Source organism: Lemur catta, chromosome 10, assembly GCF_020740605.2.
Source record: "Lemur catta isolate mLemCat1 chromosome 10, mLemCat1.pri, whole genome shotgun sequence".
NCBI classification, from domain to species: Eukaryota; Metazoa; Chordata; class Mammalia; order Primates; family Lemuridae; genus Lemur; species Lemur catta.
Genome location: NC_059137.1, coordinates 49,845,723 through 49,917,811, shown reverse-complemented (window position 1 = coordinate 49,917,811; position 72,089 = coordinate 49,845,723).

The window sequence follows — 72,089 nt, the reverse complement described above, 5'->3', positions numbered from 1 at the left end:
TGTGCGAAGCCATACCATGAAGCACAGGAAATAGTTTAAATCTTTGGAAATGTTTTTAAGGTTAAATAAATGGGGAAATGACTATCGTTAAAGTTACCAACCACTCGAGAGCAATTTTTACTGGCAGATTTTTGTTGTTGTTGTTAATTGTCAGTGTTCTTCTGAAAACATATACACAACCAAGGTATGCTGGTATAGACTGCTCCCTGGGTACAGGATAGCTTTGTAAAGAGGTGTTTGTCCATTCTTAAGCTCAGCTCAGACTTAGGCAGCCTTCTGGGAGTACCCATCACTGTGTTAGGTACATATGGCTGATCTGAAGGTGTGACTGGGATTTCTAGCTTGATGATGATAAACAGGTGAGATTTTAGGGGGTGTGGTAAATAGTTATTGTTGCCTTCAGTAAATCCAACAGACACATGTCTAAGCTACTTCAGTGGAAATCTTACACCTATTTTGCCAAATATTAAGATATGATGAATGCAAGGAAGTCATGGGATGTTGGTTTTGATGACAAAATCTGAATTTGAATCAAGACAGAAAGAGAAGCTCATTGGCTAAAGATATTTGAAAAGCTATACTGTTCTCTGAGGCAGAAGTAACCAACATGCTTATCTGGCCTAAAGACAGCAGATTTTATGCCATCCTTGTGACCACCAACTCTTGATGTTGTAGATCCAGGCAAACCAGGCTGCTTGTTTCTGTTGCTTTTCGTCAATATTCTGACATTTGACTGCTAGATCTCCAAAGAGTATGACAGGGAAGGTAAAGGAAATAATTTTCAAGATGCCATTTTGTTGTAGTTCAGATTCTTAGCCAGTCCTCTGTACATGTCATTTTTCTGGCTTATGGCACATGTCATATATTATAACTGTGTGTTATTGTTTCTAGTAGTCCCACTAGTCTTAGGGGCACTGGGTCATCTTCACTTCTCTATTCCCCCTATGCAGCAGATGGCCTATAAATAACAAAATCTTAATTAATGTTTGTTAAACAAGTAAATAAGTAATAAAAGGTAAGTATAAGATTAAAAATGGCTGGGTAATTATGTCAACCCATTACTATGTCAAAGTATGTTCTTTAAAAAAAGAATAGCTAAAAAAATAAAAATAAAACAATAAATAAAAAAAAGAATAGCTTTATTGAGATATAATTCACATATTACAAAATTCACTTTTTCAAAGTGTACCTTAGTTTTTAGTATATTGACAATGTTATGCAACCATCACTACTCTCTAATTTTAGGACATTTTCATCATCTCAAAAAAAATAAAACAAAAACAAAAATCCATGACCATTAACACTCCATCTCCATACCCTCCTCTTCCCAGGCCCTAGCAACCACTAATCTACTTTGTCTCTATGGACTTACCTGTTCTGGACATTTCATACTATTAGAATCAGACAATATTTGGTCTTTTGTGTCTGGTTCCCTTCACTTAGCATGTTTTCAAGGTTTGTCCATGTTGTACCATGAATCAATACTTCATTCCTTTTTAGACTTTTTGATATCCATTGTATGGATATACCGTGTTGTGTATCCATTCATCAGTTCATGGACATTTTGGATGTTTCCACTTTGTGGCTATTTATAAATAATGATGCTATAAACATTCATATATCATTTTTTATAGACATATGTTTTCAATTCCCCTGGGTATATACCTAAAAGTGGAATCACTAGGTCAAATGGTAACTCTTATCTTTAACTTTTTGAGGAATTGCCAAACTGCTTTCCAAAGTAACTGCACCATTTTATAATCCTACAAGCAATGTATGAGGGTTCAAATTTTTCCACATCTCTACCAATGCTTGTTATTATCTGTCTTTTTGATTTAAGCCATCCTACTGTGTGTGAAGTGTTATCTCATTATGGTTTTGATTTGCATTTCCTTGATGACTAATAATGTTGAGCATCTTTTCATGTACTCGTTGTCATTTTCATATCTTCTTGGGAGAAAGTTTATTCAAATTCTTTGCCCATTTCTAAATTGATTTATTTGCCTTTTTATTATTTAGTTGTGAGAGTCCTTTACATGTTCTGGATATATATATATATATATATATATATATATATATATATATATATATATATTCCTTGTCAGATAGATATATGATTTTAAAATATTTTTTCCTAATTTGTGGCCTTCATTTTCACTTTCTTGGTGGTGTCCTTTGACACACAGATGTTTTAAATTTTGATGAAGTCCAGTTTATCTAGTTTTTCCTTTGGTTGTTTGTGCTTTAGTTGTCAGATCTAAGAAATAACTATCTAATCCAGGATCACAAATATTTACACCTACGTTTTCTTCTAAGAGTTATATAGTTTTAGCTCTTACATTTATGCCTTTAATCCATTTGCATTAATTTTTGTATGTGGTGTAAGAACCATTTTTTTAGTGGTCTGATTCATGCTTTTGCATGTGAATATCTAGTTCATCAAGTGTGCTTTTAATATATAATGAATGTGTCAGCAGAAGTTGAGCGATATTTGAGAACATAATACAACCTCAATAACTCAGATTCCATTGCACTCAAAACTAGTGATAATTTGATACTAAGTTGTGTTAGTTATAAAGACTTTACCAAGGAAATCATTAATAAACAGAACTTCACAGAAGAATGTTTATATGCATAGGAAATTCTTCTGTAACTCCATTGACTACATCCATTCAGTCTCAAATGTTATTTATAATTTTTGTATTTATTTATTTAACAAAATTGTTGAGCACTTTGGTTTAGTTGGCCTCTCTAAGTTGTAAAGAACAGAGATGTTCATCGTTAACCTTAATAAAAAAGGAGTTTACTAGAATTAATTTGAAAGCTATCAGAATCCAAGTCTTGCGCCCACACCTTTGAGAAGGCTTTTTGTTATTTAGTTCAAGTTTGAGAAAGAAGGGAGACTTTTTTGGTACAATAAGATATAAAGGCTATATAGGAAGGAGATTGTCTCCCCATGGCAGAATGTCCTATTTTTCTATTTTTCTTTAGATAGCTCATCTTGAGACTACAGTGCCTTAATGGCCTTCCTCTTCCCTCCATGGAGCAGAGAAGGCAAACAGAGCTCATAGCTCGGAAGGTGTGTGCTTCCTGGGGCAGGTGAGTGGTTAGAAAGTGTGGGCTGTGGAGAGGGTCAAGGGAGTAGCTCTCTACCCTGTTTAGGGAATAGACATGTGGGACACCCTCAAAGGCTGGATCCAGGGTCTGATGTAGAAAGACCAGGAGTATAAGGACTGACTTCTTCTCCTCTCCAACTTTGTGTAGATTGAATTTTATTTTTTGATGCTATAGCAAGAAGTTAGTGATACAGATGTGGGGGTTTTCTATGTATGTACTTAACGTTTTTATTCTATGTATGCAGAAACATGGAGGGGGAAAGCATGATAGGAGGTGATGTATCTTCTCTCTCTGATCAGGTTGGAGCTGATACAGTTTGGATGTTTGGTCCTTCCAAATCTCATGTTGAAATTTGATTCCTACTGTTGGAGGTGGAGCCTTGTGGGAGATATTTAGGTCAAGGGGGCAGATCCCTCATGAATGGCTTGTGCCTTTTCCTCAGTAATGAGTGAGTTCTCACTCTTTTAGTTCACATGAGAACAAATTGTTAAAAAGAGCATGGCACCCCCTCCTCTCTCTCTTGCTCCCTCTCTTGCTATGTGACATGCCGGCTTCCCTTCTGCCATGAGTGGAAGCTCCCTGAAGCCCTCACCAGAAGCAGATGCTGGTGCCATGCTTCTTGTACAGGCTGCCGAACTGGAGCCAAATAAACGTCTTTTCTTTATAAATTATCCAGCCTCAGATATTCCTTTATAGCAAGGCAAACAGACTAAGACAGATGCCTAACTTCTATCAGTACAGAGTTATTAGTCATTTTCCCCACTGACTATCCTTCCTGCTATCCATACTTGTCTCTGAGTTAAGGGTACTATGCTTGTGTTATACCAAGACATCTGGGGAACTGACTACTCTTTTTTTGTGACTTGTGTATCTGTTTCTCACTAAATTCATTCATTTTTTAATTTTTTTTTTGCGTCTGACTTTGCCTACTCACCTTCTCTTCTATGCAATTTCCCAAACTCATAGATTTTGCATACTTATGGTTATTAACCACTCATAAAAGTTTGCAGTCAACTCTGTTACTCTTAACTCCACTTCACATCCCCTATGCTTTCTTTCAACTTCAGTTCCCATGGCTCCTTTCAAGTTCCTGAAAGAGGGTGTTGGGTTGGTCCAGCTCATCCTTTTGCACCAGACCTCTTCATGTGTGCTTGGCCAGCCTTAGATTGCTGGTCCCTGGCTCTCTAGCTAAGCCAGTGGTGGTAGGTATTAGGCTCAGGTGGCTTACAACTTCCCATCTGAAGGCCAAAGGGGAGGGGTAGCCACCTAGAAGTGCCCATGAACGTGGAAGCCCTCTGATTTCCAAATCTAGAAATTGGCTACTATGGAATGAAAAATAAATATCTCTAACTCCTGGGTAATTATGTATAAACAGCTGTAGAAACATTTATTTCTTTTAAAATAAAAAAATCAGTAATTTGATTATTCAAATTCACTAATTCAAACATTTCACAAATTCTTCAATGAGTACCAATTAGTAAGATTTTTATATCTTTAAGAGCTTAATTATTTTAACCACTCATATTCTTTAATATTATAGGACACTTGTGACTCTATGTCTTTGCTAATTTTCTGTACTGTTCCTATATAAAGGCTCACTTTTTTACTTTTTCTTCTTTTCCTCCCTATATAAGAAAGTTCTTTTAGGGGTAAAAGAGTGTCATAGGTTGAGTTATGTCTCCCCAAAATTTGTATCTTGAAGCCCTAACTGTCTATGTGACTATAGTGACATAATTAAGGTTAAATGAAGTCATAAGGATGGGGCCTGAGTTCCATAGACTGGTGTCCCTACGAGAAAAGGAAGAAATACCAGCTCTCTCTCTGTCTCTCTCTTTCTTCCTGTGTGAACAGAGAAGAAGCCATGGCAGAAGGAAGCCTTCTATAAGCCAGGAAAAGGGGACTGGTGTGGTCTGAAAGTTTGTGTTCTCCTCAAATTCATATGTTAAAACCTAATCACTCTGCAGTAGTATTAAGAGGTGAGGCCTTTAGGAGGTGATCAGGTCATGAGAGCTCCACCCCGTGAAGGAGAGGAGTGTTCTTATAAAAGAGGCCTGAGGGAGCTTGTTGCCCCTTGTACCACAGAAGGACCCCTAGAAGGCACCGTCTATGGGGAATGGGCTCTCAGCAGACACTGAATCTGCTGGTACCTCCATCTTGGACTTCCTAGCCTCCAGGATGATGGGCAATACCTTTCTGTTGTTTATAAATTACCTAGTCGGTGGTATTTTGTTACGCTAACCCTAGCAGACTAATACAAAAAGTGAAGCGAATGTTGATAAAATCAGTCCTAATTATCTCTAACTCTGAACTCAGCTCAATTTTCTCCCTAGCGCTATATGAAATGAGATTATTTAAACATTTATTTTGTATTTACCAGCAGTCCCCTTTCCCCTTTTACTACGTAAACTTGAGGAGAGGACTTGCCTATTTTGCTCCCTGCTGTACCCCAGCACATACTAGACAAACACTATGTGAATGTATCTAGTGAATGTATTAGTGATGGAGTCATTTCGGTACACCTTTATGAATGAGAACATGGGAGATTTTTCTGCAAATATTAGTATTTGACCCATTGCTTCTTCTCAGGATACTTTCTAAATTTGGTTCTTGGTAGACCAAACACTTTCTCCTGATTTAATCTTTTACCTTGAGGGCTGCTTCTTCACTCTCCTTTGCTAGCTCCTCTTCTCTCCGACATGAAAGGTTGGAACTCCAGGTATTGGTCCAGGTGACCACATCTCTTCTTCGATGATGCTATACTGAATAGTTGTTGAGAGTACAGATTCTTGAACCAGATTACCTGAGTTCAAATCCTGGCTCCACTACTTAAATAGTTGTGTGAGGTTGGGCAAGTGAATTAACTTCCCTGTGCCTCAGTATCCTTATCTGTGAAATGAGGGTCGTAGGTTCCTCAAAGCATTGCTTGCAAGAGTTAAATGAGTAACATATGTAAAGCACCTAGAAGGGTACCTGGCACATAGAATGTACTTAGCAAGTATTAGATATAATTATTTTTTATATTAATATCATTTTTTGTCATCTATTCTCTCTCTCTCTCTCTCACAGTGATTTTATCCAATCATATGGCTTTAACAGTCCTGAACTGCCACTGAGGTCCATCCTCATATAACCATCACGTTACCAACTGTGGTAAGCAGGATTCTATAATAATATGGCCTCCACGATTCCTGTCCCCTGATGCACACACCCTGTGTAATCCCTTACCCTTAATTATGGGTGGACCCTGTGAATATGATGTGATACCACTCCTATTATTAGGTTACTGATCAGTTGACTTTGAGATAATGAAAAGGAGATTGTTTTGGGTGGGCCTGGCTTAATCAGGTGAGCCTTTAACAGAAGGTGAAGCATCAGGGAGATATGCTTCTGCTGGCCTGGAAGAAAGCAAACAGCTCTAGCATGAACTGCCCATGGGAGCACCATGGCAAGGAACTTCCAGCAGCCTCTAGGCTGAGAGCTATCCCTGTATGACAGCCAGCAGGAAAGCAGGGACCTCAGTCATACAGCTGCAAGGAAATGAATTCTGCCAACAAGCAGTGAGTTTGGAAGAGGATTTCAAGCCTCAGATGAGAATCACAGCCCTGGCTGACCCCTTAATTTTAGCCTGGTGAGACCCTTAGCAAATGACCCAGGTAGCTCATCCCTGGAATTCTAACTTACAGAAACTGTGAGATAAATCGGTATAGTTTTAACCTCTTAAGTTTGTGGTCATTTGTTACACAGCAATCATAAACACATACACCAACTGCCAAGTTTACTTCTTTCTCTATGTCAAAGTCTGAAATATGAGTCTCACACTTTACGCATCCTAAAATAATACTTTCCTCCACCAGTCTGTATTTTCCTTTTCTCTTCTCAAAAAGTCACGCAGATCTAAGCACTATAATCATCCTTGATGCTTCTCCTTTCCTCAGACCTCACATCAGCCAATTCTACAGGCTCTGTCATCAAAATATATTCTGCATCTGACCACTTCTCACCACCTCCCCTGCTGCCTCCTGGTCCAAGCCACCTCCATCTCTTATTTGGACACTCAGAATAGCCTTCTAACCACTCTGCCCATTCCATACAGTTAACCCTCCTTCCTGCAGTCACAGTGAATGTTTTCATGTAAATCAGGCTATGCCACTCTGTGTAGGATCCACCAAAGGCTTCTCATGGCACTCAGAATAAAATCCAGACTCCTTACCATGATCTCAAGGCCCCATATGATTTGGTCCCTGGTATTTTAGTCCATTTTGTGCTGCTACAGCACAATACCACAGAATGGATAGTTTATAAACAATAGAAATTTATTTCTCACAGTTCCGGAGGCTGTGAAGTCCAAGATCAAGGCACCAGCAGGTTTGGTGTCTGATGAGAGCCTGGTCTCCACTTGCAAGATGGTGCCTTGAATATTGCATCCTGGGGAAGGGAGGAACACTCACGTGACAGAAGACTGGAAGAGTTGAGAGAGAGAGAGAGAGAGAGAGAGAGAGAGAAACAGAGACAGATACAGCACACAAGGGAGAGAAAGTGTTGAACTTGCCCTTTTATAAGAATCCACTCCCTGGATAACAACATTAATCCATTCATGAGGGCAGAACCCTCATGGCCCAATCAACCTCCTAATGGTCCCACTTCATATACTGTTACAGTGGCAACTAAAATTCAACATGAGTTTTGGAGGGGACATTCCAACCATAGCATCTGTCTACTTCTCTGGCGTCATTTCCTACCACTGTCCTCTTCCCTCTTCGTGTTCTAGCTACATGGGCCTTTCTGCTTTTCCATTACGATGTCAAGTAAGGTTGCATTTCAGGACCTTTGTACTTATTTTTTCCTTTGTCTGGATCCTTCCACCTCATATCTTCCATGACTCCTTCCTTTATTAAGATTTCTTCCCAAATGTTACCTCCTCTAGCTGCCTTCTTTGATTGTCCTGTGTAAAATAACCAGCCCCTCCCTCCCCTGTCACTGCCTATTTTTCTCCATTGCACGTGGTACTCCTGGCATTGTTATATGTGTCGGGTTCTCTCTGTTTATTGCCTATCTCCACTGTTAGGATGTAAGTTCCATCAGGGCAGAGACTCTGATTTGATCATCACTCAATCCTCAGTCCTTAGAACAGTATCTGGCATATATAAGTAGGCACTTAAATAATTTTTGTGTAATTAATAGCTTAGAGTAATATTTGACAAGTTTACATTAAAAACAGAATTATAACCTCTGTCTTTTCACAGAAAGTCCTGATTGTGACACCTGTTAAAAGCAGAAATTAAGAAATCATGCTTCATTGAATTGCGAAATGTTTATGCTATAAAATTACATGGTTTTAGAGAAGTTGAATGCTATTGAAACAGTACTAATGGTATTGCTGATGCAATTTTTGCTGAAGTGCAGTTATGTGGGTTGAACTCCAAGACATAATGTTGTTTTCCTGCTGTTCTCTCTGTCTCTCTCTTTTTTTGGCAAGGAATAGGTGATTTCAGTAACCCAAATGCTGAAATGTAATTTCTAGCCCTGATCAAGACAGACATGAAAATAGGGCTATGATGAGACCATGTACTCGGTCAAATACAGTCTTACTAATCATTAGCAAATAGAGCTAGAAAACATCCAAAATATATGTGACATGGAAAATGGAGTTGTTTAGAGTTCCTCTCATATTTTAGATATCTTAGCTGGATCACAAGTTCAAAGTTTCAGCACAACAAATAGTTGCCATTACAATGAAGTTTGATATATTGAAAAATGTTTCCTGGCATACAAGGAACTTAAGTGATCCATGATATGTATCTGTTTTTAAGTCCAAATTTCCAGGTTTACAATGATCAGTTCATAAGTAAGAGACACATATTCTTCCCCTTTCCTCCTTCTCACAATGGAGATTATCCTTAAAAACATTGAGTGAATAGACTCTAATAGGCAAATAAGGAGTCAGCTTCTCTGCACTATAGAATATGGCATATTGATTATGAAGAAAGCCAGTGCAATATGGTGCACTCTTTTCCACCTGAAATCTGAGGTGTCTACTCTTTCAAAACCATCACGTCAGCTCATGTAATGCATTTATTTGATTTTTTTAAACAGGTCATCTTCTTGACAATTTGAGACTTTTTAAATAATATAAATATCCCTTAATTTATCAAAGAAATGTTTATTATAATTTAGAATGGTTTAATTCAGCAAATGAAGTTCAATTTCCTTCTAAATTATCCTAAAAAGAAAAGAAACACAATGTAATAACTTATTTAAACTTTTAGATATGAACATATTTGCTGTTTATTAAAAAGGGCCTTTTTGAACTCTAGTCAAATATGGAAGTTTGCTGTGAATTAAAAATCTGATCTGATAAAATGACACATAAATATTTTAGCAAGAATTTTGGTCCCAATGCCCAGGAGATGGCTGTAAATCTGCCTGTAATACAAAGCTCTCTCTAGTTTGACAACTTCAAAGAGCCAACTATTTGGGTATTAAAAACTTCTGCCCAGATTACTGTTAATGCTAATCCTGATGGAATTACTTAATAACTATGATTTTTTAGTCCCCTTAGAATGTCGTGGCAGTATGACTGTTTCATTGCATGTCTCCACTGTGACTGAATTCTGGCTTCTTCCATTGTACAGATGGATAAAAATCATGGTCTGTTTCTCATGAAGGTGGGTTTAGTTCTAGCTGAATAAACATTATAAAAAATTATTTATTTTTCGAAAATGTCAGTGTTGTGACTATGCCTTAAAAATTCCTAGATTTTATTTAGACACAAAAACAGGGGAATATTTTTAAGATAAAAAAATTCATGTTAACCTAAAACAGACTCAGTTTAAATAATCCAAGCTTTAGTTAACAAAGTGGTTAAAGGACTAGGGCTGTCTAAGAGAGTCTACATTGCACTCACACCACACAATAGAAGTTGTGCTTAGTGAGGTGAAAGTGATACTGACTTCCAGGAACTAACAGGCTGCGAGGAAATGTTCACAAATGAATCAAAAGGCTATTACCAGCGATTCTTCCCCATCACCTTCCCACGCCCACACACTTCATGGGTGGATAAGGAGCTAGTCATCATTATACCCTGGTATTTATGACAAAATATGCCAGGTACCTCTTATTTAGGTCACAGGTTAATAATCACTTTAAATATATTCAGGTATGTGAGATACAACAATAGTGATCCACAGTGTTCAAATGGAATTATTGGATTCAAATGCCTTAGAACCTCTGTGTTTCACTATTTTTTCCTCATAAGTCTTCATGCTCCTGTGAAGGCTGGAATCTGTGATCTCCATTTGACCCATAAAGACACTGTAACAAGAAAAGAGTTTAAGATTTTAAAAATGTCACACACAAAAAAATTCACGTAGGAAAATGGCAACAGAATCCAGGTTTATGGACTCCCTGAATATTGCTGGGTCCACGATGGCGCAGTCCATTGAGCTTCATATTTAAAAGAAAATGTCTTTATCCAAGTAGAACAGAAAAATCACCTTGGGCTTTTGTTGGCCTCTTTTTTCTTTCTATGTTTTACAGGGCACCTGGAAGGCTTCCTCATGGAATTTACTTTTTAATTGTATAAAATGTTCAGTTTTAGAATTAAAATTTGCACACTCAGGGAATTTAGCAGGCAAGTTCAATTGTTAAACTGTCACTGTATACACTTGTGGTTATCCAGGCCCTCATCTCACACCTGGTGACCAATTCCACTGGCCTCAGCACATAGAGCACTAGCAGTTCCTCCAATAATTCCTTTTAAATCATTTTGGAGTTCAAGACCTTTTGCTGATGCTCTATTGCAAAATGACAAGTCTTCACTAGTAAACTTGGCTATCAGAGCTCTCCACTAACTTCTTCACTATCCTCCACTCTCACTCATTTGTTTGCTAAATATTCATTGATTACCTGTGTATATTGTGTACTATGTTGGTCCAGTGTTACCCAAAGTCATCTTTCATCCCTTGAGAAATTCACACTTTAGTAAAGGAAGACACACATGTGAACAAGTGAAATAATCCATTGGGGGGTGTAATAAAAGGAGTGTGTCTGTATAGTAAGAAAAAAAAAACACAAAAAGTAGAGAATTATTTTGAAAGAAGTGCATAATATTGAAGGGAAAAAGGATTTGGAAAAAGATTTAGCTGTAGGGCTATTCACCACAGGCTTATCATAGAAAAGAATCAGAAGGTACTGAAAACAACTCTCCTAGATGAGGAAATAGGTTAAATAATTATGGTACATTCATAGATTAAAATATTAGGCAGTTTGAAGTGTACTGCGCCTAGCCACTTTACAGCCTCTCTAGGACTGAGATGGAATCTTCTTCCACCATTACTGCCTGGTTCTCCACCAGGCACAACACAGGAAGTGTCTGAAAATGGGTTTCTGTGGCAGCTCTTCCTGGCATGGTAGAGCCATTCATGATGCCCCTTCCTACTTCCTGCTCAGTTGCTTCCTGGGAGTTGTATTGTTTGGTTGTTAGAAAGGTAGTTAAGGGAAATCAGACATAGCACTATTTTCCCTGGCACAGAAAATAACAATCACCTGGAACAAGAATAGTTCCTCAGTTTGTGATTGGAATAGGCTATCAAGGTTACCCCAGGGACTGATGATGTAAAACAGAAAAATGGTTCTCTTACCAACTTAGGTAGGCATAGCATGACGGTCCTTCTGTCTAGCTCCATCAACCTTCTAGTTAGTAGAAATTCTTTTCAAATTCTGGCTATAGCTTGACCGATAGTACTACTGATTTTACCACGGTTGTTGGTTTTTATCTTTTTGTTTTTCCTTTTGAATCATTGTAAGTATTTTGGAAGGAAGTTTGGGAAAGCTTTTTCAGGGACCTATGCCAGCAGTATTAAAAGCCCACTATTTTGTTTGGCCCATACAATTTTTAAAAATTACTTCAGGCTGGACATTGACTCTCCACTTTGCCTCTACCACTTTCCTACTATCTTATACATGACTTACCTATCTGCCTGGCCATTAAAGCTATTAGTGTTTACCATCCCTATCTTACAGACATAACAGAAATGGCCAAAACATCACCTGGACAGGTATTATGCAGCTATCAAGGATTTTTAACATTTCCAACCTAGAATCAGTAGGAACCAACAATCAATTCATACAGAGAACTCTTAATGATTCTAGCATTTTCCATGCATTCCTAGATACAGAGAAGGAACTTCCCCACTACCTGTAAAATCTGCCTTTATTCCTTGAGTGGGAGAAAGGAATGTGAGACCTTACATTCATATATGAAAGGACAAGAAAATGCAAGCTATAAGGAATGACATGTAATGGGAATCTTGCCAAGTAATAAAACATTTGCCTTTCAAGCCAGGCACTGGGCCCAAATCAACTAGCTGAATCCTTCATGGTTCAGATCCTCTTCATTTTCTCTCTAACTCTCCATCTTGCTCGTCAACTCTGATGTTTTCCAAACATTTAGAAACTGGAATGTAATCCCAAAAAGTGAGGGATTTCCTCTGGGCAGCCACCCTGATCTTGGAAAGGAATGAGATTGCAGATTACACACCCTCTTCCTGGAAAATCCATTCAGATTCTTTTCTGATAGCCCAGGGGAATGCAAATGACATGAGAGAAGACCTAAACCTTCCTGTCATTCAGTGGAATCCAAAACAGTGAACCCTTCTGTTCTCTTCTGGGTAAATTCATATTAGATTGAAATATTTGGGGGGTTTAGAAGAATCAGTCTATGATCTATATTGATCACATAATTCATTTTCATCCAATTTTTTTATCCCTTCTGTTTTAAAAATATTAAAACAGAGGAGAAAGATTTTTAGATGTTAAAACACACACACAAAGATTGGGCTTTACATAGGTGTTAGATAGGAGCCAAGAATAGACACTTTCAACAAGCACCTCAGGTGACTCTGATGCAGATGACCTAAGGCCCACACCCTGAAAAGCACTAAGACTTTAATTTAATTACACCTGAAATGCATCTGCTGACTTTCCACTGTGAACTTTCAATTATTCTTGATTATGAGGGAATTGGGTAACATAAATCTTCTAGTAATTGAAAACTTTCAATGTTAGCCATTGATTCTAACATTTTGCACAATCTCAACACCTTGACAGAAAGGATTCTGCACCAGAACAAGAAAGAGAAGCAAATATCATCAACTTGATAATCAATTCAAGTTCACTGTTAAGATCAAATTAGAATTCATCTTTGAGTGTTAAAGTTTTTAAGGCACAGAAACTCACAAGAGAAAAATAAGTTTATTCGACTGTGACTTAATTCAGTATTTCTTCAATGGAAAAAGAACACAAGAAAATAATTAAGAATGTGAGTTTATTTGTTATAAAATTAGAAGAACAGCAAGAAATGCTACCTGTAATGAGCGATATAGTGTTTATGTAAAATCTTACAGAAATGTAAGTATATAGTTGCCAAATTTGCCACAGTAATTCAAGACCATGTATTTATACTTCTGTGAAACTTACATTATTCCATGTTTAGTAAAACTGCCTCCTAAATATATGTATACTAAAAAAATAAATATTGCCCTTATCAAGGTCAATAAGGGCTGAAGTTTTGAATATATGTGATGTTAATATGGCATGGGTTATAATTAATGAGCATTTCTTTGGAGATTTTGCTCAATTTGTATACTGATTTTGTTTGAAGTCTTAAGGACTGAGTTCAGAAGGAAAATTGACTCCTGTTAAAATGTATGTGGAAATATTTAGGAAAGTGCAAATGTTGCATAAATGAGCAAATTCCTGAAATAATTCACAACTTTTACCCTTTTATAAAGTATCCCTATGAGCCTCATACCTTATTTTCTTAAGTAAGTCTAGAATTCACTTAAGATGAATGTTAGTAAGGAGATTTATAATCTCTGATAAGACTGTTTTAGACTTTGAAAAGATTCCAAATGTGGTTCCATCAATGACTGAAGTAACATGGCCTTGTTTGCACAGCCAACACCATAATTTGCACATGTAGCTTGATAAATACATTTATGTACTTTAAGTAGCAATATCTGAGGCACAAGGGTTTTAGGAGGCTCTGTTTGCTCTGCATGTTTGCTCACAAATTTCTTTTTTTACTCTTTGAAAGGATGGAAACAGGCACAAATAACATTTATTCCCAAAGTAAAGTTTTTACATATTATAGTTAAATACATTAAGATTGGCAGGTTAATTCTAATATGTTCCTTTCCTATACTTTAAAGTTATTTTCATATGGTGACACATAATATACGAATAAAAGCTTCAAAACAAAAAATCTGGGGTGTCTTGTTTTTCCTTTTCCCCCCTCCAGCAAAAAGGCATTTAAAAATTTGCACTTGCCACATTTCTGTGACTTACTTTCTAATTACTTTCCTTTCTTATACAACTAAAAGATTATAGCTAGTCTTTCTCTTTTAAGGTTTAACTTCTTTTTGAGTTCTTGTGCTTCTCCTTTCTCTCCATTTCTCCTTTCCTTCCTCCCTTCCTCTCTTTCTTCTGTGAATATGAATAAATACCTATGATGTGCCAGGCACGTGCTGAGTGCTGGGGATGCTGGGGTGAGATCGGGGATGCGGGTGAAATGGTATTAATACATTCTTGCTCTTGTTGGGGCTTACAGCCTAGTTGAGGGTAAGCAATTACATTATAGTGTGTGACCAGCACTATCCCAGGGCGGTCCAAGGGGGAAGTTCAAGTTGAATGGGGGCACCTGGGAAGATGCTTAACATACTCTTGCAGGCGAGGGGTGGCCCAATAAGGCTTCCAGAAGAATCTCCCTTAGGCTGTTGCTAATTTATGACAATTTCCATTTTTTTAACTCCAAACTCCTCTTTGTAGAAATACTCAGTTTTCTGATGTTGCCTTGGCTTTCTGAAAGGATTTTTCACATATTTATGGGCTGCCATGCTTTTGGCCAAAATTTACCTATTTACCTTAAACAGCTACTGTGTTATGCTATTGAGATTTCGGGATTTATCTGTCAACAGCAGTTACTATTACTCATCCCTAAGTAATAGGCCCTTTGATCTTGATTCAGGCCAGCTGTGGGATCCCAATCCCACAACTCCAAGGCTGAACCCAGTGGAAATCCCAGAAGCAACCTGAGAAGATGGCCCACTCTTAGCCTCGGTAACCTGGCTTTTGATCAAGGTAACAATTTGCATTTCCTATTTACACATACCTTCTCCCAACTTCAATTCTGAATTTCCTCCTGTGTTTCCTTTTAATCCTGTCTTCCCTTTGAAAAGTTTAAATGTGCAATTTAAAGAGGAAAATATATGTTCAGGAAATTTTGCTACAGGAGGTAGACACCATGAATGATAATTGTCATTTCATTTATCAATTATTTTACTGTATCATTTTCTGCAAAGCACTATATACTCATATACCTAAAGGCATGTGTGATAAAAGCTTTATGAGGCAAGATAACCAATCACAAAACTTTTCTGATATTTTTCAAGGCTCATAGTGCTTGGTACATGAAACTAGTCTGATTTCCCCCCCTAGTATGGGCTTGTAATTTATCAGTTTTCATGACTCTTTGGAAATTGAGAGCCAAATCTGTGGCTGTAGTTCTTTATGGAATGTGCATTTTTATTAACTTTATCGCTGGCTCCATTTTAAGGCCATGTCCTTGTTTTTCTTTCTCATCCAATTTTTTCCACATAGAAATATCTTTATTGTTCAATTATGAAGTCAATTCATGTTCCAAGTAACAACATTCAAACAATATTAAAAAGCAAAGAAGAACCTGAAATATCTCAATAATCTCATACTGACCGCTCCTCCCAGAAAATGTTAATGTTCTCACCTACTTTTAATTAGATAGCTTGATTTATATTTTTAAAGATATCTTATAAGCTGCCTTAAATTCTTCTGGAACATAGCAGTCTACCACTGACTAATGAATACAAGGGTTTTCCACAGTACCTCACAATTTACTAAGCACTTTTCACATTTTGGTTCATTTAATCTTATAAGCAAAGATCAACAGTATCTTCTAAAACATCATCATGTTATTGTTGCTAAAAATCTTTGGCTGAATTTCCCTTGCTTGCCAGTGCTTTTTTGTTATTATTGTCAGTGCTATGATGTATTAAATTAGGAAAAAAACTTAAGTCATGCTTCAAAGTTATGTTCACATTCTTCCCAGTGGACTGTGAGATCATCAGTAGTTACATCAATGGGGGTCATTAATTGGGGGTCAGAAGTAACAATTGCTTTCAAATTATGTTTTATATCACAGTTTGTTTTAATTCTATGAGGAATTGTTTTTTTTTTTTTTTTTGGTAGAGATGGGGGTCTTGCTATGTTGCCTAGGCTGGTCTCAAACTCCTGGCCTCAAGTGATTCTCCCTCCTTGGCTTTCTAAAGCACTATAAGGAATTGTTTTACTAAGCTGTTGATGAGAAGTAAACAAAATCCTGTGCTCTCTGTGTGATTCTCATTGTATAGGTTTCCAGTGCTATCTAGAGACTCAGTGTTCCAATTTTTCTAGCAAAACTGAAGGGGATTGTGTGCTTGTATACAAATTGATATTTTTTCAGAATGAACCAAACAGAGGTATAATATATGCCACTGCCTTCTATAGCTGCCTCCAGGGAAACTGAGGCTAATAGTTCAAAAGAGGACTGTTGTCCTTTGTTTGGATACTGATTTCAAATAAATAAATGTGAAACTTACAGCACAAACTCTTGCTATCCAGTCAAAGACAACAACTGAAAAGTGGAATGTTGCTTAGAAAATAGATGGCAGTAATTTGCTGTGTTGTGTTTGCTAAAAGTGATATTATAAGACATGGAAATCTAGCTCCCAAGGAAGTTTAGATGTTGCGTTTAGAATAAGTATGCTGCTGTCCTTTATCTACTTGCTTTCTAGATATGCCTGGGAACAGAGAGAACGTGAACTGCTATTGTAACAGATGATATTGTAACAAAGTAAAACATACCAAAACACACAAAATATTTGGATTTCAAAGCAGCATTTTTTAATACAAAAAAAACCCGTATAAAAAATGTTGAATTAAGTTCATGACCAGCCTAAAAGCGAGACCCTACGTCTACGAAAAATAGAAATATTAGCCAGGTGTGGTAGTGCACGCCTGTAGTACAAGCTACTAGGGAGGCTGAGGCAGAAGGATCACTGGAGCCCAGGAGTTGGAGGTTGCAGTGAGCTATGATGACACCACTGCACTGTACCCAGGGTGACAGTGAGACTGTCTCAAAGAAAAAAGAAAAGAAAAAATAATGTTGAATTAGCTAAGACCTACCTCCTAAACCACTAGTACTTTCTATAATATTTTAGATTATGTCTTAGAGCCTGCCATATCAGCACTTTTGCAGAGTAAGGATTCTGATCATTGAAATGTTCCAACCTTGGCTTCAGAAAGCTGGGCATAAATATGGAATCAGTGTTCACTCCTCACAGCGCTCATCAGTATGGTTTGTGTTAGAATAAATGTTCAGTGTAGTTCATCAAACGTTTATTGAGTGCCCACTGGGTGGCTGGTACTGAGGACACAGAAACGATGGCAGCAGAATATTGTACTCTCAAAGTGCTTTTAAGATAATAGAGAGCAAATATTTTGGAGACATAAATTTCTATCATTAATGTATTTGTGAAACTTAATTGTGTGTTTTGAAAGAACAGGGATCATATCCTTTAGTTCTTTTGCATATTTTCATAATGGCTAACAGAAAATGGAAACTGAATATTTTTGTTGACAGACTAACTGAATTATAGAAGACTTGTTGCCAAGCTCAGGTAAACCGTTTCAGAGAAGATGAACAGAATTAATACGTCTGTTTCTAAATGTAATTTTTTGAGTCCTTTATAATCTCTGTTGTCCTTTGCTGTATTATTTGGACAAATCCTTCAACACATGGAGAAAGAATGACAATTTTTTGAAAAGGTTATTATATAAGATTTTCTGTGTGATAAAACCACACCCAATGGGCCTCACCCAAACGAGTTTATATATGTTATTAGACTCAGGAATGTTAAGTGTGTTAGATTTGGTCCCTGTTGGGCAGTCATATGACGCAAACAGTGACCTGAAACGAAGCCATAATATATGGTTTAACCTCTTAACAGTTTGTGATGTCATTTTTTATGTGGTAAGAAAAACAAATGCTGTCACTTTTTATATTTGAGACTCCCGCAAGCCAACATCAAGAGATTAAGTATGCGCATTACTAACACACTATCGTGAATGCAGTTAGATGCCAGGGAATCACTGTGAGTACAAACACTCCTCAGTAACCCAGTGCTACAGAACGGAAAGATAAGCTTGCTGATAAGTTATAGCCCTCCGGAGACACTGTTTTCCCCTTAGAAGGAAGCAGAGGTAATTTTAAATATCTTGATCTGAGTGTCAATTCATATAATTCTGTTTATTTAGTATCAGCCAATCTTTATACTTGTAATTTAAAAATCCAGAAATACAGTAGCTAAAATTAAAGAAAAATCTGTATGTTCATATAAAAGAATTAGAACAGAGATTAAATTGGGGTACAGAGTAAGTAAAACTGCTGGTTTCTAGTGTTTACTTTCTTGAAATATGGTTTTCAGTTATTTATGTGAGATATAAACATACTACTTTATGTTTCCTATCTCTTTTTGTTATGCACATAATTTAACAGTTTGTAATAGTTGAAGCCACATATCTCTGTGGACTGGTATATTGTTGTAATGACTTCATGCAAGGAAGAGACTTTTAACTGTATAATTCAGGTATGTATATTTTCTTTTAGCAAAGTATATGACATTCAACTTGTCAAAAATGAACATTTTGCTTGACTGAACAGCTTTGCTTTGTGTTTTGCTTGTCTACTGAGGCAAATGAAGGCTGACAAGAGGGCATTTCCAACTAGTTAAAGACCAAGAGGGGAATGAAGCAGGATTTGAGCCAGTTATCAGAAAATTCCTTTCTTGCTGAAGATTTTATAATGTATAAGATATACTCATTAGAAATAATTTAGATAAATCTTAACTCTTGGGAACAGCCTGTAGGCCCTCGCTTGCTTCTAAGCATTTAGTAAAAAGAATAATTTGTATTATGGTAGATTTTAGTATTTATATTATTTCCTGTTTTCTTTTTATTGGAGACTCTTTGAGGTGATGAGAGAAAACATAATTGGCTATATACCAAACTTCATTATATTTTTTAGAAGAAGGAAGTGTTGGTATGTTTTATTATCTAGTCATGAACTATATATGGGCCTATGGATTTTTATTGGGAGTTGCCTAGGAATTTACATGATTAGGCGGTCTCCCGTTCTATTCATGGGTGCTGTTCATTCATTTAGTGAGTCATTTTTTGGAGTATCCACTATGTTCCTAGGACGGCCCCAGGTACTGGGATAAAGGTCAATAGCCTATAATACCTGTCTTCAAGGAGCTTCCTGTTTGTGTTTGCTTAATTTTCCAGGTTAAACCACTGAAAGATGTGAAGTATTAAATCATCCATTTGTTAATTCAACAAATTTCATTTGTGTCAAACACGTGCTAGGCATTTGGACTGGGTAGGCGATGGGACCACAATGGTGAACTGCTCTTGTAGAATTTATAACCTAGTGGGATAGGGGAGGACATATTTTGGTTAATTAATCATATTAATAAAACTATAATCACAAATTAAGATAAATTCCCCTAGGAAAAGCATACAGATGTATCAGTACATATAAATAAGAAATCCAACCCATATTTGGGAGGGGCTCAATAACCACTTAACTGGAGAAGGGGATCAGGAGGGAAGGGACAACACCTTCACAAGTCGTGTTCCTAGAAGTGACATGCCAACTTCTGATACCAGCCAAGAGAGGAGAAGGAAAGAGTTGCAAGAAGGAAAGAGTAATCAACTGTGTCACACGGTTTTGTGAGGACAAGGAGGAAGAGGACTAATGTTCATTGGATGTGCTAGCATGGAGGTCATTGGTGACTAGAGCAGGTTCTGTTATATTTTTGTAGGATGAAGGCGGCTGAAACATGACTGGAATAGCCTGAGGATGAAATAGAAAGGGAATAGAGCATTGGAAGTATAAACAAAACCTTCAGGAGATGTGGCTGTGAAGGAAGAAGATATGAGGTCATTGAAGGAGGGGTAATCTCTTTATTTACAAATGGAGGAGGATTGAGCATGTCTGAATGTTGAAAGGTAGGATACCGTTTAGGCAGTTGTTGAAAAAACAGTACAGAGAAGGGAAAGCTCATAGTAAGTTTCTTTACCAGTTGAAGGCAAGAGAGGATTAGACCCAGAACATTGTAAAAGGGACTAGCCTTAGAAAACAGAAGGGGAGGATGGTTGTGGATATAAGTAGATTTGATGCAAAAAGGTGGGAGTAGAAATTGCTCCCATTTGACTGATTTGCTTGTCTCTGAAAAGTCAGAACTCTGCATGTCCTTTGAAGGGAAGCAGGGTGGAGGAGGACGTGGAGGTTTGGAGAACGTGGAGAAGGTTTGAAATAGGCATTGCAGGGGGTGGGATAGTTCGAGAGTGAATGGACGGGACAAAATAGGAGGATTGACAGGCGGTGTTGAAAGTGTGTTTGAGGCTGGTGAAGATGGTATTATGGTGACATTCTCTGTCATGTTCTGTGGCTTTCCTCTGCAGTGCTTGCTCCTGTAGGGCAGACACTGAGAAAGCAGGTAACTGAGTTCATTTTGAGTTGGAGTGAAAAAACACCAAAGGGCAAGAGAGTATAGGGTATTGAAATGAGTGTTTTTGAAATGATGGGTCCTGGAAATAAAAAGACAATGGATAAAAGGGTGAGGAAGAAAAGTGAGGGCTGAGGAAAGGATTGGGACCTAGTAAACAGTGCATGGAGTGAAAGCACCATTGAGACCAAGAGGGAGAGTCGGAGGCAGCCTCAGCCTCATGCATCCTCCTGTTCTGAGCGATCTGTCCTTTCAGAGGTCTGCCTTGTGATGGCCCAAACACTCTCCTGCTGCCAGTGTCAGAGGGAGGGGCTGCGGGCCAGGGCACAGGCTCTGGCGAGACCGAGACTGTGGCAAGATGAGGAGCCAGCCGTGGTGGCTGTGGGCTTCTGACACCCCAAGTGGATTCCAGGGCCCGAGCAATGTGACATTTCTTAATCCCTGTGTCACAGTGAGCTTATTAAGCTGTTAAGTAGATACAGACATCTGTTTTAAAGCACCCTCTCTACAATTTATGCAGTATCAAGGAAACCTGATCTTCAGTGGGTAACAGGAATACTTAAGTCCTCATTCAGTCATTCTTTAAATTATTTGTGATGTATACTGACTGAAAGTAGTTTAAGAATCTATGGATTTTTAAGCAAACAATGAACAATCAACAAAATCAGATTTTAACAGTTGAGTCTGGTGTCAGACACAAGGGTCTGGAGTTGGGACCCTGGTATGGAGATGCTCTTAAGGAGGTGCCGTCTTCTCACATGAGAACAAACCGTGCTTTCCTTCTCCTGCCCGGCTTTGCCAACACTACTTTGTTCTCCACTAGCCAGAGCCTCTCCGGTAATGAAGCCTTCATCATCTTATGGCCAGTTCATGGCAGCATCTTCCTAGCTGGCCTCCCCTCTTTTAGGCTTTTGTCATTTTTTTAACCATACACTCAACCGCCTTGTTAATTAACTTTAAATTCCTGCTTTCTTCTGTTACCTCGTTTTTCAAGGAATAGAAGCAGCTCGTGCTTTTCTAAATGCATCAACGTAGGAATAAATTCATCTGCTGCTTAAGTGTGAGACACTGGGCATATCACTTAATTTTCTCGGGCCTTAGTTCCTTCACACATTTAAAAATAAAAGTGTGGCTATTGGACTAGATGGCCAAATTCTTTGTGGTTTGGAATAGTATGTGCTTGGGCTAGAGCTCCCTTCCAATCCTGAAATTCTGTTGCTGTATCCCATCCAGGGCCTGGTTCCTATCCCAGTAGTATAACCATTGAGCTTCAGGATTCTTCATGTTAAATTGGTGTAATCTGCACCTATCTTGAAGCCTGTTGAAGATTTAATTCAGTCAGTGTTGCCTAGCACTGCTTCCTTGCACACCATTGCTCTTCTTTCTCCCAGCCTGGTGCTGTAGGGCTCCTCTACCCCAATATGTTAGGAACACCTCCCCACCGAGCACAGCTGTGCCTTTTTCTGCTCAACGTTGTGGCTCAATCTTCCTAGAAAGACACACCATTTGCAACCCTTCATAGGAACACCGTCCTGTTTCTAGCCTCTGTGGTTTTTGTTTTTATTTTTGTGTTGGTTTTTGTTCATTTTTAAAATGATTACCCTTTCCTTTTTACCAATTCAAGTTGAATATCTGGCCTAAAACCCCTTCAAAAAAGGATCTCTAAAGATTTTTGACCTTTGAGCTTTAACTTTCTGGGATTCTAAGCTCAAAGATAGATCTTCCCACTCCCTACCCTGGGAACTCAATAAATACACACATGATGAGTAAATAGATGAATTCTGGGAGGCAGAGTCCTTTACCTTATGCAAGTACAAAACCCTTATTCTGGAGACAAACACTGGTATTGGCGCACGACATTCATTTCCTATAGGCACTTCTGCCCTGACTTTGCCTCTCTGTCAGCAGACAGCTTGTGTCTGGTCTGTTTACCCAATTAAAAGGAGCAGGATCCGCGTCTGTCTCAGTCGCTTGATGGGCTACAATATTTAAGCACAGCGCTTGGCGAGGAGTAGGCATTTAGGAATATGTGGATTGAATGAATGGTTGCTAGGGAGTATGGCGGCGTCTTGGCGTCTCAATTTTATGCTGGGCTCATCCCAACGCGCGCACGTGGGAACTTCACAAAAGTTATTTCACGAGCGCGGCGCTGCATCCCCTTATCGTACTGAGTTTACTGAAGTGGGGCCAGCTCCCCGCCTCTTCTAGCTTTACTGCCAAGGCTGGAGAGGGGTGGAGTGGCCTGGAAGACGGCTGCAAGCAGGGTGGGGGATTTGCTTTCTTATAAAGATGCTTTGGGAGAATGGCTCAAGAGCGCCAGGTTTCCAGGAAGAAATGAGACCGGGTCGCGATGGCAAAGAACTGCGACGGAGCGCTATGTTTACCTGCTGTTACAGAGAAAGCCCGAGAGCCTCCCGTGTAATGAGAGCCCGACCCAAACCAGAGAAGGGGGCGCCCTAGCTTGCCCTCAGCAACCCATTAGTGCAGGAAGACAACCGGGGAAGTCAGTTTCACCGAACATATTTCTTGGGCTCCCTGGGCACAACGACGGCTACTGGGTGACAGCCTCCCTAGTCAACTGTCGTGGGTCCTCGTCACTTGCGAGCTCAGCTCTTTTTTTCCTGACCCAGGTTGCAAAACAAATCAACTCCATAGGAAAATCTCCAAGAGCCCCCAGGGGACAGGTCCCCACGGACAAACACATTATAAAGTTCGATTCTGTCCCATTACGTGGGCTCTCGAGTTTCTTAATCATTGCCCCCTCCCTACACGCGCAAAACCGTCCCCAGCCCCTGGAGGGTCTTGCGTGGACCCCAGGGCAGCAACCGCAAGCGGAGCTCTGAGCTCCAGGGAAAGCGCGCAGGCAGTGGCCCCTGGGACTCGTTCCCGGGAAAGCGCCAGCGTCCGGGGAGAGCTTTTCCTTCTCTGAGGGCCGGCAGGGTGGCATTCCAGCTGTGAGCAAGGTGGGCCGTGTGCGACTCTCCCTTTTAAAAAGAATAAATAAATAGCAGGCAGCGCGCAGCCCCGCTCGGGTTTCCCGAAGTGCGCACTGCGGTCGCTGCCCGGGCGGCTGGGTGTCTGCGCTCCCCGCCTTCGCTGGGCTGACACAGGAGGGGAGGAGCAGGAGCCGGAGGGGGTGCTGGGGGGGGTGCCGAGCGCGAACCATCCCGAGCCAAGACAAGCAGCACATTCACAAATAACGCCCCCACCCCCAGCGCACGCGCTCCCATTCAAAGCAACCCCGCTCCGCGGCCGCACTGCCGCTCCGAAGACGCGCCGCCGGCCCCAGCGCAGCCCTGCCTCGCGGGGCGCGCCCTCGAGCCCGCCTGCCGGCCGCCGCGGACCCCCGCAGTCCGCGCAGGACCCGTCTACTTCTTCCAGGGAGGGGGTCTATTCCCGAGACTCCCGTTGGTCCCCGCAGGGGCCCATGGCAAGGCTAGAGGCGTCCCAGTACCCGGGGGTCCTGGCCCGACTCCTCGGTGGCACCTGGTGCCTGCTGTATGTCGCCGGACAGGTAGGGCAGCCCGCGCGTCTTGCGTCTCTCTCGGACTTTTCTTCTAGTTCAGGCTGCAACCTGGGGCGCGTTCTCTTCCGCGAAGGTCCCTCTCCTAGGGCTGCGCTGCCGCCCAAGCGGGGACAGGTGGTGCGGGGTTGGGGCTGCGGCGAGCTCCGGGCTGGCGGGGTCAGTCTCTTCGCTTAGCCTCGGCCCAGCCTCCTGGGACGCTGTCCCGGCTGCTCGCCTGCGCCTGGGTCCTGTTCTCGGCCAGGCAGAGTCGGGGTTGAGAAGGCGGCGCCTGAGCGGGGGAGCGGCCACCACCCGGCCGCCCGCGACCCCCACCCTTTCCGGACGGTCCTCCGCGGAGCCCCCTCTCTCGCTGCTGGCGGAGGCTCGGGCTCTGGGACGCTCCTCGCTTCTGCCCTTCCCGGGACCCGGTGAACTTCTGACATCGTCACCCTAGGGCCACCCGCGTCCGGGTGTCGGGGGCGGAGCGTTGTAAGGTGTGTGGACGCCGGGCCAGGTGGGCTCCCTGGTGCCCCCGCCGCGTCGGGGCGGCTCTGGGGGGTGGAGGAGCATTGGCCCTGACCACACCCCCTCCAAATCTTCCCTGGGGTTGCTGGAGCCAGACCGGGTGTGGGGTGTAGGAATTGGGGAGTTCTCCTGACCGATGGGTTCAGGCCCCGCGGCTGTGCGCAAGGGCCCTGGGAGAGAGCGTGTACTTTACAGTTTGCCTTGTCGTGGTTTATTATTGCAAGACCCCGGCGGGAGCTGCTTGGGGAAAGGGGCGGGGGTCCAGGGTCAAGTCAAACCCACGCAGCCTGTGGCGTCCTTGGCTTTCACGCTTTCCAGAGTCAGGTAACTTCTTATTAAAACCCATGGTTTAGGCAGTTTGTACGTAATTTAGCCTACATAGATTGCTTTTCACAGGATTACTTGGGTAATTCTGGGAAAATGCCCAAATACTCTTGGCCGGACTTATCGCCAGATAGCCTCCCTTTCCCCTGTTTTGCTTATGGAGAAGTGTCCAAATCGGGGGATTTCCTTCCCTCGCTTTTACTTAACGTTTTTAAACTTGTTTTCAGATTTCTATTTTAATGGCCATTTTGATTGTGGTGTTGCACTTCCAGGGGCTGAGAGGCGACCAAGAATGTAGGTTCAGAAGGGCCACAGGAGCAGGGATTACCGTAATTAGTAGGAGAGATTTTTAGCAGGTAACACCTGCTTAGATTGGACTCTGACAAACAACTGGAAAAGCTTGTCTTAATTGTCAACACGTTTATTCCCATCATGCCCTGCGCCATGGCAGGGCTTCTCCGCAATGGCTGCACAGTAGGATTTCCTGGGGGAGTTCTTAAAATTTCCTCTGCCAGGGCCACACCCCAGCTGGATTACATCATAATCCTGGGGGACAGGGGAGGCTGGGGCATCAGAATTTCTAAAGCTCCCAGGTGATTCCATTGTGCAGCTGGGTTGAATACTATTGTGCAAAACTTGCCTGCCTTAATGTGACTTATTTTTATAGGATCATGGCCCCAAAAGTAAACTCAAAGGACAACCGTAAAAATAGGCCTACGAGGCTCAGGAGTCTTGACATGCAGCTTCCAGTCCTGGCGCTGTCCCTAACTAGCTGTGTCATTTCAGTCAAGGCCCTTACCTTCCATTTCCTCATCTGTTAAATGAGGGTGTTGGCCTATGTTCTCCAAGGCACTGTCAGCTCCAACATCGTCAGACACGTCGACATCTAAACCAAATTAAGACAACAACTTGTCTTATTTATACATACCCACAGGGCTAGACATTCTGCCTTATCCTGGAGATTTTGCTAAAATATCTGCTGATATTTGGATCCAGCAAAGAAGCTAAAGAGGGAGGGGCTTAGTGTCATTTCTTAGACTTGCATACAGTATTTTTAAAAAATGCTTTCCCACTGCCTGTTCAAACCCACTTCAAGTCATCATCAGGTGCCTTCTTGGCATTCATGACACACTGATTTTCCTGACATTACACACCTGTTCTTCCTTGTGCCACTTCTCAACCATTTCTTCTGGATGAGGATGATGAAAGCAGATTTGGTTCTTGTGTGGGTGTGTGTTGGAAGCGGTTCATTGTTTCCTTCCAAATGGATCCTTCTTGTTCCACTCTTCAGGGCTGTTCTCCACATGTGAGGAACCTGACTAAACTTGTCAAGGAAAGGACAGAAAAGAGTTTAAAGTGGTAGATTGGTTCCGTATACTGGTAAAATGCAAAATGCCTTTAAAAGTTAACTTGGTCAGGAGTTTGTCAAGCAGCTAATCTTGCAGCTTTGTTTCAATGTCTTCGCTTTTAAAAAATCACGTGGGCATTGTAGTTAATTTTCAAATGGATTGGAAATTTGAGTATACTTAAATCAAGAAGAAATAATTCTATGATTGATAGCTAGTGTTAGATGATTTAAACATTATTTGGAATTTATATATTCTTTAAGCATTTTTTTTGAAGCAAAGCACTCAATACATAAAGGCATGACTATCAGAGTTATCAGACCTTTCTTGTATACATAATAGTAAAAGGAGACTCTGCAATCAGGAGCTTCTGTTGCCTAAACTGAATTATACTTGATGTGTACTCTCCAGATAGTCCAAACAACAATTTTAATGCAAACGAAAATTATTTGGAAATTCCAGAATTTCTTTCTTCTCACTGAATTTCTGCTTTTAAGGCTTATTTCCTTCTCTTCTTCTGACTGAATTACCTTCCTAACTTGCAAGATTCTTTTCTTTCCCTGCAACTTGAAGACAGCTCACTCCTTCGATTCTTATAAAACTGAACCCAAATTCATCCCATTACCCTAATTACTCCCAGGTAAGGAAATGCATAACCAACTAATGGTTTTAATCTGAAGGTATTAGCAACTAAATGATTTCAATAACCTGACTATAGCAATCCATGGTAAAATCAACAAGGTTGGTCAAGAGGGTGTGGTGCCAGATCAAAAATTCATTACTATTGCTTAAATATAGCATTTAGTGGTAATTCATGTTCTTTTGGTGGTATATGAATGATAGCTCATTCAAACATAACAACTGTTTATTTCATGTACAGTGGCATTCTAAATGCTATCCTTGTTAGGAATTTAGTAATGAAGTGAATGGTTCCAGGGCAGCTGAAAGAATTTGTGCCGTTAAGGGCACCTGATTTTTAACTAAGGATCTTGAAAACTCGCTTATTTCTTTGGTTGTTCTCCTGTATGTTCATGCTGTTGTTTTATTTTCATGTTTACCATGATAATAACTCTGCATGGTTAAAAAAGACTACTGAGGATTTTTATTTGCTTTGTATTATTTTGAGGTGTAATTGGCACACAGTAAACTGCATATATTTAAGGTGTACAGTTTAAGTTTTGACATACGAGGTCTGTCCAGAAAGTATCTGGTCATTGTTAATATAACGAGAATGGTTTGGTTTGTGCAACATCCATGTAACTTCATAGCCGAGGAGGGCGGACTGTAATGTGCTTGCATGAACAATGATGGCTTCCACCAGACAGTGGGCTGCTAGATGCCATTGAGTGAGCATGTGTACTGTGTGGCCATCACATTCAAAATGACTGAGTAAGTATGGCAACAAATCTGCATGAAATTTTGCATTAAACTTGAACATTCCTCTTCAGAAACTGTTCAGATGATTCAAGAGGGCTTTTGGGCTGATGCAGTGAGTGCAGTGCAAATAAAAGTGTGGCACAGAGGCTTCAAATGTGGTCAACAATCTGTTGAAAGTTATCCATGTTCTGGAAGGCCTGCAACAAGCAGAACACCTGAGAATGCTGAACATATATGGGTTAGGTTAAGAGACTCTGGGAGAACTGTGTGAGGTCCTAAGGTGCCTATTTTGAAGGGGACTGAGGCATCAGTGTCCTAGGTACAATGTTTCTTGTATCTTGTATCTTCAATAAATGTCTCTGTTTTTCGTATTACATGACTGGGTACTTTCCAGACAGACCTCATATGTATATACACATGACATCATCACCTCAAAGTTTCCTCATGTCCCCTTTGTAATGTCTTCCTCCCACCTTTTCCTAAATCCAACATCAACAGGCAAATAATGATCTACTTTCTGTTACTATATATTAGTTTATATATTCTAGAGTTTTACGTAAATGGAACCACCACCCCCTTCCTTTTTTTTTCCACCTAGCACAATTATTTTGAGCTTATCCATGTTGTAGCATGTATCAGTAATTCTTTGCTTTTTATTCCTGAGAATCGTATGGATATACTACAGTTTGTTTTCCATCAACAGTCACCTATTGATGGACAGTGTGTTTGTTTCCAATTTTTGACTATTGCAAATAAAGTTGCTATAAACATTTGTGTATAAGTTTTTGTGTAGATAGGTGGTTTTATTTATGTTAGGTAAATACCTAGGAGTGGAATGGCTGAATTATATGGTGGGGGTTAAGCTTAACATTTTAAGAAACTCAGTTTTGCAAAAGGTGTACCCTTTTATTACTAGCAGCCTACAAGTGTTCCAGTTCCTCTGTAGCCTTGCCAACACCTGGTGTGGTCTTTTATTTTAGCCTTGGAAATAGGTATAGTGGTAGCTTGTTCTGGGTTTTAATTTGCAATTCCTTGATGATTAATGATGTTGAGCACATTTTCATAGGTTTATTTAGAATCCAGATATCTTCTTTAGTAAAATTCCTATTCAAATATTTTGTCCATAATTGGGTTGCTAGTTTTCTTATCATTGAGTTGGGAGAATTTGTTATATATTCTGGATAAGAATCTTACATCAGGTATAGGATTTGTAATATTTTCTCCTTTCTGTCTTTTCATTTTCTTAACAGTGTCTTTTGATGAGCCGAAGTTTTTAATTTTGATAAAACTGAACTCATCAAATTGTTTTCTGGTGGATTGTGATTTTGCTTCCATTTCTAAGAAATGTTAGGTTATTAGTATGAAATGGCTCATTTCCTTAAGTACTAAGTTTGACAGTTGATATCTCTGACATTTATGTCACTTCAACATTTCTTGCTTTATTTTTATTATGAAGGTACATCCTTTACTTCTCTTTGGTTTTCCTTTCTTTTCTCTCTCGCCCCCATACAGGGTCTCACTCTGTTGCCCAGGCTAGAGTGCAGTGACCTCATCATATCTCACTGCAACCTCAAACTCCTGGGCTCAAATGATCCTCCTGCCTCAGCCTCCTGAGTGGCTGGACTGCAGGTGTGTGCCACCACACCTGGCTAATTTTTCTATTTTTTGTGGAGACAGGGTCTTGCTCTTGCCCAGGCTGGTCTCTTGACCTGACACAATCCTTCCACCTCAGCCTCCCAGAGTGCTGGGAATATGGGCATGAGCCACCAGGGCCCACCCATCCTCATTCTTTCAAACACATGGTTTGCCTTGTGATTATCTTTCAAAAAAAATTTTAGGGCAATTTTTGTGAAACCATGGATAAGTCAAAAATTCTTATTATTTTCAAATGTGAGTTCCATCATGGAACCAATACAGTGCAGACAGTTCAAAATAACAGTGAATTGTTTGGGAAGGATGTGGCTAATGAATGCATGGTATGTCGTTCTGGTGATTTTAATCTTGAAAATGAGCCATGTGGGTGACCTGAGACCAACATGGATAATGATGAGCTGAAAGCTGTAGTGGAAGAGACTCTGTCTCAACCTATGCATGAATTAGCAGCAAGGTTTGACATCCCTATTCCAACAATATTGGACTATTTGAAACAAATGGGTAAGGTAAAGAACCTGGATACATGGGTACTACATGAATTAAATAAGCATCAGAAGAGAAATCTTCTCAAAGCTTGCCTTTCTTTGCTGTCACAACATAAAGGCAGACCATTTCTACACCGTATTGTTATGTGTGATAAAAAATGGATTCTTATTGACAATTGAAAGTGTTACGCACTTGACTGGATAAAGGCGAAGTGCCAAAACATAGTCCCAAACTGAATATTCATCAGCAAAAGCTAATGGCGTCTGGTGGTCCAGTGCTGGTATTATCCACTACAGCTTCATGAAAACGAGTCAGTTGATTACAGCAGATGTCTACTGCAACCAGATGGACAAAGTGATGCGGACGCTTGCGATTAAGCAGCCCAGATTATTCAATAGAGACAGGCCAATCCTCTTGTAAGATAACGCCATTTCTTCCTGGATTTGGACCACTTCTAAGAAGGAAAAATACTCAATTCTCAACAAGTTGTGGAAAACACCTTTTGCGATTTTATTGCCACTGGCTCTCTAGGCTTTTTTGCTACTGGCATAAACCAGCTACTGTTAAGGTGGCAAAATGGTGTTGATAGTATAGGTGCATATTTTGATTAGTTGTACTGCTTAAGATATAATAAACTAATCTTTTGATTAGAAATCAGACATTTCATATTTAATGACTAATATTTGCCTAACTCAAAATCACAGAACTTTTCTTCTAGAAGTTTTATAGTTTTAGGTTTTACATTTAGTTTCTGTTCCATTCTGAGTTAATTTTTGTGTGTGGTGCAGAATATGGACCTCTTTTTAAGTTTTCTTTTGACGTATGGCTTTTCAATTATTCTAGCATGAGTTTTTCAAAAGTCTATCCTTTCTCTGTTAAATTGCCTTTGCATCCTTATCAAAAATCAGTTGCTCATACATGTGTGGGTCTGTTTTTGGATTCTCTCTTCCAGTGAAGTATATGTCTATTGCTTTGTTAGTAGGACAATATCTTGAGTACTGTACCTTTATAGAAAGTCTTGAATTCATGAAATGTGGTTCTTCCAACTTTGTCCTTCATTTTCAGGATGTTGATTTGGCTATCCCATATGAATTTTAGAATCAGTTTGCCAATTAAAAAGATGCATGTGGGGATTTGATTGGGAGTGTTTTAATGTATGGATTTACTTTGAGAGAATTGGCCTCTTAACAATATTGAGTTTCATGACCAATGACCATGATATACCTCTGTATTGAGGTTGTTTTCTAAACAATATTTGGTATAATAGTTTTCAGTGTACAAGTCTTACACATTTTTATCGGACTTAGTAATAAAGATTTCATATTTTTGATGCTATTTTAAATGGTACTGTTTTTAACCTTACTAAACTCATTTCTCTGTAGTAGCTTTTTGGTATATTCTATCAGATTTTCCACACAAATGATCATGTCATATGCAAATAAAGACAGTTTTTCTTTTTTACCAGCCTTGGTATCTTTTATTTATTTGTTTATTTCTTATATAATAACACTGTCTAGAATCTCCAGTACAAGATTGAACAGTGGTGTGAACATATATCCTTACTTTGTTACTGATCTTAGGAAAAAATTATTTAGTATTTTACCATTAAGCTTGATGTTAGGTGTAGGTTTTTTTATAGATACCCTTTATCAGGTTGAGGAAATTCCTTTCATTCTTCATTTGCTGAGAATTTTTATCAGAAATGGATATTGGATTTTGTCAAATGCTTTTTCTGTATCCAATTATCATGATTTTTCCTTTTTAGTTAATATAGTGAATTATTTTCATAGATTTTTAAAAAATTAATTTTTGAATATTAAACCCACCCTGCATTCCTGGGATAAGTCCAGATTGATCATATTATCCTTTTTATAGATTGTTGGATTCAAATTTTTATATGTTTCTATCTATGTCCATGAGAAATATTGTTCTGTAATTTTCTTTTCTTGCAATGTCTTTGCCTGGTTTTGGTATCAGGATACTGCTGGCCTCATAGAATAAGTTAGGAAATGTTTCCTTACTTTCAGCTTCCTGTAACAGTGTGTGTATGATTTCTTCCTTAAATGTTTGAGAATTCACCAGTGATGCCATCTGGACTCAGAGCTCACATTGTGGGAAAGTTTTTAATTACACATTTAATTTCTTGAATAGATGTATGGCTATTCAGGTTATCTGTTTCATTTTGAGTTAGCTTTGGTAGTTTGTCTTTCACAAATTTGTCAATTTCTTCTAAGTTGTTAAATTCATTGGCATAAAGCAGTTCATAATGTTTCCTTATTATTTAATACTGTTAGAATACATAGTTCTGTCACCTGTACCATATATGGTGTTGGTTTTTTATTTCTTCTTTTTTCCTGATCAGTCTGCTTGGTAGTTTATCGATTTTGTCAGTCTTGTTGAAGAACCAGCTTTTTGGTTTCATGAATTTTTTTCGGTTGTTTTTGTTTTCTATTTCACTCATTTCCTCTCTCATCTTTATTATTTTCTTCTATTTTGTGTTTAATTTGGTCTTATTTTTCTAGTTTCTTAAGGTGTATGTTGAGGTCATTGATATAAGAACATTTGTGTTTTTAAACAGGTGTTTAATGACATAAATTGTTCCTATGTGCTGTAGTGGCATATCATAAATTTTGATATGTGTTTTTATTTTTGTTCAAGTTCAAAATACTTTCATATAACCTTTTCTTCTTTGAGCTGTGGGTGTTTAGAAATGTGGTGTTTGGTTTCTAAATATTTGGGAATTTTTCAGATATCTTTGTGTTACTGATTTCTAGTTTAATTTCAATGTGTTCAGAGAACGCACTTATATAACTTGAATCCTTTTGAATTTATTGACACTTGTTTTATGACCTGAATATGGTCTATCTTAGTACATGTTCTATGTGCATTTGAAAACAATTAAACTGTCTACAAATTTGTGCTTTTTATTTTTTTCCTGATCAGTCTGGCTATTGATTGGTGGAATGTTCTATGTCAATTAGGTCAAGTTGGTTGATACTATTTTTCCAGTCTTCCATATACTTAAGTGATTTTCTGTGTACTTACTGTATCAATTCTTGAGAGAGGGGTATTGAAATCTCCATATCACATTGTATATTTGTCTACTTCTCTTGGAAGTTCTATTAATTTTTGCTTTGTTTGTTTTGAAGCTCTGTGATTGAGTACATAAGTGCTTAGGATTGTCATGTCACCTTGGTGAGTTGACCCCTTCATTATTATTAAATGACCTTCTCTATCTCTGGTAATGGTCTTTGTTCTAAAATCTACTTTGCCTTTGGCTATATTAAATTAGGTAACCATTTTTAATTCTTTGAGATTTTTTTCATGATAATAAAAGGATTTTTCATGATAACAAAAGAATTACTTCCATAATTCTTACAATATTCCTTTAGCATGATTCTTGGTTTATCATATTTTATTAAATTCTCATTATAGTAGTATTTCCTAATTCTCTTTAACATCCCACTTTTGTCATCCTTTTGTTATCTTTTATCACATTAAAAAATGAATGATTACTATAAATATATTGTAATGGCTACAGTGAGCCAAGTAGTATATTATTATTCTATTTTTTCCTAGTACATTTTTCTTTTTTCAAAAGCTTTATTAGGATATAATTCACAAATTATACAATTTACCCATTTAAAATGTACAATTCAGTGGTTTTTATTATATTCAGATATGTGCAACCATCATCACAATTTTACAAGATTTTTGTCACCTCAAAAAGAAACTCTGTGTCCTTGAGCTGTTACCCATTTACTCTCTCCCCACCCCAGCTCTAAGAAACCGCTAATCTACTTTCTTTCTCTATAGATTTCCCTATTCTGGATTTTCATGTGAGTGAAATCATATAACATGTGGACTTTTGTGACTGGCATTTTTCACTTACCATGTTTTCAAGGTTCATCCAAGTTGTAGCATGTATCAGTACTTCCTTCCTTTTTATAGCTGAATAATATTCCATTGTATGAATATACCACATTTTGTTTGTTCATCTGTTTATGGACATTTGGGATTTTTCTACCTTTTGGGTATTATGAATAATGCTGTCATAAACATTAACGTACAAGTTTTTATGTGGACAAGTACAAATGTTTTCATTTCTCTTGGGCATATGCCTAGGAGTGAAATTCCTGGGTCAAATTTTAACTCTATGGTTAATCATTTGAGAAACTGCCAAAGTGTTTCCCAAAGTGACTATACCATTATACATTCCCACTAGCAGTGGACGAAGGTTCCGATTTTTCTACATTGTTACCAACACTTGTTATTATCTGACTTTTTGATTATAGCTATGGTAGTGGGTATGAAGTTATAGTTCATTGTGGTTTTCATTTGCATTTCCCTAGTGACTAATGAAGTTGAGTATCTTTTCATTGACGTTTCCTTTTTGTTGGAGTTAACAATTACCTTGATTGGACAAAAACGTCCTTAATTTATATAACTTTCACTTTTTTCCCTCTGGTGCTCCTATAGGCCTATCACATGTCTATGAGTATTTTTCCAAATGCTAAGTAAGGCACAGTACCAAGCCGTTACCAGTTCCTCCTTTCAGTCGTCTGTTGCCATTAGGTCTGATTGCTCTCTACACAGCCACCCACATAGCTGTCATACTGAGACTTCCCTTCGCTTTTTTTATGTTGCAGCCCCTATTTCATAGATTCCACAAGCTTAAGCAAATAAAATGTGTATGGAAGTTAGATTTTTAACTACTTTTGTGTCTGGAAGGTTATTCTATTCTCATACTTGTTTATTTTGTATGGGATAAAGTCTTAGGTTGAAAATAATTTTCTCCCTGCTCCTGCTGCTACCCCTAAATTTTGATGGCAGTGCTGCATTCTCTTTTGGTATCTCATATTGCTATTGAGGTATCTTGTGGCATTTTAAATCACCTGTGTCTTCAGCCTGCTTCTTTTGGTTTCTAGAAACTTCTAGACTGTTCATTTTCTATCTGGTGCTCTAAAGCAGAGATTGGCAAACTTTTTCTGTAAAGGGGAATATAGTAAACGTTTTAGGCTTTGTGGGCTATACTGTGTGTGTCCTAATTACTCTACCGTTGTAACACAAAAGCAGCCATAGACAATATGTAAACAAACGGTCATGGCTGTGTTCCAATAAACTATTTACAAAAACAGGTGATGGGCCAGATTTGGCCTGTGGGCCATAGTTTGCTGACCTTTATGCTGAAGTTTCATGATGCTGTGCCTTGGTTTGAGTTACTGAAATTCGTTGTTCTAGGTTCTTCATGGGCCATCAAAAGATCTATGTCCTTTAGTTTTGGGAATGTTTATTTCATATGTCTTCAGTAATTTCCTTCCCAAGATTTTATGTGTTTTTTTTTTTTGTTGTAAAACTCCTATTAGTTATTGGGCCTCCTGGGTTGATCATCTGTCTTTTAAAATCTTGTTTTTATTTCTTTTTGTTATACTTTCTAAAAGATTTTCTCAATTTTGTTTTCCAACGGAGTCATTTTTTACATAGTTTTGCAACCAATATTCCTAGCTGTAGACAAACTTCATCCTTCTGCCCCCCCTTTCTACAGAACCAGGTGCCTCCGAGTCTGAAGCCCTGCAGGCCAAATGGTCTTGCTTCTCGTCATTATCTCTCTGCAGGCACAATTATGTTAAGGCAGTTACAATTCCTCCACCAATTTTCCATGTTCCAAAAATTTATTGGCATCTTTTGTCTGCTGTTGTCTCCTTTCCAGTTCTCTTGTCATCTTTATTTATTTACTGTTATTTTAGCAGACATTTGGGAGAGAGTGGAGAAAATACGGTGTTCAATCTGCCATGTTTAACTGGAAGTTAGCACCATTTATTCTCTTTCATTATTTCTATTTTTCTATCCTGATCCAATTCCAAGTCTCATTAAAACTCATTCTGGTTGTGATGCACACTCTTCACAGACTGAAACTTTTTGTTTCCTAGTAAATAAGACATTGGTCAGTATTATAAAAACAATGTTAGACTTGAGGTCTAGAGGCCCGGGGTCTATTTCTGGATTTACTCACCCTCTCTGCAGCTCAGAAGGTGAGAATTTTTTTTTTTTTTTTTTTTTTTTAGGGAACAGAATGCATGCTTATGGACTGCCTTCTGCTTGCCAAACATAATAATAGGTACTCTCTCATCTCTATTTTTGTGTTTTAGTTTTTAATTTTTCAGTAACTTTCTATTCTTAAGCAAACACAGTCTAACCTATTTGCTCAAAGATACAGCACAGAAGTATTTTATTTTATAAATTTTGATGTTCATATTTGGAAACAGTTTTATGAGAGAACATAGAGTTAACATGATGTAAAAATCTGGCCTTAAAATATCACATGTGGTATTAAAATTTATTCTCTAAGGTGTGATTGAGGTTCAGGCTTTTTTCGTGGTAGAGAATGGAGATGAGGTGAAATGAATGGGGAAATAATTTTGAATAGTTACTAATTCCATATCAGTTTTAATAATTTGTTTTGCACTGGGATGATCTCTATGTAGAGAATTGGGCATTTTGGGGGCAGTGAAGTGGGTAGTATAGGCACTAATTTTTCTTTTCAGCTGTTCGTGACCATAGGATTGTATAGCTGGAAAGGAGCCTTAGAGATTGTTGTAGTCTCGTGGTTCACAAACTTCAGTGTACATAAGTCAGTTCTGCCATATTGCATAATTCCTAAGATCACCAAAGGAGAGATCTGGGCAACTAACAGCTAAGAAGCTTTTCATTGCAAATTACTGGGTCTCACTCTCAGTGAGTCTAACTCAGTAAAACTAAGGTGACCCTGGGAGTATGCATTTGTTTATAGGTTACTGCCCCCTTCCCCCTTGCCCACATACCCACAGAGGATTCAGACACAGTTAGACCAAAGGCCACATTTTGGGAAACATTGATCTGATCTGTTTGATTTACAGATTAGAGAAATAGGGTCCTAGAAAGTTGAGTGACTTATCCTAGTTTGTTAGTGGGAGAGGTGGGAGTGGACCACGCGTCTCGTAAGTCTGTTCAGTGATTTTTCCCACCAGAGCGTACACTATTATTTTAGTGTCTAGTTACATCATGAACTAAAGATACGAACCACCAGCTTAAAGTGTCTTTATTTGTAGTAACCTCAGTTTTTTATAAATGGTTTTCAGATGTTTGGGAACAGCTTCAACTCTCAGTCACTCTGCAGCAGAGAAATGATCAGGGAAGAAAGGAGAGGAAAGCCCTCTACCCTTACCCCCCTCAGTAACCTGCTGCACGTGGGCTTCTGTGTGCTCTCAAGTCATCATGCCCCTGGAAGAGTAACACAGACTTATTTAGAAACCGTCCAAAGCATCCAGGAACCTGACACTTGATGAAACAGAGAGTACATGCTGCTGAACACCTTCTCTCCCCAAGTGCGATGTAGCAACTGTTGCTACATTCTTGGAGGAAAGGAAGGAAAATGTTTCATGTGCCTAGTGTTTAGGTTCTTCCCATCTCTACCACAAACCTGCCAAAGAAAATTGTCTCTCTCTCTCTCCCTCCCTCCCTCCCTCCCTCTCTCTCTCTCTCTCTCTCTCTCTCTCTCTCTCTCTCTCCCTCCCTCTCCCTCTCTCTCTCTCTCCCTCTCCCTCTCTCTCTCTCTCTCCCTCTCTCTCTCTCCCCCTCCCACCCCGATGCCCACCTCTCCCTCTCTCCCCCCACTGAGTCACGCAGCCTGTGAGGTTGCCCTACACGTGGACAGAAAAGTTTCTGTACTGCTAATAGTCATTGTCATACATCTCGTACATTTCATGAAGAGTGATTATGATGAAATTTCTTTGAGAAATCAGTGTCAGAGAAATAAAGGCTGTTTATTATTAAAGAGTGCCTATTTATTGATGTAAGCCAGGGGTGGCGAGCCTGCGGCCTTAAGGCCTCCATGTGGCCTCTTAGATCCTTACGTGCACGGCCTTTTGACCAAATCCAAATTTTACAGAATAAATCCTTTTAAAATTTTTTAAATTTGTAATAAGGTAAAATATATAACAAAATTTACCATTGTAACCATTTTAAAATATACACTTCAGTAGTGTTACGTACATTAACATTGTTGTGCAACCGTGCCAACATCCATCTCCAGAACTCTTTTCATCTTGCAAAACTGAAACTCTACCCGCTAAACGACGACTCCCATTCTATACTTGCCCAGCCATGGCAAGCGCCATTCTACTTTCTGTGTCTATGAATTTGGCTACTCTTGGTATTCATATAAGTGGAATCATACAGCATTTGTCTTTTTGTGACTGGCTTATTTCACTTAGCATAATGTCCACAAGGTTAATCTATGTTGTAGCATGATGTGTGGAAGGACAGGGTAGAATTTTGGGAAAGGTGCTGAAAGAAAAGGCAGTCCACCAGGATCCAAACTCTACTTGCTACTTGTTAATTACATGACTTTGGACAAGTTATATAGTCTGAGTTTTTTTTGAATCTGTAGAATGAAAGGCTTGGATTACATGATCTAGTGGGTTAATACCAATTAACCATAACATTTTAAAATTATGAAGAACAGGGGTTTCTAACATTTCTTAATACAAAAACTTTTTTAGGAATTTTTTTTTTTTTTTGGTAGAGATGGGGGATCTTGCTACATTGTCCAGGCTGGGATTGAACTCCTGGCCTCAAGTGATTTTTCTGCCTTGGCCCCCCGCCACAGCACTGGGGTTACAGGTGTGAACCACTGTGCCCAGCCCTGAAAACTTTTTTTAACACAGAAAAATATTAATAGCTCCTGCTTGATGGATTTTTGGGAAATGAACATCAGATCATGGCATCCCTGCTTAAATACTTCAGTGGCTTCCTACTGCCTCTAGACCAGTATTTCTGTTTCCATTGTCACCTCCCTAAAAAGCCCTTTTAGACATTTTCCCCTAATCCTTGTCCCCCACAAAATCTTCATACCTTTAACATACTATAAGACCCTTCTCCATCCCCCAAAACCTGTTTTTCACCACCTTGGGGGCATTATCCACCCCCTTGAGAGTGCATGCTTTAGAATAGGATTGAAAACCCCTACTGCAGTCTTGCAGGTGAGCCAGCCCCTGCCCAGCTCTCCACATTCCCATCCCCACTTCCTCCCCTCACTCAGCTCGCTGGTATCCAGTTATCCTGGCCTTCTTTCCTTTGAGTTCCTCAAGGGCATCTGCCTTATTCCTACTTCAGGGACCTTGCACAATTTTTTCTTTGCCTAGAGAGGTCTTTGCTTTATTTTTAATGAATTAGTTTATGATCATCTGTCTGGGCTACAGCTTAAATATCACTTCCCCAGAAAGTCCTGGCCCTCCACCACCTCCAAGATTAGATTGCTTCTGTCATTATTTCTCACAATGCCCAGTTTCCTTCAAGCACTTGTAATTTGTAATGATACACTTGTTTTTATTTTTATGTGTCTGCCATCCCTAATACATTGCACACTTGAGGCCAGGGATGGATTTACTCCACCCTCTGCATGTGTCACATCTAGCTGGATGTGCCTGGAACAGTTGAAAAAAGAATTAATGAAGTGTTTTTGACAAAATAGGCAGTGACAAAAACTGCCCTGAACTTGGCATTGCTTTTAAAATGAACGTACACATTGTTAATCACAGCAGCCCCTGTGTACACATATTAGTTAAGGAAACATTAGCTGCCATAGCAGAAAAAAATCTTAAAATTTCAGAGTTATAACTAAATAATTTATTTTTTGGTCGCATAAAGTCTAATTGGCAGGGCTGAAGTGGGGGTCAGGGACCTATTCCAAGCAGTCACTCAGGGACAAGGTTGATGGAGGCTGTGCAGTCTTTAACACGTGGCTTCCAAGGTCACCGTAATGCCTGTATCTGGATGTCAGATGGGGGGAAAGAATGTTGAGAATTGCATGGGAGGTTTCTCGGGGGTGGTTCTGGGAGTGGAATGCATCACTTCTGCCCACATCCACTTTTTGTGTTCTTGACCGGACTCAAATCTGCTAGGGTCCCAGTCCCTATTATCCCATCACAAGAACTCAGTCCCGTGGCCACACCTCCCAGTAAGGGAGGCTGGGGGGATAGCGGTGAGATCAGGTGGTGAAGGGAAACTGGCCTCTGCCACAGTGTACTTGGGAAGTCATAAACATACTTGCAAGGGTACACTTGTCTGCATGCATATGGATTTACAAATTATTTTCAAGAATTTAGGAGCCCTTGAGGAGTCCAAGACCCAGAGGATGGAAACCACTAAAAATAAAAGCATGTGAGTTTTGTTTTAGGAGAGGTTTTTCCTGCTGCATCATTTTCAAAATTGTAAAGTCAGATATGGTGGAGTGGGGTAGTGGGGAACTGGTTAGAAACGCACTGTATGCATCTAACTGAACAAAACAATTTGTTGCCATACAACAGTGAGTCTTCCCAGGTTCCTCTTGTGTAGCTGTGATCGTGACAGGCACAGACGAGCATCTTGTCAGCTGAATATGAGCCCAGGTGGGGCCTGGTTAGGTCGCTGGCAGCCTTGTCCTTACTAAAATGGAGCCTTTTCACCCATGGTCTATTTGCAGTTCCTAAATCACCTGATAAGTCCTAGTCTTTTGATGAACTACAAATAAAAAACTGTTCTCCATCTCATGAGGCTGTTAATAAAATAGTGTCTGTTTGTTTAAAGGGGAAAAAAAGACATATTACATGTCTGGTTCATAATACAACAAGGCAATTGTAACTGACCTAGGAAATCATGATACTGTACTTTTATCTGAGCCAAAGCTTACCTGGACACCCTTCAGGCTTGCCATTCTTCTCTGTGCCATGGATGGGAGCAGAAATATGAGCCCGAGGGGTTTTTTGTTGTTTTGGTTTGGGTTTTTTTGCACCATTTGTGAGCCTCTCTCTTAACTCTTTTCCTTAGCAGAAATAAAGAAGTAATTCAGAGCTTGGTGGATTAGGTGGGCTCCTGTATTATTTCTGTTCCAATTGTATTGAGGAGCTTTTAAGACTTGCCCTTTTCTCTGCCCTTCTGTCATCCATCTGACTCTGTAACCAAGCCATCCCTTTTGAAAAGTTTAGGTAGGGGCGGGTGGGGAGCATTTGGAGACAAACAATAACCTTCAAATAGAAAAATGTAGATTTTAAATTCTTAAATTTCAAAGAATTTGCAAATTGAATGTTTTCCAAGAAGTGTAAATATTTTCCATACCCTGCCTCTTTCAGCTGTCTTTTGTTTTTTCCCTTTGCATAAGGTGCAGTTTCAGATCCCTGTTGTCCTGTTCTGTTTCTGATGAAGCTTAAGAGTGTTTTGTTGATATTTATTGGCAAGTTATGGCAGCCGTGAACACAACTCAAAAGCAAATAGGTGAGGTCACACTGGCATTTTTCTTGGTGCCTTAGTAGGATTAATAAAGAGGTTTATGCTGAAGTTCCATTCAGGGTGAGGGAGCTCCCAAATCCAAGGACCTATAGCTTGGCGAGAGCTTTACAATGGTGCTGATTTGCAACAAGTTGGTGGAGGATCATTTTCCCCTGTGGATTGTGAAAAACTGCCTCATTTAGAATAAGACCACAATGTAGAGGCTATGTGGAAATGGCTCAGTGGGACCCCTGCTGTCTGGAGCATTTCATTTACATTTAATTCAAATCCACCTGTGCACAGGTTTGGATGTCCCTGTGTTTGGCGTCATGCCATTTACTGAGGGATCTTGGTGTAGGTCTTCCCCCAAGTAGAAGAGTGCTCTTCAGAGGAATGCTAATTGGGTGAGATTTTGGGAACCTGTCAGCCAACCATGAGTTCCAGCAGTGCCTCTTTCTTGCAGCTGTACTTGATTATGTTTTTAGCTGCCACTGTTAATGAGTCAAAAGCCACATCTGCCAAGGGTTGGGCTGGCACTTCCAGGGCGGTCGGCCACCTTCCCATCAGTTGCTCCAAAGAGGGACCAGGGTGTGGATCAAATACAGCTGGATGTTGGACATGTGGTTCTTTGAGGCTGTTTTTGAGAAAAAATGAGAAATGATTGAATTTGCCATAGAGTGACTAGCCAATAACAGTTTATACCTCTCATGACTTTTCTGTCCTGATTGCTTTTGTTTCAATTAGAAAGCCGCCTTAGTGGTAAACTCATTTTTGGCTGAAGGTGCAGTAGAATTCTATCTCTGAATTTTAAAGGCCTCTCCTATAGAGTCATTAGTTTCTTGGGTGAATTCTGAAGCCAGGACTTTGGAATGGATGACAGGAATAAACTTCCATTTTTATTCCATTCATTTTTAAGTCTTTTCTGTGTGTTGGGTGGGGATGAATATATTCCCTTTAGTGCACGCTATGCTGGAAAATGTTTTCATTTTGAGTACAGTGATCTAAGTAATAGGCTTATTACAACAGATTATTCTCCATGTTGTCCTTTTTTGAAACAAATACAAGTAAATTGCAAGCACTCTGGAATTCTTCAGGAATCCATCATCTGGATAACTCCTCTTCCATTGTGATCAGATATATGATTATATCCCCACATTTTAGGACACATTTCAAGTGCTTTGACTTCTTATTTTCTGGAGTTGATCAATCACTTCTTTCCAGTCAATTAAAACAGATAGTTAAAACCTTTGTGGAAAGGACTAAGCCCTACCCATTTTGGGTACAAAGTGCCTAGCCTAGAGCCATGCATGATGGACCCTCCTTAGATTAAGTTGTATGTGTTCCTTTGGATGCTGTAATAAGTTATCATAGACCAAGTTGCTTAAGACTCTAATTTCTGTCTCTGTCTTTATATGACTTTCTCTTCTGTGTGTGTCAAATCTCTCTCTGCTTCTCTTTTGATGGCATTTAGGACTTACTTGGATAATCCAAGATAATCTCCTCATGGCAAAATCCTTAATCACATCTGCAAAGATCCATTTTCCAGAGATAATAGGGCAGGACATATCTTTGGGAGCCATCATCACTCTACCAAACCCATGTATCGTTTCTGCATAATATTGTGGTCAGTCATTGGATCTTCATCGGAAGCACTTAACTGCAAAGATAACTGCTTCTGATTCATTTTTGGATGGGCCATTTGCTTCAAGTCCCTTCTGTTTTAATATCCTCTTTTTCTTTATTCTTTTGTCTTTACAATAGTAAGTGATCTGTGGTGAAAACAGCTTTCACTGCAGAGAGAATGGCTTTGATATTGGCAGGCTGTGTCACTAATAGTGAATTTCACATGTTGTCTGGGACTGAGGACAAGGCATTAGCACTATCCCCACTGAAACTAATCAAGAAACTGTGTGTGGTGACCAGAGTGGGTTTATTGTGCATATATGGCGGTTAGATGGCATCCAAGTCCTGTCGTTAACAATACGTGTAATTCCCCCATAATCTCAGTTTCTGGCATTTTACTCCCTAAGCTTCACTCCTGCCTTTCGATTCACTTCCTCTAGAACCCCCAGCTCCATAATTCTTTAATTCTCTGGGACCTACAAGCCCTATTCCCACCACCTCCTCACTGTCCACTTACCTCAGGACCTGGCTGGCTCAAATACCTTAGCCGATCATTACAGTCACTCCCTCAACTTCCTCCTTTCTCTCTCTGGTGCACTCACTCCGCTAAGCCTTAACCCAAATTAATCCCACCTGTGCAGCCGAATGTGCTCGTGCTTGCTTCGGATTCATGATTACTGTCCTCAGATGGGCCCTTAGGCTGCTCAGCAATCGTATTCTCCAAGTCCATCCACTCTCCCGTTCCTTGGGATAAATATTCTGTTTCTTTTCTCTCATCAGACCTCCCACAGCTCCTTCCTTGTCCCTGCTCATAGCTTCTTATTCGTTATGGAAATAGCAGCTGTCAGAAGAACACATCCACATTTTCCCACCTACCTGTATCTAGTTCTGTATTCTGACTTCTCTCCAGTTGTGAGGAATAAACTATTTATTCTCCTAATGGAGGCCCATCTTTCCGTTGGTTATAATCCTAGATTCCATCCCCATTTGCCTATCCAGTGATATTGCTCTGAAAATTCTTCCCCTCTTTTCTGCATCCTATTTCCCTTGAAACTTCTGTTTTTAAACTTTCTTTTCTATACTTCCCATTAGCCTACAAACATACTGTTATTCCTTCTATCTTAAAAGCTCTCTTGATACTATTTGCCCCTTCAGTTATCACTTCCTGGTCTTGTTCTCTTGTGCACTAAAACCCTTTGTTAGAGTTGCCTACTGTCTACTCTCCTCTTACTACCTCTCCAATGCATTCTAGTCAGACTTTCATACCATTACTCCTCAGAGACCATTTTATGAAGGCCATTAATAGCTTCATATACCAAATCCATTGGGCAATTCCCAGTCCTCATTTTATTTAACACCTTAACACAAGTGATCATTCCCTCTTTTTGAAAAGTCTTTTTGACTTGGCCTTCAGAACACCACATTCTCCTTTCTTCCTGTGTCCCCTGCTGCCCCAGGATCAGTTCCTGGACACTTTCATTCTTTTCATATTCCTCACTCCTTGGTAATCCCGGTCAGTATCTTGGCTTTAAATACTGATTAGACTCTGTAGTCTACATTTGTATCTGCAGCTCAGAACTCTCCTAAACTTCAACCTAATGTATTCACTACCTACTTAGCATTCCTACACGGATATTTAACAGGCATTTTCATGTGTCTAAAACTGAGTTCGTGCTCCCTCTCCCTCATTCTCAACAATGCAAAACAAAGCAACATGCTGCTTCTCCTGAAGCTGTCCCCCTCTCATTGAAAGGCAACTCAGTGCTTCCATTTGCTCAGGCCAAAAACAATTGTGGCGGTTCTTGTCATCTCCATTTCTCTCTCGCCCCACACCTGATTCACTAGCAAGCTCTTAGCTGCTCATCTGTGGGTACAGAGCGGCAGGTCACTTCTTGTATAATATCCTTAGTGTCACCATCTTGCTTCAGATATACATCTTGCCTGGATTATTGGAAAAGTGCTCTCCACTGCTTTCAACTTCTCTACCCTCAGTCTCATCTCACACTTCCAGGTGATACTCTTAAACGTGAGTCAGGCCGTGTAACCCCTCTGCTTAACACCCTCCAGTGCTTTTGCATCCTCCAGATGGCTTATTATGTCTGTGGATGTGGCCACCTCTCTGCCTTCTCTCCTGCCAGCCTCCCCCCTGCTTGCTCTTCTCCAGCCATAGTGGCTTCTGTGGTGTTCCTCGAACATGCCAGCTGTGCTCCTATCTCAAGGCTTGGTATTTAGCTCTTTAAACAAAACAAAAATGATGTCTCCATTGACTCTCATTTCTGCTACTCTGATTTGGGGACAAATATGCAATTTTTTTCGAACATAGTTTCCTTTTTTAAAAAAAATGTTTTTTTAAGAGATGAGGGTCTCACTATTTTGCCCAGGCTAGTCTTGAACTCCTGGCCTTAAGTGATCCTCCCACCTCAGCCTCCCAAGTTGCTGGGACTAAAAACACAAACATACAAACAAGAAAGTGATTTCTCTATGAAATGAGTTTACACATGAAACGGTGGTGCCTTGTGTCACTTTACAGACTTGTTATGTCTCCCCTTTGGAACTCCACAAAACAGTTGAAATTCTTATTTTCTTGTGCTTTCCCTCCCATCATTTTGGCTCATTTCTTAATTATGATTCTTTTATCTCCCTAATTGGGATATACCCAATACTCATTGGCACCATTGAAGCAGAAGATTGCAGTTAGCCTTAACATTGGTGGAAGTTCACAGATGACAGGGGATGTGGTTATGACCAAGTCTTCCCTCAGCCAGGGCCTGTGAGGCAAGGCACATAGGCTGGGTGATCTCAGGCAAGTCTTGTAGCCTCTGTGAGCCTTTGTTTCCCTTCAAGGGAGTTGAAACAGTTGATCTCCAAGGTCCTATCCTGCCTTAACAATCTGTGACTCTGGGCAAGGCCACTGCTTAGGCCATAAAAACCTGCTAGATTATATCCTGGTCTTTCCCTTTTCTTACCTGCTGTATGCCAGCTTTCATGCTAAATTTTCCCACCAAAGAGGAACACCAGAGGCAAGAGACTTATAGCAGGTACCACCCCTGCTTGCTGCCAAATATCTCTCCAAGGTAGCCACTGCCTGCATGGATGGGCTTCTGCCAGAAATTGGCCTGCTTTACTCCCTGTCCACAAATAAACATTAAAGTACTCCCTTGAAGAGTGAGAGGCTGCCAGTGGTACTGGCAGTGAGTTTTATAATTATTTTTTGATGCTTTCCATGTGACTTTTGGTCCAAGGGCAGAATGTTTGGGTTGGGTTGTTGGAGGGGTTTCCCATGGACATGGTTTCTACCCGCCAGCCATGCGGCACACAGAGTGTGGTGGAAGAGCTGCCTGCTTCCCTGGCCTGGGCTTGCCACAGTGTGTGCTGATTTCTGTCTCTGCAGCTGGGGCTGTTGCCAGCCTGTTGGCCGTTGTCTGTGCCTCGCCCACAGCTGCTGCTGAGGAGAACCTCAGACCGCTCAGCTTAGACATGCTAAGTTGGGTTTTGAAAGCATTTCCCCTAAAATGATGTTGTAGATAGTGATGAGGGTTGACCACAGCAGTGCAGTGCTCTGGGCCAGGCTCTGTATTGGCTTTATCTTACCTTTTCACCATAGCCCTTTCAGGGGAGGCTTTATCTCCATGTTAGGAATGAGGAAAGTGGCCTGCATGGTAACCAGCAGCGAGTGAAGCTCTGAGCTACATTTGCACTCAGACCTTTCTGAGCTCACAGCCATGTTCTCTGTGCCACTCCACGCTGCCTCTTAGATATGGCCAGTGCCAGACTTAGAGCCCTTAAGGGTAATTAGATTTTGATGGGTTGATCAGTAGCCCAGATATAATTCTATAATATTTTATGGAAAAAAATGTATTTCTACTTTTAAACAAATTTATAAACTTTGGGAATATTAACTCTTTGTAGGTGGCGAGGGGCTTGGTGTACTTGTTAATTTAATTTCCATTTCTTGGTAATCACTCAGGCACTTACAATAGAACAGTAATATAATTGAGGTTAGTTGAGGACTGGCTTACTCTGTGTTGTTGGCCATATTAAATTTCTTCATCTCTCTCTTGCTTTGTATAAAAAGCAAAACACTACCACCACCACCACCCACAACAACAACAACAACAACAACAACAACAATAACAACAACAAAAACACGACTAGAAATCAAGAAATGGGGAAGACTCTAATGCTATCTTTCAAAACACATGGATCTTGAGGTTTGGAATCAAAATGATAGTGTTTTTCCACTCGTGTCTGTCTAATCGTGACACAATACACCTGCTTGCTTTTGAGAAGTAACAGAAGTGTGAGGAGGGGAAGGTGACGTGGACACCCAATAACTCTTCTCCAGTGATGTCCTCATGAGTTAAGCATAAATGAATCAGAAACAGATGGATTTTTTTTTTCCCTTGAAATACACATGGGTTTAAAAACCAAGGGAAAATATGCTTGGAAAAAAATGTTCTTTGTTAAAGTCCAAATGTTTGAATTATAATTTAAGATTTTCATAGGTTCCAGCAAGTAGTTGTGTGCACTCATCTCTAATTTAGTTGGGGTGTGTGCATAAGCTGAGCATTTAAACTATTCTGTGGAGCTGCTGTCAGGGAGGCATAAGAGTCCTGTAAAATGACATAAGACACAAGGGCCTTATGTGCAAACTCGTTTCACATGGGTTCTTGGGTATTGAGTAACATGAATTTCATGTAATTTGACTCTTGAAAATTTCATGAGGTTTTACCTCAATCTTTGTGCATGAAAATGGAAACCGTTTCAAAAGGATACCTTCCAGGTGCTGTGCTGGGCATCTTTGCTCTCCATCCTTCTGCCAAGGGTGGGGTGTCATCTCCATGCTCTTGGCTTAACTGATGATTCTCCTTCATTGCTTCAGGTTCAACTAAAGCCAATATTCCCCATAATTTGTTCCACTAACTGCAGGTGTTCCTGTGAACTTGGACTTAACTTTGATTTAACTATAGAGAATGGCAGAAAGGTGTCAGTTGGATATTAGGAAAGTCCCCTGACCAAACAAAAGCTAGTCACTAGGAGAGATTTCCCAGTTGTCTTCCTCTGACAAGATCCTTCATTGTTTGCTTGGCTTACCTTGTCATGGAATCTTTGAGGAACTCTGGGAATGGTGACTGTTCAGGAGCACATTTTTCCTAATTACGAATCTATTAATACTGAGCAAATCCATGTTCCATCTCCTGACTTTCCATTGCTTTCCCCTGATACTTCTGCCTGATTATCTTGTCACCATCTTAACCTGGACATAGAGAAGACCCCCATTTTTTCCCTTGACGAATCATTGAACAGCTTTTCTGCCTAATGCCTCTGTCTCTGTTGGGAGAGAAAAATATCTCTCCTTACATTTATGGTCTGTCCATACTGAACTCCTATCAAATTCTTCCATTATATCCTCTCAAATATCCATCAGTTTTCAATTTTACTTACCATATGTATATTTTGGTGCCTTTTGTATGTAGCTTAGTGACATGGTTTCACAATGACTGCCTTACTTTCTTTCAATCTCTGGAAAATTCTCTATATCTCCAAACCGTTAAACCATTTTTATCTTGTTTCTTACTCGGTCCTTTCCCTTTCTCTGATGAACTATTTCTTTTAGCACAGATGTGGTAATACTTAACCTTGCAAAGCCTCCCTTCATTAGTTGCCTTCTTTTTTAACTCCTATAACCATTATCTAGTGTACAGTTGGCTTTTCTTATTCTGCTCAAACTAGTCTCTTCTTAGGCCCCTTTCTTTCCTTTTCTTGCTCATGAATTTTGTTCAGTGCTGTCTCCAATATCTAAAATGCTGACTTTTTCACCTCATCAGTGTCTTTTCATCTTATTAAAAAATCTTCAAGATTCTTTTAAAAAATAATGTCTACTTGGTTGGTAACAATGATGTATGACTGTTGATATGTAAAATTCCACCTCAAGGGAAGCTTTAGCTTCCCATTTAATGAAACCATGACTACAATGATCATGATGAATCTTGCTGGGATTTTAATTTTTTCATCTGGCTTTCGATGTTCTGCATCGCTCATTCATTCACTTACTTAAAGCACGTATATTGAACACACACCATTCTCCCATGCTATATTAAGCACTTGGGATAAAAATATGAATAATATGTGATCTCTGCCCTTGGAAAGTAGATAATCTAAGGAAGAGATGTATAAATTGCATTATAATAAAGTATATTTACTATGACGAATGTTTTAATGGGGTCCTGTGGGCACATGAGAGAGGGAGTGGATTCAATCATCTCAAGAAAGGGAGGGTGTCATTGAGGGAGTGACATTGGACTTAAGTCTTCTTGGCTGAGTGGGGGGATGGGGAGAACCTGGGTATTGAACAGCATTGCAGAGGCATGGAAGCATGAAAAAGAAGGGTGCACTGTCGGGAGGAGATAAAACAATAGGTGTGGTTAGAATGGAGAGTGTGGTGGGAGCAGTAACAGGACATAGGCAAGTGGTAGCTTAGATCAGATTTATGAAGACTGTGAATCATAAGGAATTTGGATGTTAACTCAGAGTTATTCAAAGTTTTTTCATGCTTTTGTTTGCATGTGTATTTGTGTTTTAGCAAAATGAAATGATATTAATATTTGTTTTTAAGATTGTAACTCTTAGATCCTTGTGGAAGATGGATTTGAGAAGAGAAAAGACTCCAGTTGGGAAGATGAGTTGGGAGAGTGTTCCAAAGATCAGAGTGAGAGATCATGGGAGCCTGAAGTAGGCTATGGCAGCAGGGGATGCAGAGGACAGACCTCTTACTACAGAGTTTGGCAACAGATTGAATTCAGGGGCCAAGTAGAAAGAAGCAGCTGGTGACTAGTCTAAGAGATATAGCTTGTGTAGATGGCAGTGCAGTTTACTGAGATGAGAACACAGGAAGAAAAAACAATTTGGGGTCGGTAGATAGTGTTTACTTGTTCACCTGTTGAGATGGAATATGCTGAGAGACATCCAAACAAAGCTACCTGCCAGGCAGTTGGAAATGCAAGATAGGAGCGTAAAAAAGGGAGTTTGCATTAGAAATAGCAGAATGGAAGAATAGGCACCACATGTACTCACCATCAAACTGGCACTGACTGATCAACACTAAGGTGCTCACACAGTAGTAATATTCTTTGGGGGTAGGGGGGTTGGGGGTGGGTAAACTCACAACTAATGGATGCAGTCAGCATTGTGGGGGGAGGGAGGGCATGTCTCAAATCATGGTGGGGATGTGGCAAAGTCATAACATGTAACCAAAATGTTTGTACCCCCATAATTTCCTGAAATAAAAAAAAAGAAAAGAAATAGCAACCTGTCACGTCCTTAGACTGCCATGACTGAACAATGGTACTTTTTAGTTTTTATATACTGAAAGTTCTTAAGGTCAGTACTGCTTATGTCCATGTTGTTCTTATTTCTCTCAGCTATTTTCAAATTTCCTTGACAAACTGTTCTATGAACATCTCTTCTGTAGCTACAGGTTTTAATGCTGATCCTTTTTCTTCTTCTTTTTTTTTTTAATGGGAGTTTTTATTTTAGCCCTCAACTTTAGTCTTTTTGGTGAGATAACTTCATTTCTTTAGTCAATTTTCACATTGTAGTTCTTTGGCTAATCATGGTTTTGTCTGTCTTATAAAAGGGAGAAGCCAAGCATGTTTCTTTTGGTTTAGACATTTCAGGCAGGTGAATTTCACAGCTGTTGTCTTCTACAAATCATCCCATCCTTCTCTTTATCTCATTGGGCAAACTGGAAAATTCTGAGGTCTGTGATTTTCAATTTGGAGTTATAAAAATTTGTGGTTCAGTTGCCAGCCAAAGCAGCCAGTGTTGTGGTTAGTCAGTGATACTTTAAAAAGCTTCAAGCATTAATCTAGTTTTTGAATACTTGTAGCTTATTTCTTAATTGAGGAGACCACTTTTTATATAGTTTCAATATAGAATCTATAATTTTTCTTAGTTGATACAGTCTTTAAAATTTATCCTGTACATGGGGAGAATGTCCTGTATGCTACTTTCAAATATATGTCAGGCCTCATTTTCCGAAGAGCTTTGAATATAGAGTCCAGGGTAATATTAAATACGCAATAGCCAGTATAGTAATATGCCTAGGTATGTGTGTGTTTATTTAAAAACATACTTCTGTCTTAGTTTATTCAGGCTACTATAACAAAATACCATAGACTGATTGGCTTATAAATAACAGAAATTTATTTCTCACAGTTCTGGAGGCTGGAAAGTTCAAGGTCAAGTTGCTGGAAGATTCACTGTTGAGGGCCCACTTGGTTCATAGAAGGGTGTCTTCATGTTGTGTCCTCACATGGCAGAAGAGGTGAGGGAGTGCCCCAGGATCTGTTTTATAAAGGCACTAATTGCCTGCTAAAGGCTCCATCTCCTGATACCATCACAGTGGAGGTTAGGATTTCAACATAAGAACTTTGGGTGGACACAATTATTCAGGATATAGCAATTGTTTTACAAATATTATATGATTCTGATATGAGGTATATAATAGGAAATTCATAGAGACAGAAAGTAGAATAGAGGTTACCAGGGACTAGGGGAATGGAGAGTTACTGTTTGATGGGTACTGAATTTCTGTTTGGAATGATGAAAAAGTTCTGGAAATGGATAGTAATGTGATGATTGTATGACATTGTGAATGTTCTTAATGCCACTGAATTGTATACTTAAAAAACTGCCTTGTATTACAGAAAGTATAAATATACATCATAAAACTGCCTACTGCTGAAATTATTCATCAGATTATTTCCAAGTTATTTATTGATGCTTAGGAATTGTTGGTGTGATCTTTCGTTGATAAGCAGTGTCCCTGTCTGAGCTCTGATGCAATACAGGGAACTGCATCCAACTCTTCTGAGTCCCTATTCAGTTAAGGGTCATTTAGGTCCCTGGCACTGGTGCCCTGTTACAACTGAAAGACAATTTGGTGATGCTCACCCAGAAGCCAGTCCTTCCCATGTGGCCTGGGAAGAGTCTGTACTTTGGCCTCCACCAAACACATCTCTACCGATCTGCCCCTGGTGACCCCTCACACACGTTCTGGAGCATGCGTGACCTTGCTACTCTTGCCACCTGTGTAGTTGCAGCAGCCGCTGGAAGCCACACACATCTGTGCTGGCGCCACTCCAAGGTCCATTCCTTGCTTCCCTGGCTGCCACTGGTGACATAATTAGGTAGCTTGTAGTCTCAATAAATATAGGATTTCTTTTTACTGACTGGTATGGAAGCATGTCAGTATTTTAACTCTCAGTACTGACCATCTGAATGTCAACCCTGGTTGCATACTATAATGTACTTTGTATAAGACAGTTTATATTAACAATGTTCATGAAAAGTAGAACATAATGGCTTATTCCTTAAAGCTTACCATATTATGGCCAGGCTTGACCTTGATAGCATGTCGAACTCTTGTATTTTGGGTAGTTTTTGAAGTATTGCTGTTGATTTTGAGATGAGACAAAGACCATTCTCTCCTCATCACAGGCTAATGCAAAGCAATGATTTTTTTTTTTTTTTATATCCTAAATGATCTTTCCTGAACCTCATGGTGGTGGTAGTAAGGTAGTGCTAGGATTTCTGTTTAGAGTATTTTGCTGTTTCATCTGGGCGTAGACACACTTTTGTCTCTTTCTTACGTGGGTACGAATAGCTTATGAGTTATGGGTTTGAACCACTGTAGACATAGGAACATGCTGTGAAAGCTCCTCAGGCCATTCCCTAAAGCCCTTCTTTGTGACACCCCAAGGATGGATTCTTATTTATACTGTTTTACATTAAACCTTATTATCATCCTTTAGAAAATTTTCTGCCACAAATGACTTGTGTATGTGTTTAACTCTTTGTACTAAAAGATAAGCTCATGTGGAGTGTGTATGTGTGTGTGTGTGTGTGTGTGTGTGTGTACAAGGAGAATGGGACAAAGTAGCATCACTCATCTATTATGTGCTGCTTCTTGGATGGTGTTCTCTGCTGACAACCAAATCAACATGGTTCAGTTTAATACTATCATTGCTATTACTAATAATAATGAGTTGCTATTTATTGAGCCAGGTACTATGTTGGGCATTTTACATAAATTATTGCTAGGGCTACTATTAAATTTAATGTTCAAATAGATGAACTTCTGTGAGTGAAAATAGTAAAAAAAATTAAAATTATAGACTTTTCTGTAAAACTTAACCAACAGATTAATTTTATTATGTTGTTTGACCTATAAAAGAGTTGTATTTAAAACAATTTTCTAAAAGAATTCTACAAAACATTATATACCGAATTAAAATTTTAAAATATCTTTATATTGGTTATCTGAACATTAAAACCAACAAGAGCAAAATACTTTTTTTGTAACATAGGCACATATTTTATAGGTTATCTTGCCATTTCTGTCTCTAATAATATATCACTAGTATTCTTTTGAAGATTGTATTGATTTATATGTTTTTTATTTTTGAGACAAGATCTCACTGTCACCGCTGCTAGAAGTGCAGTGGTATCAGCATAGCTCACAGAAACCTCAAACTCCTGGGTTCAAGTGATCCTCCTGCATCAGCCTCCTGAGTAGCTGGCACTTACAGGTGCACCACCATACCCAGGCAATTTTTCTATTTTTTGTAGAGACGGGGGTCTCGGTCTTGCTCGGGCTGGTCTCAAACTCTTGTCCTCAAGTCAGCCTCTTGCCTTAGCCTCCCAAAGTGCTAGAATCACAGGCATGAGGCACACCTGGCCTTGAAGATTATATTTTTATTTTATTTTAATTTTTTAATTTGCATTTTATTTTTTTCCTTTGCTTTTTAAAAAAATTTCAGAATATTACAGGGGTACAAACGTTTTGGTTACATGAATTGCATTTGTATAGTTTGAATCAAAACTGTAAGTGTGTCCATCATCCATATAGTGTGCATTGTACCTGTTAGGTGTGAACTTACCCATCCCCTTCTCCCAAAGATTGTATTTTTAAACTATGGTTTTAAGTATATAGTTGCCTATAAACATCTTTCATTTTTGTTGTATGGTGAATAAATTTGAAACTATGGAGTCCATCAAATGCCTTTTCTCTGTAGAACTTAATATTTTTGACAGAAAAAATACTTTGTCAATTGATACTCAGGTACCTAAGTCAGAACATTCTGATAAATGGAAAATATTCTCAATTGCATATATTTTCATAATTATATAATTATATATACTGTTATAATTTCAGCCCAATGAACTTACCATCTTTGGGTATCTATTTAAAAGAGCTTTCTTTGACAAATATTTTTATGAGACAAATTTCATCAAATAACTTGCCTCTATGATTCTTTTTTATGTTTGGCTTAATTTAGATGCTGGAAATTTCAGGCCTTCTGAATTTTTTCATTCTGTTATTGAATGTAAATTTTCCAATTAAAGATAGGAATTCTAGAATTCCACCAAAAGAGTCTTCCCAGTAGTGGAGCTATTCAAAAGTGAAGTTAGAGAATTTCAATTTAAATTTTGCACACTATTATATTCAAATTAAATCTTGCATACTATTTGAGGAGCTCTCACTAATTATTTTAGTTGCTTCCTTGCATTTGTAAGATTAACTGCAATGTCTTCCTGTTTGCAAGCTTTGATTTCATAATTATAATTTGCTAAAATCTTCAAAAGCTTAAAGTGTTTTGGCATTTTGATTATTAAAGATTTCTACTTAATTTTGAACAGAAGCCAATAAATTCCCATTTGTTTACAAAAATAGTTCAATACCATTGTAAAATACTATGGTTGATTCACAGAATAGTTCTATAAGTTTTCTAAAATCCAACTGAGCTAAAGGAGCAAAGAGAAAAAACACTGACATGCAGAATCATGTATAAGTGGCATCAACTTTGCCACTAAAATGTTTCTGTTTAACTGTGTGTATAAATATATTTCTGTATATATTTAGAATTATTTAACTGTATAACTGTACATGTATATTTATGCTATACATATTTGCATATATAAAGTAGTTAAAAACAGTCTATAAAACAACAATATAGCGTGTATATATATACACACACATATTTTTACATATGTATGTGTATATATGTGGATATATATGTAGCTCTGCAGTTAAAATAACTAAGGTAACTAAAAATTATAAGGCATTGACCTTATACATACTGCTATACACTTCCTAATTTTGTAAGCCATAGTTATTTTGATTGGTAGACAGTCACAGTTTGGGCACAATTCAAATTATTTCAAGTGTATTTCTGCTCTGTGCATTTCTTAATTCAGTAAAAACATTGTTTTCAGCAGGACTCTTATGTTCTATGAAATTTGCTTGTATTTATGTTACAAAACAAAATATTTTGATTTTCAATGATGAGGTTTTTAACTGAACTTGCACTAGCAATCACAATATTGTCAGCTTCTCACTTAAGACACACAAAACTTCCCAAAGCTTTATTGTAGGAAGCACATGAGGAAGCAAATGCTTATTGGCATTTACTTAACTGACTTCTTTTTGAAACATCAGGTGATAATGATCATTTAACTGTTTGCAAATACATGCTAATGGTCAAGCATTCCATTAATGGCATTGCTTCATTTTTCTTATCTGCAAAAGAAACCTTGGAATTTAAATAAGTGAAATTAGTTTAGAGAAACAACTATTTTACCTTTTTGAAAAGTGATGCATCAAAGAGTAATCTGTAACACACCTTCTGCAGCTGCCCACGATCACCATCGTCTACAGGCACCATCTTAAAAAGAACTGCCAATTTTGGAGTAGATGTTGATGCTTTTTGAGCAGATTGGGTTTGTTTAATCTTCCTGTGGTCAGTGATTCACCGTGGCTCCAGTGGTGGGTGGTAAATGTTGACAAACATGCTGTTCAAGTTACATGCTCACCATCAATTTTCTTTTGAAATGGAAACTCAATGTTTAATTTTTCTCTAAATATGTATTTTCATTGTTTGAGCTCGTTGTTTCCAAGAGGGTTCATTGCAATATTACAAAGCATTACCCAAAATATAAATAAATAGTTATAGCTTTCCACCACAATATATAATAGAACCGCTACAGCAAGCGTGTTCATAATACTCTGTATGCCCTTCAGCAGGACTGCTCGGCCTTTATTTCCTACACACATTTCACAAATACCTAATTTGTACTCCCCATGCCCTAAGCGACTGGTGAATTAGCAGCCTCATGCCTTTCCCAGTTATGGCATGGACCACAACCCAACTGACTGGCGTGCCTAGTGGGTGGCTGGGAGAGCAGCTTAGAATACTTCTCCCACCACTATTTGAGACCAGGAGTAGCTGTCTGAAGCCACTGATATTGGAATATATTTTATTAGAGAGCACCATGTGCACTGTCCTCGCAAGTAAAGTGTCTATTGTGTCAAGACAAGGAAGTATGTGGACAACAACATCAGTTGAATACCGATTGTCTCAAGATTTAACCACATGTTACAGTGGTAACTCTGTAGACTGCTTGAGTATCTCACATAACACTAAATGAGACCATGGCAGAAACTCAAAGTACAAAGTGTCTTATTACAGTGTCGGAAGAAACTGGGAAATAGTTAAACCATTTAGTTTAATGCAAATGTTAATAAAAAAGACTTTGAAAATTAAAACAGTGACAACAATAGGACAAATGTTCTACGGGACAGGATGCCAGGACAATAGGTGTAAACCATGACTGCTCATACCAACCGGAACATAGGTTTGTGCTAATTGTTGGTAATCCTCTTTACAAGCTTGATATTTTTCCCCCCATTTACATGGAAGGAAACGGAGGCTCGGGCAGTTTAAGTACCTTATCAGATCAGATAGCTAATAAAAAAAAAAAAAAAAAAAGTAAATGATTCCAAACTCTTATCCTACTATAAAAGGGATATAGTGGCCATTCCAGTACCTGACAATCTTAACTATAGAATGAAGGTATAATGTTAAAGAATGTATACGTCCTTAATATATACTTTATGTTTTAAAAATACATTCAAAATACATATACTTAAGGAACCTTTATATTGTATGCAAGCAAGTTACATGACAGCTTAAATTTTGAAGACTTTTCCATATAGGGCTCCATGGAGCTTGGTGGGTGTGGTCTACCAGGGACAGAGTCAGGAGGTTGTAGTCAAGCCGTGAGTATGAAGAGCTGAGTGAGTGCATACAGAGTGCTTGCTATCGCAGTTGGCCCAGCAGGTACTAAAAGGCAGGTCAGTTGATCAGAGGAAAAACAAATTAGGTTATCTCTACTATTAAGCAGAGCTTTGGAAAGAGAATGAAAGTCTTGTATTTGGAGTTCAATGGGAAGACACTCGAGAGCCCTATGGAGAGGGCTGGCTGATTGGAGCTTTTGTTTTTCCCTTTTTTTAAGTCAACATAATGTAACTGTTGAAGACCTTCATTTTGTTTGGAATCTTGACCCCTCCAAGCCATACCAGCCTAGTTCTCAATAAATGTCTCCGTCTTACTCCCCATGGACAGTGTGGTAGAAACCTGAGGACCTTTCTCCGAGGCTGACATGATCAGTCCCCAGATGTGTCTTGTGTGCTTCCTACCCTCTTACTCCCAGCCAGCATGTGGCATCAGCCTCTTTGTAAAGATGGCCACGTGGAGCTTCAGGTCTCTGATGTGATTCCTTGAAGTGCTTCTGGACACATAACCCCTCCTCAATTTGATAGCAAACAATAGAAAAACTGGCTTCTGCCTCAAAACTTGTTACATGCTATTACCATAGTGGTTTGTGTTCTTGGATTTTTTAGAGAGACTTTAAAAATTACATATAAAAACAGAAAAGAAAAACAATAGTAGAGATAATGCCATAAAAATACTTAATGTACCTACCACCTAGAATTAATGTTAATTACATTTCTTCTTATTTTATTTTACTAAAGAATTAAAGATAGCAGAGAGGTCCTCTTTGAACTTTTTTCTTAATCCTATGCCCACTCTTTTCCAAAAGCAATTGCTATTATGGTTTCCTTCCACCTTGCTTTTCATATTTTTATCCTATATGTATGTATGTATGGATGGATTTTTAAATTTTAAATATTTATATAAATTTTCTATATTGTACTGCATGAAACAATCTGTAAATATTTTATGATACACTGTGCTTCTGTGATCTATTCATATTGATACTTGAGAGATGTAGCTTATGAATTTTAACGGCAGTAAAATATTTCCATCATATGAATATATCAGAGTTAGTGCATTTCTCTACTGATAAACATATAGATTTATGTCCATCAGAGTCACAACGGAAAACAGGTGGCACACTCATGCTGAGTAATTGGGGAGAATTTAATGAAGGGACTGTTTACTACTATGGGCAGTGTTTCAGATACAGCAAAGGAGGGTACTATATCCTATGGAAGCAACAGCACACCTGTTACCGCCCTGAGACCTCACTCAGGGTGGTTGTTCCCCACATAGGGAGCTCTCTAGAGAGGCCTCACGTGAGCTGTGTCCTTCATGGAGATGCAGCTACCTCCCGAGGATCCCTCTAAGAGAAGGGATGAAAGCAAATGCCTTGCCTGCATTCTCTTCCTTCCCTCCAACTTCTGTTGGGGCTCCACATTGGATGAACTCAACTGGAGAACAGGGCAAGGGAGTCCTTAGAGGTTAGCCTCCCAGGACACAGAACATCGTGGAGAAGGTGGACTGTGTATTTAGAAGGGTAAAGAGGAGGCATGCGGCACATGGTTGTTTCATATATTGTGCTACTACAGACAGTCCTCCAGGGGACATCTTTGTTGTGCATTCATATCTACCTGCTGGGAGTTTCTCCAGGGTGTACATGTAGCTTGGGAGTTGCTCAGTCTTAGACATCCAGATTTTTTTTTTTTTTACTTAATATTGCCATCATATGCTCCAAAGTGGTTGTATTCTCACCAGCTCTGCATAGGAGTTCTTTTCCCCCACATGCTCGCCAGCACTTGACATGTTATTTTTTCCAAAATGGTGTTTGAAATGGTATCACAACATGGTTTTAACATGCCTTTCCCTGATTATCTGTGAGGTTGAATGCCTTTCTCTAGGTTTACCTTTCTCTAGGTTTATTGGATATTGTATTTTCTTTTCCTGAGTTTTACTATTCATAGCTATTGCTCATTTTTCTATTTGGTTGGTTGTCTCTTATTAATCTGGAGGAATTCTTTATGTAATCTGGATTCTAATCCTTTACTTCTTATATATGTTATAAATATCTCCTGCTAGTATGTGGCATATCTTTTAATTTTGTTTATGATGGTCTTTGTTCTAATAGTCTGTATTTTTATGTAGTCAAAGTTATTTTTTCCTTTATGAATTATTTTAGGTCCCATTCCTGAAAAAATACTTGGTCCTGAAATCATAAAATATCATTATATTTTTTCTAAAATTTTACTTTTTACCTGTAGGCCTTCAAATCTTTTGAAATATTTTTTGTTTAGTGTACATCTAATTGATTTTTTCCCTATGGAAAATTCACTTATTCCAACACAATTTACTAACTAGCCTATCATTTGCCTCCTAATTTATGCTGCCTTCACTCTCATACAAGTTTTCATATGACTATAGGATTGTGTCTGTGCTTTCTATTCTGCTGTATTGATCTTTTTGAATCTTTCTGCATAGATACCACCATGTTTTAATGATTACAATTTAAATATATATGCTATAAGTCTTATCTGGAAAACAGTTTCTCGCTCCTCTTCCTTCTCATCCTCCTCCACCCCCTGCTCCTTCAGAATGTCCTAGCTCTATTTGTACCTTGACTCTTTCACATGAGGTTTATAATCAACTTGTCAATTTCCAAAAAAGTTTTTGATTGGAATTACACTAACTAGCTACATTAATTTGGGTAGAAATGACATCTTTATGATACTGCAAACCAGATCAGCCCTTTGGAGAAAGTTTTGTCATGTGACACACTACATTACTACGATTTTCAGGTTGTTCTTACTGCTGCTGTTGATGCTCTTACACATGTGTGTACTCGTTTATTTGTTCCTGCTACAACCTTTAATTAAACAAGAGCATACTTTAGGCACCGTGCTTGGTGAGGTGGGCTACATGATAACTACTAAAGTAGAAATGCTACCTTTCGGGGGTTCACACTCTATTGTAAGAATTTTTGGAGATTTCACAGAAAAGGAAACAATTGAGCTTGGCCTTATTTATTAAAAGATCAAAATTTCCAAGGGGAGAACAGAAAGTTAGCTTTACAAAAGCAAAGTACTTTTGAACCAGAAATTTCATTTGAAATTTCATGGTGATTTGTCCTATAGATATACATGTGCACAAAGCTTTACATATGAGAATCTTCATTCCGCATTGTTCATAAAAGCAAAATAATATAAACTATCTACATGTCTGTCATTATGAGACTGGTTTAATACTCCATAAACTATAACAAGTATTAAGTAAGTTTGTATATACTGATTTAGAAAGATATAACATTAAATTTGAAAAAAAAAAAAAAAAAAGCCCTGAAGGCTCAGAATAATACATGTAGAAAGAAAAAGGATGTGTTTATGTATGCATAGAAAAAGTCCAGAAGGGTACTGTTTTAGTTCTCTATTGTTGCAGAAAAAACCACCCCAAAGCTATAGTGGTTTAAACAACCAATTTTTTTATGCTGTTGATCTTGTGTATAAGAAGTTTGGGCAGGACACAGCTGAGAAGATTTGCCTCTGCTCCATAATAACTGGGGTCTAGGGTGGGATAGTTTGAGTAGCTGGAAACAGCTGGCTTTCTGGAAGGGGCTATATGTCTGGCTGGTTGTTGGGTCTCTTGGTTCTTTTCCATATCACATTCATATTTAATATGGCTTCTTCATTCACAAGTCTGGAGCCTGGGCTGGGGTAGTAGTGGAAGATGTGGGGCTGTCCAGGAAACCTCTCTGCCTGTGTCTGTTTCTCTCTCTCTCCCTCCTCTCTCTCTCATATCTATCTCCTCATGTGGCACCTTCATGTGGCTAGCTTGAGCTTCCTCACAGCGTGGCAGTCTCAGGAGAAAACTTCCTATAAGGAAACTGGCTTCTCCCAGAGTGAGCATTCTGAGAGGCATAGGTCGAAGCCACAAGGCTTCTTATAACTTGGCCTTGGAGGTTCTATAACATTACTTCTGCCACATTCTGTTCATGCGAGTCACCAAGCCCAGCCCAGATCTGAGGAATTAGAAGCCATCTCTCAGTGGTAGAATGGCAAAGACTTTGCAGTCATCTTTAATAAGACTCAGATATATAAGAAGTTTTTTAATAGTATAATAATTGTCTCTAGAGTAGGGTATAGAGGGTCTGGGATATTAGGGAGATTTAAACTTCGTTGTATATTTTTTGGAATGGTTTAATATGAAAAAAAAAGGTCATCATTATACCTCCATGACATTTTCAATAGGAAAAACAGCTCCCAAACCTAGTTATTGACACAAAGCTCAGGGGGCATGGAATTGTGTGACTTTGGTGAGGCATGGAAAGAATCGTGCTTATTTTCATCGTTCCTTAGTGTGCTCATGAAACATTTGCTCTTTTCCAAATAAAGGGGGGTTTGAGCCTGAGAAGTAAGGGAAGTAGAGGACCAAGGTTTTAATCTAAGTTAACAATCTTAAGTTCTAGAAAAGAAAAGAAATTAAACACATGTCTGTTTAGGGTTTTCACTTAAAATGGAAATCACTCTGTACAGGAAAGGTTCATGTTTCCTGAGTTCCTCCTCCTCCCAGTTCAGCTGTTTGAGGATGCTGAACCTGGAGTCTGTCAAGCCAAAGGTGAAAAGGTAATGGGCTGCTCTTGAACTCCCGAGGCCCCTTAGGAAGTGTAACAGTAGCATTCAGCTTGCAAGGCAGACGTTAGATCCAAATGGATGTGGTCCCAGTTAAAACTAATGAAGAAGAAGGTAAATATATGCATACACATGCACATGTGTGTATATTTTATGCCGTGTGTGTATGCTGTATCATGTACATAGAAAGTCACTGGAAGATTTAACATGCCACCTTGCCTGTACGTGTTGTGACTGACTTTTCATAAAACACAAGGCCTGCCTCTCATGCGACTCGAAGCCTGTTCCCTGTGACCTTCCAGTTGTTGGTAGCCTTTCAGGATGCCCTGTCACCAAAGAGGCTCATCCCTTACTGGGACCTGGAATAGGAAAATCTGTTGGCTGTACTGTCTGCAAAGGGAAAGAAGGGATTTTGTTTTCTTAATTTGCTTGGTTTGCTGAGGCCTGAATCTTGAAAAATTACAGATTTAGGATTGTAGTTACAGTGATCCCTGCTTATCAGCGGTTTTGCTTTCTGTGGTTTCAGTTACCCACAGTCAACCGCAGTATGAAAATATTAAATGGGAAATTCCAGAAATGAACAATTTTAAGTTGCACATTATCGTGCTCTGTCCCTGCAGGATGTGAATCCTCCCTTTGTCCAACATATCCACGCTGAATACACTACCTGCCTGATAGTCACTGAGTAGCTGTCTTGATTATCAGATCGACTGTCATGATATTGTTCTATTTTATTACCAGTTATTGTTGTTAGTCTCTTATGATGCCTAATTTATAAATTAAACTCTATCATAGGTATGTATGTACAGGAAAAACATAGTGTATGCAGGGTTTGGTAATATCCACTATTTCAGGCATCCACTGGGGGTCTTGGAATGCACCCCCCAAGGATGAGGGAGGACTATTGTGTAATGTGTTTGGGCTTCTAATTTTATGTTCCTTTACTCAATTTTCCTTTTAGAAAACTTTTTTTTTTTTTAATTTGAAAGCTTTCAAAGGAGAAAATAGCTTTAAAATTATTCGCTGAAGTTCTTATAAATGACAACCAAAGACCATGGAAAGTCTTAATAGTTCATTTCTTAAATACAAATATGCACAGTTATCCATGGGACTAGTATGATGCAAATCAAATATTTTATGTAAGAGAAATTTGCATTTTTCATGAATACGTGTTACCTTGTAATGCTTCTTGAAGTGGCTGTAGGACCTTCTTTGGAGGTACATACAGTCAGTGTTTTGTAGAGAGGCGACCTAAGTCTCATAATCAATTACCTACATATAAAGAATAGTTTGAACACTGAATTTTGATCTTTTTTGTTTGTTTGGCTGTACTGCTTAGTAAAAATAATATTGACAGTAAATCATCCTACTTTGGTGCCCCTTAATTGTTAACCACTAACAAGTATACTGAAATTGCCTAGCTGTCAGATGATCCAGAATGTATATTTTATTTTCTTAGATTTTCATGAAAATGAAAACACAGAATTAAAAAATGCTCCAGTGTTCTCAATTTTAAATAAGAAAACTGTTAACAGTATTAGAAATATTGATTGGAATTCAAAGAGAGATAGATATAGATTTAAACTCCTAAGAATCAATGCAGTGTTCCAAAAGAACTCACAGATCCACGCAGCCCCAGCCTGAGAAACCCTGCTGGGGAATTAGAGCCTGGAGGAGCACACTGTAATCCCCCCAGGGTTCCTGACTCCAGACACTGCTGTTGCTTCTCTTTAGTGGCATGCTTGCCATTATTGCTGGTCAGCATGCCTCAAAAGCTAATGGACTCTGACAAATGTCACTACCAAGGCACAACTGCCATCATTGGCCTAACAGCTTTCTGGGCTTCTGACACTTCCTCTCTCAAGCTTTCTAATCAATTCTACTGTTCCAGCTGCTGTTCTCTTGGTAGCCTAATTTTTGCCTCTCCATAGGTCAATCCCCAATGGTAAGGGAAGTGATAAATCAGATGTGGCCTTTGTTCCCCACTGTAGTGGGTTGAATAGCATCTCCCCAAATACATGTCCACTTAGAACCTGAGAAATGTGACCTTATTTGGAAAAGGGTCTTGGTAAATGTAATTAAGATGAGCTCATACTGAATTAGGGTGGGACCTAAATCTGAGGACTGGTGTCCGTATAAGAGGAGTGGTCATGAGAGACACAGAGAGAAAGGCTATGTGAAGATGGAGACAGAGATTGGGGTGATGTAGCCACAAGCCAAGGTATGCCAAGGTATTGCTGGGAGCCTCTAGAAGCTAAGAAGAGGCAAGGAAGAATCTTCCCCTAGATCCTTCAGAGCAAGCATGGCCCTGCCAACATGTTGATTTCAGACTTCTAGCTTCCAGGTCTATGAGAGCATACATTTTTGTTTTAAGCCACCCAGTTTGTGGTTATTTCGACAGCCCTAGGAAGCTAATACTCCTACCTACGAAAATATGTTGGTCTCACTCTGTCTTTTCTCCAGATGGTTTTCTTTATAGTCCTCCTTGCAAATGTCTCTTTCATTATTCCTTTCTGTGTCTTCAGTCATTTCACCTCCTTCCATTAAAACCTCACTATTGAAGAAGGGATGGGTATGTTCTGGCTGTAGACTGCAAGCCATCCTTTCATACAAAAACCCCTTCCAAGCACCTATTAACAGCAGTGTAGTAGTTCACAGTACAGAAAACAGAGCCCTAATAAATGATGTTATGATCTGTCTTTTTACCAGACACTCACATGGGATAACGGGGAGAAGAAGCAACTTGTAGAAACATTCCTCCCATCTTGGGACAGACTCAGCAGTCTTGTTTATCAAAGCAACAAGTTTTGTGAGCAAGTTTATTACATTAGTTTTTGTTACGGGAAGATTATTTTAGTTGACGTATTTCTTCCAAGAAAAATTCGTGGAGTGCTAACAATGTCTTAGGCTGGATCCCAAGCCAAAATAACTTGCTTATCCCTAGATGAGGAATGGCTCATTAATTGGGCATTGGACAAAATGTTCTTTTCCTCTATTTGTCCTTAATTACATTAATTAGCTGCAATTTCTGTGGCATTGTATGCTTTGTGTATAACACATTCCAGGGCAGTTCAAGTAAGGTGATTTAAAAATTGGATTTGCGTATCAAAACCAAAAACCAAACCAAAACCCACATTTCTGCCATGCCAAGAAAAGGAAAAACAAGCCTTAAAAATTACATTTGAGACCATGTGAGGTTTTGCCTGCTATAAACAATATGTACCATTACAGAAAGATAATCCTATTAACTTCCATGAAAAATTTGGGCTTGTTATAATTCCATGTGGTAGCTGAGAAGAGAAAATCCATATCCATTAGGTATTAATACTGTGATACTTCAAATCAGAACCCTAAAACTATTGACTTGAGTATCTCACAAGTATTTACAGATTTCAGAGACTTTCTGAATCTCTTTTCTGATGATATTCTAAAATTTTCTGCCTGTGGGAATATTAACTTAAAATAATTACTACTATAATGCACTATAGTATTATTTTTAATTGCCAACATAAATTTTATACATAGTTTAAAATGTGAAAAGGAAACCTGAAAGGATTCTAAATATTTGAATATATTTGACTTAAGTTCTCCAAGAAAGTACAGTAAAAGGTAAATTTGTACCTAGAATTCTGCTGAATGGCGTTTAGATTTTTAGTTATTTGATTAATGTCATTTGTCCTGTAGTATCACTTAATGTCATCCTTTTCTTTTTCAACTTCTTCTGCCTTAGAGGTCTGTTACATTTGGCTTTTATGTATGATTAAGAATTTAATTGATGTTATAGAAATAGATGATAATAATAACCCCCTTCCCATACCCTTTACTGCATATTTGAAATATATCGCGATTGTGGTTAAATTTTTAACCTGACCTTTCCCCCAGCCCCCATATTTTCTTCTCCCTTCTGCTCTGATCCCTGCATCCTGTCTTAGAGTATGACTATCTCAGTGTGATTTTCCAAGTTTCATCTGACTTACCCATAAAATGGGTCTTCTGATCTTCTGCTAACAATAGTTTGGGAACTGCTTACCTACCTTTCAGGTCTGTCCCAGGAGTCAGTGAGAGAAACAGTGGTGTTTTAGTTAGGATTAATTTCAGATGTGACAGAGAACCCAAACTTACAGTCACTTAAACATGATATAAAAACGCATTTCTCCTTCTCATCAACACTGATGGTCCAGGGCTGGTTTCTGGCTTCGTGATTCCTGGGCTCCTCTTCCCTGGTTTTTCCGTTGTATTGTCTTTAACATACAGTTTTCGGGTTTGGCCCAAGATGTCTGCTCTAGCTCAAATGTCATGGCTACATTCCATCCAGCAATAAGGGACAAAGCCATAAGAAAGGGCATGCGCCTTCCATGAAGGATGTTTTCTGAAGGCTGTATATATATGTGTATGTGTATATGTATATATATATGTGCTTATATATATGTGTGTGTGTTTATACACACACACACACACACACACACACACACACACACGTGATGCTTATATCTTATTGGCCAAAACTTAGTGACATGGATACATCTAACCTTGAGGGACACTGGGAAATGTAGTCTTTATTCCATGTATCTATTTGCCCAATTAAGGACTTGGGATTTTATTTCTGTGAAGAAAGGAAGAAATAATACAAGGAAATAACTAGCAGTCTTGGTCACTGTTACAGAAAGAAAAGTCATGATGCCTTAGAGAAGGTCTCAAACTCCACCACTGACTGTGTGATCAACCTTCTGTAAGACACCTGCCCTGGGTCTCAGTTTCTAACCATCACTCATTCTATAAACATCAGTTGATCTCTGCTTTGTGCATAGCACTGTACTCAGCATGTAATGGATAGGAAAGCATGTAACATTGTTCTTTTTCTTAAGAAGTAATAACCTAAAGAGTAAGAAATATATTCTTTTCTCACTGTCTTTGCATTCATTTCAGTCTTTTTAATATTTCAACTCATCACCACTTCCATGTATTCTTTATAGCTATCATTTACATGTATTCTTTATAGATTTCATTTTCATTTCCATTCCACATCAGCACCTTGCACGGTGCCTAGAAGGTAGTAAATGCTTAATGAACAGTAGCTGTATCAGGTCTCTGGACTGTTCACCCCTTTTCCTTTCCTGACCCTAAATTAATGTGATTCTGGTTCAGTTGTAGAAGCATTTGCTAAGTTTATATCATTCTGTAAAATAAGGCCAGATGCAGTGGCTCATGCCTGTTATCCTAGCACTCTGGGAGGCAGAGGTGGGAGATCACTTGAGCTCAGAAATTCAAGACCAGCCTGAGCAAGAGCAAAACCCTATCTTTACTAAAAATAGAAAAAATTAGCCAGGCATAGTGGCACACACCTGTAGTCCCAGTTACTTGGGAGGCTGAGGCAGGAGGATCACCTGAGCCCAGGAGTTTGAGGTTGCAGTGAGCTATAATGATGCCACTGCACTCTAGCCAGGGCAACAGAGTAAGACTCTGTCTCAAAAAAAAAAAAAAAAAAAAAGTTAGGCTAGAAAATGGTTTGAAAGTATACCTTAAGCCATTTACTTTTCCTGTATGCAATTTATCTACCTTGGAAATTTAGAATTTATGAGGCAATTTAGCATAATGCATCAAAAGAGACTTTGGAATAATTTGGTCCTAGGTGTATACTTGGGCTCTGACAAGTACTTATTATGTGAACTTGAACAAGTTTTCAATTTCTCTGAGCCTCTGTTTTTTCATCTTTATAATGGTTGGAATAACTTTTCACGGATATTGTGCTTACTTATAAGAGAGATAATAAAAGATGGTAGTGAGGTACACTTTCTATTTTCCTGTTATCTTCATGTTCCAAAAGTTTTTAAATGATTATAGTCAGTTTGCTGATTTGGCTTAGGCTTCAGATTCATTTTAATCTACAGCACGCTTTGGAGCTGTGTGAGTCACCATGAGGAGCATTTTTCTCTCTTTCTCCGCCTCATTGGTGATTCCCTCTCTATCTGCCTGTGGCCCTTTAATGTGGAGGCTTTTCCTATCTCTGCCCCATTTAAGGGAGTTGCAGGGTGGAGCAGCGTGGGTGTAGTTACCTCTGCTCAAGCCCCACCTGAGACTCCCAATAATTTGGGTTCCTTTCCAGGACTCCCTGGGGACATGAGCTTAGGACTAAAGTAGAATTTCCATGCTGATTCTAAAAACACAGTACTGTAACTCCCTTTTATACAGAGCTTTATCATGGAAAGACACATTCCTTTGCAGCAGGGAGATTTGGTTATCTCTACTATAAAGATGAAAAAAAAAATAAAAAAGAGTTTTGTAGAGGTTAAATGACCTAGCCAGAGGTCACAACACAACTAAGGGGTGGAGCTGAGGATTGGACGCAGATGTCCTGATTCACAGTTCTGCTGTAGTAGGTTGTGTCTTGATCTTCTCCCAGCTGACCAGGGCAGAAGCCAGAAGCCAGGCAAGGTTTTTAGCAGCCTTAGCTGGTACCTACCTGAGAGGCTATAATGAGAATACACTCTAGTACTAGGAGGGCAAGGAAGCCTTGACCTAGAAATTTGCCACTATGACTTTATTTCACTATAAGTATCACAGCATGCCTTTCGAACACTTTCCTGTCAGTTTTATTTTTTTCATCTTTTTGGTCTTGCGCTCAACATCGAGTATTATGATCTTTGTCTATGGAAATAAGCCCTCGTTGGAGTCCGTTTCCTAACATTTCTCATTTCTCAGTACTGTGCTTTACCTTATACATCCAAAGTTAGAGCAAAAATCCAGGACCAGATTTATATGTGTAAAGAAAACCTGTTATAGAGAATGCTATCTCAATCATTAATGGCTGCAATTGTGACACGGCAGAAAAATATGAGATCCTGGCACCAGCTTGCTGAAAGTTCAGAAATTCCGAGTTCCCGATCTGCTTGTGATCCTCTTTGTGGAGACTCATTGGACTAATTACACTATTTCCCCCACATGATAATTTAAAAAATTATGATTCCTGATATAATTATATATGTTTAAATTTCAAGTGTGTTTTCATCTATTTTCCTTAATATGTTCAATTTCTTTTCCTTTGAAGACAACTTTGCACAGCATGTAGTTATTCCATGGGTTGAACAGTGACATCATACTCAAAGTACACAGCCCTGTTGCCAAGTTTCCTGGTGAAGTAATTGTCAGTTGGTATTCAAGGAGCCACATCAATTGAAACTATTTCTCATGATGTCACCCTGTGTCAGGGCTGGGGTCCAGGAGATAGGATTCCCTTTGACCTTCAGGGCCCTGAAACAATTAGCTACCTTTTGGCAAAATGTCCTTGAGATAAGTAAATGAGATTAAGAGGATCATTTGAACAGTTCCATTTAAAAATCCTGTTTTATTTTTTAATTTATGATAATTAGCCAATTGTATCTCGCTCCCTTTCTGAGCCTGAAGTTTTATATTTTATTATGAAAAATTTCAAATATATAGAAGAGTCAAAAGAATTTGAAAACCTGTATATAAATTCTGTTAATAACATTTTGCTATGTTGGCTTTATTACAAATTTATCCCTCTATATGGATAGAGTTTTTAAAATACCATTTGATACTAAAGAAGGCCAGCTATTAGACTGTGGACATTTGGAAATTTTAAGGGGAGACTTGGAGAATGGCTAGTAGTCATTGAAGAAGACACTTTATTCGAGAGAGAACTATTTAAAGAAAACAATTGTTCAAGTAATAAAATTTGGCAGCAGTATTGCTGAAATTGAGATTGGAGGGGAAAAATATTCCATATGAAAAATAATGGGGCATCAAGAGAAATCAGTGCATTGTTAGGGAGCCTTAGACTCTGATGTCTATATAGTGTTGATTCTAAAGGGATACACACTCAATTCAGGGAACTCTGGTGGCTTCCTGCTTTTTAATATAGGTCACTTCATTATGTAACATCCAGTAGTCCAGACTGAGATTCACACTGAAGGACACAAACTGTTATGGGCCTTTATCCTTCTGACTTAACAGAAATTTTTGTTAATGATCTCTTCAATTTATTGTCGAAAAATTCCCAGGAATAACAGAATTCTAACGCTGTCTCCTAATTTTCCTACTTTAAGAGCCAATTTTTTAACACTTTGATGGGCCCACTAAGAAAAAAAAAAGTTTTCCTTGGGACCATAGTGTTTTATTACAAAAATGGAATAAAAACTTCAAAAAAAATGATCCTTTCTAATTTAATGAAAAATTTGTTATTTTGTTGTTGTTTTCTGTGCATGAGTTATATGTAACTTGAAAAATAGTTCTCAATGCTTCTGAGTGATACTTACCTGTGCCTTTGGCATGCTAATAGATTTATGTTCCTCAAATTATTATTATTTTTATTTAGTAGAATATACAGCACAAAAAGTAGACAAACTTTTACAAAGTGTAGGAAAACAAAAACAAAAAACTGCAAAAACCATGTTCCCTCGACCACTCTAGTCTTTGAGTATTGATCAGAAAGGTTAACAAGATTAATTGTTAGTGACACGTTATACATAGCAAAATAACTCCTTCAGGGTAGTAAAGATATTCTGTTGATCACTTGATGTAACACCATGTGCTCTGGGTGGCTTTAGTTAAAAGTGGCTGCTGTCTTGCTTATAAGCTATATCACCTTTGTGTTGTCCTCTCCTAGATTGTTGCTGATGACTTAAAAGTCTTTATTTACTAGAACTGTATATTCTCCAAACTGTAAAAACAATATTCCATACTGTATAATTCCATTTACATGACATTCTTGAAATGACAAGTTTATGGAGATGAGAACAGATGGGTGGTTGCCAGGGATTAGAGAAAAGGGGACAGGCAGGAGGTGGGTGTGGTTATAAAAGGGTGACAAGTGATCCCTGTGTGGGGACAAAACTTTTCTGTGTCTTGACTATAGTGTGAGTTCATGAACACACATATGGTACAACTGCATTGAACTAAATACACACATACATACACATAACTCAGTGTAAGTAAAACTGTGGAAATCTGAATTAAGATAGGTGGATTGTATCAATGTCGTTATCCTGGTTATGATATTTTACTATAGTGTTGTAAGATGTTACCATTAAGGAGGTAAACTCAATAAAAGGCACGTGGGATCTCTTTGTATTGCTTCTTATAATTACATGTGAATCTACAATGATCTAAAAATAAAAAATGTTTACTTAAAACTTCTATTCAATGACTTTGGGGGAAAAATTCTCTTGTTTAAAAACAGTATTTAAGCATCCACTTCATTTAGCTTCTTTTTCCATTTAGCATTTTTACAATGACAATGGCATATAATGGACAACTTAGCAATTAAATGAAATCGAAACTTAATTTTTTTACAAGCTTATAATTTTTATTTTTTCTGCCAATTTCTTGATGTATATTTCAGTAGAACAGTCCCTCTTTTTTCCCTATGAACATTTCACGGGAGAAAATAGTTTTATACAAGAATAAAAGTGAACAATTTATTTTTACAAAAAAGAAGAAATATGATACAATCCAAATTTAGCCTATTTCATACTTTGTATCTCTAGAGAAATACTTAAATATGGATGAATTATATAGACCATAAAGGCATGCGTATTGATTTCTCATTGATTAAATACTGAATTTCTGGCATTGTGGAATAAAAAGTATTCCATCCATGTTAATTACTAACTTATGTGCTATATTTAGCCTGATTTTTTAAAAAATTAAAGCAATCACACCACTTATTATTTTAAGTTTATCTAATCATTAGAGACAAACCAAACCAACCAAGTCCTGGTGAAGATTGCTATGGCATCCTTAAGGAAAATTCCATTATACATGATAAATTGGGGTATTCAGGGTTTTGAAAATTGCTACAAGTAAAAGGAAATTATTTTTAGAATTTCAATTCATTAGGGCTTGAATAATTGATTCTGTAAGAGATAAAGTCCCCAGGGACATGTAAGTAGCCATTCAAGTATATGTGGTTGACTGCAACTTCAGGCTATGGGAATACTATTAATAGATTAGCTTTGGTCTGTTCAGAACTCTCAGATATCCTAGTACTCTCTGTGATCTGATCCTACATCCCAGAAGTAAAGCCAAGCAGCTTTTTTTTTTTTTTTTTTTAATTTCAGAATGTTACAGGGGTACAAATGTTTTGGTTACATGGATTTTTGTACTGCTTGAATCAAAGTTGTGAGTGAGTCCATCACCCAGATAGTGTGCATTGTACCTGGTAGGTATGGTTTCCGCAGCTTTTTTGCTGATGACTGCACATCTACTAGCCAGGGACCTCGGCCTGTCCCATCATGTGTCTTCTCTGCTTTCTTCTTCTCCTGCCCAATTTTGCCCTAGTGAAAAGAAGAAAATTAATCTCCTGTCACTGTCGATGAAGTGGAGTAAAAATTATTTGTCACATAGTTCCAAATCTAGTCTAAAGTACACACATTTTAGGAATGCTGAGGCCCTTCAAAGCTTCTTGGATAGACCCAGATTAAGATAGGTCCAGTAAATCTTCTGAA